The sequence below is a fragment of the Paramormyrops kingsleyae genome, chromosome 10 (assembly GCF_048594095.1).
Source record: "Paramormyrops kingsleyae isolate MSU_618 chromosome 10, PKINGS_0.4, whole genome shotgun sequence".
In the NCBI taxonomy this organism is placed as follows: domain Eukaryota; kingdom Metazoa; phylum Chordata; class Actinopteri; order Osteoglossiformes; family Mormyridae; genus Paramormyrops; species Paramormyrops kingsleyae.
This window is the reverse complement of record NC_132806.1, coordinates 200,894-272,982: the sequence shown is the minus strand read 5'-3', so window position 1 is coordinate 272,982 and position 72,089 is coordinate 200,894. Positions and strand designations below refer to the sequence as shown.

General features: G+C 42.7%; 1 protein-coding gene and 3 long non-coding RNA genes across 4 annotated transcripts; 3 read left to right on the top strand and 1 right to left on the bottom strand.

The window, feature by feature from the left end:
* Window positions 1-33,997: 33,997 nt before the first annotated feature.
* Window positions 33,998-37,927, bottom strand: LOC140593208 (uncharacterized). Its single transcript, XR_011993454.1, has 2 exons — window positions 37,251-37,927; window positions 33,998-35,101 (listed from the first exon to the last, which is right to left on the bottom strand). It is a non-coding gene; the product is annotated as an uncharacterized lncRNA (long non-coding RNA).
* Window positions 37,928-38,261: 334 nt separating this feature from the next.
* Window positions 38,262-40,633, top strand: LOC111834496 (uncharacterized). The gene is made up of 3 exons (XR_002836024.2): window positions 38,262-40,078; window positions 40,256-40,458; window positions 40,537-40,633. It is a non-coding gene; the product is annotated as an uncharacterized lncRNA (long non-coding RNA).
* A 679-nt stretch (window positions 40,634-41,312) lies between these two features.
* LOC140593130 (uncharacterized) lies at window positions 41,313-44,945 on the top strand. The gene is made up of 6 exons (XR_011993396.1): window positions 41,313-41,578; window positions 42,051-42,130; window positions 42,222-42,400; window positions 42,922-42,986; window positions 44,465-44,562; window positions 44,686-44,945. It is a non-coding gene; the product is annotated as an uncharacterized lncRNA (long non-coding RNA).
* Window positions 44,946-53,971: 9,026 nt separating this feature from the next.
* LOC111834481 (protein canopy homolog 3-like) lies at window positions 53,972-64,715 on the top strand. Its single transcript, XM_072717118.1, has 6 exons — window positions 53,972-54,221; window positions 54,540-54,666; window positions 56,586-56,682; window positions 56,939-57,061; window positions 60,082-60,199; window positions 61,864-64,715. The coding sequence occupies exons 1-6, from the start codon at window positions 54,107-54,109 to the stop codon at window positions 62,106-62,108; spliced, it is 825 nt and encodes a 274-aa protein (XP_072573219.1). The 5' UTR covers window positions 53,972-54,106; the 3' UTR covers window positions 62,109-64,715.
* The last annotated feature ends 7,374 nt before the right edge of the window (window positions 64,716-72,089 follow it).

Below are 72,089 nucleotides of genomic sequence, written 5' to 3'. Positions count from 1 at the left end.
TTATTTCTTTTATACACGTTTTATGATAAACGCTATACATTAAAAATAACTTATTCTAATAATAGATATTCTCTGTTTTCTATGTACGAGAGAGACGGCGTGGACCGGTCAAGAGAAAATCTACGCAAGACCTGAATCAGCAGTTATGGGCGGAGCAACACCCCTTCCTATACCCGAAGCGTTATTAAATGAAACAGACAACAACAAAAACACTAATAATGAAAATGATGCGGTTTACTTTGCTCAACATGACTCGCCACCTGCGGCGTCTGGTGATGCGACGGCCCAAGAGCCCTGTTTGCTACCATCCTTAGAGACATTATTAATAACCTTCCTGTGCTGTTAGGGTCGGCACCGACCCATTTTTAAGTTTAACATGCATAAAAGCACCACATACTGTATATTTGTGCATACTCTTAAAACAAAAGGCTCCATATTGAACCTTTTAGCTTGGTACATATATGACACTCCTTGGACATTCTCAATTAAAAGAAATGGCACCTTTTTGAAGGCAATGGTTATATTTCCTCTGGTTAGAACCCCTATAGTTCTATATAGCACACCCAAGAACCTTTTTTTCGAAATATATACTGCATCAAAGCTTTTTGACTTTGTCAGGAATCTCTATTTAAACTAAATAAATTAAAACAAAATCAAGGTAAGGCATCCCCACACAGATAAGACCAGTTCATTTTATTTATATAATTCTCTAGAGGTTTATTTTATCATTATTTTTTATTGAAAACGAGAGGAATGCTGTCAAAATAAAGGTCCACAAAGCCACACCAAAAATATTAAAACCAATCTTTTCATGGATAAGGAAGCCTAACAAGGTAACCAAGAAGTAAGAAACAAATTGGATGATAAATAATTGTTTTGAGGGTATCTTATGGCTGATGTAAGACACGTGCTGCTTGACACCGACCCGTCTAACATAAGAGACAGGAACAGAAAGCTAACATAGGCCGAAGGTTAAGCGTGTTAAATGAAAGGCAGCGGGATAATTCCCCATAATGCCGCACTATAACAAAATCAAACGCGACGTGAAAACGTTTAATAGACCTCAATAAAAATGTCAGGGACCTCTACGACAAACGCAGATTGTTGACTAGTGGGGAAACTGCCTTTTGGATACCGAAATGTAAAACTAGCAGCATCGCAAAAGGGTGTTGTAAGTCTTTAAAAATATTTCATCGAATGAATTTGTTAATGTAACATGAAAGTTTTTTCAAAGTAAGATGTACAGATGTTTTAAAATGTAACATATGAAAGTTTTTTCAAAGTAAGATGTACAGATATTTTAAAATGTAATATGAAAGCTTTTCAAAGTAAGATGTACAGATGCTTTAAAATGTTCGGGTGTTTTATTTTCTAGACGCGTTGTACAAAAACGTTTTGTTACGTGTATGCAGCGCAAGCGTGTTTGTACAAAGTTATATGCATTCATTTTGCGAATCGGTTTTGAAATCTAATATGAACGTGGCTTTTATTTTACAAAAACAAAGTTGCAAAAAATTTGTAGGCTCTTTATCAAAGCAGATTTTGTTAATATAACATGAAGTTTTTTTTATTTTCAAAGTTGCACAATGGTTTTAAAATGTAACATGTATACGTGTGTTTTATTTTTCAAACTTGTACAAAAATGTTTGTGTACATTTATCAAATGAGTTTTAAAATGTAACATGTACAGGTGTTTTATTATTCAAAATAAAAGTTGTACATACATTTTGTTATATGTATGCAGCACGGTCATGTTTTTAAAATGTACTAATATTTGCGGGATGGTGGGAATAAAGCGTATTTAAAGGGGTACCACTCGTGGAATCTACCAATCTTTAGCAGCTTTTGAACCCTGAGCCACACGGGGACTGGGGTTTTTAACCGTGAGACTCGACACCTAGCTACGCATTAGATCCTTACTTCAGCAATGGTCTCCATGTACCCAGTGTAGGGTCAGGTCCAGCGCAAGAGAATGTCTCCGCCGTGAAAGAACGATCCACCGCAGAACGTTTTGCGCTGTTTTGCACTATTTGTTTATTGTTTGTTGTGTGTTCTACATGCATGTTTGCACTGGAGGATCTGCTTTTCATTCTCATTGTACATGTGTATAGTGACAATAAAAAGGCATTTCATTCATTCATAATATGTCGGACACAATGGCTCTGAGCACGAGGGAGTCCGCGGTGAGGCGCACGAGCTGCTAACTGATGTAATGCTGCGAACGGTCGGGGCTCTGACATTCTTAAGGTGCGGCTATCTATCCCCGAGACACTTTAGCCAGGATCGTGTATATTTGCGCTTATTAATGCTGCAATGTCAGGGTTTTGCTGACTCTTATAGGAAGCTGGCTAGCAATAACATTTTTTAGCTGGTCTTTTTCATTTAGTACATACACGGTTTAGAAGAAAACCTAATCACCATTAAAAAAAATAAATAAATAAACGTACAAAACTATTGAAATCCCCCAGAAGCAGTTGTCCTGCCCCCTTTTACTCATTTTGGATGCTTAAATGACTAAATTGTGATTTTAATGCTAATCTGTATAATTCTATGGTCTGAGTGAGTCTCCAGTACTACATGAATGGTAAACTTAAAAACTCTACTTCTCTTAGCTTAATGATATTTTCTTTTACTGTGTACGATTGGTAGAAATGAAAATCGTGATTTGCCTCTCAGTTTGTGTGTGTGTGTGTGCGTGCGGTGTGTCAACAATGGCAATTAATCACTAAATTCTACAACAACAACAACAACAACAACATTACATTGTCCCAAAGCGCTTTACAGCATCCCCACCCAAAGCCCCCAGTGAGTAAGCCATAGGCGACAGTGGCAAGGAAAAACTCCCTAGAAGGAAGAAACCTTGGGAGGGACCAGACTCAAAGGGGGAGCCCATCCTCCAGGGGCCGGCAGGGAGAGTCAAATACAGTTTAGTCTGAAACACAAACGGAGAGCAGGGGGGAGATGACAAGCCGGTGCCAACACTTCCTCCAATCGCCAGGCAGCCAGAAGGCAGGGAGCGGGTCATACAAGGAAGATGACACTGGCAGAACGGCGAGCTGGATGCACGGTCGTCATTGGCAGTGGCGACGTCACATGTTGCAGGGTGTGCTGGACATCTTGATAGATTGAAGGCTCCAGGTAGCACCACCCAGGAGAAGGTGGTGGAAATAAATGCAATTAGTCAAAGTAAGGGAGACTATAGGCAGTGCTAAAAGTTAGATGAGTGCAATATGAATTCTAAACAAAGGTATTTACCTATTTCATTAATTTAATATGGGAGTGTGTGGTGTGTGTTCCCTCTCGGGGGAGGGGGTCAGCAGGCGGGTGTTACAGCCCCCGCCCGCCACCACCTCGCAGCTTCCCGGGGCCGAGGGAGATGACCTGTCACCGTGCCTTCCCTCCGCCCTCTCCGGGTTCCCCCTGACGGGGTGCGCCCGGCTGCTGGGCGAGGGACGGGGCCGTAATGTCCCCAGTGCGGCCCGACCGTGTTGCGCCGGCACGCGCAGATCACGGCCCACGAATGGCACCAGAGGTCCGCAGCGATGCCGGCTACCCACCCGACCCGGGCGCACCCCGTTCTACATGCATGTAGAACACACAACAAACAATAAACAAATAGTGCAAAAAAGTGCAAAACGTTCTGCGGTGGATCGTTCTTTCACGGCGGAGACATTCTCTTGCGCTGGACCTGACCCTACACTGGGTACATGGAGACCATTGCTGAAGTAAGGATCTAATGCGTAGCTAGGTGTCGAGTCTCACGGTTAAAAACCCCAGTCCCCGTGTGGCTCAGGGTACAAAAGCTGCTAAAGATTGGTAGATTCCACGAGTGGTACCCCTTTAAATACGCTTTATTCCCACCATCCCGCAAATATTAGTACATTTCAAAAACATGACCGTGCTGCATACATATAACAAAATGTATGTACAACTTTTATTTTGAATAATAAAACACCTGTACATGTTACATTTTAAAACTCATTTGATAAATGTACACAAACATTTTTGTACAAGTTTGAAAAATAAATCACACGTATACATGTTACATTTTAAAACCATTGTGCAACTTTGAAAATAAAAAAAACTTCATGTTATATTAACAAAATCTGCTTTGATAAAGAGCCTACAAATTTTTTGCAACTTTGTTTTTGTAAAATAAAAGCCACGTTAATATTAGATTTCAAAACCGATTCGCAAAATGAATGCATATAACTTTGTACAAACACGCTTGCGCTGCATACACGTAACAAAACGTTTTTGTACAACGCGTCTAGAAAATAAAACACCCGAACATTTTAAAACATCTGTACATCTTACTTTGAAAAGCTTTCATATTACATTTTAAAATATCTGTACATCTTACTTTGAAAAAACTTTCATATGTTACATTTTAAAACATCTGTACATCTTACTTTGAAAAAACTTTCATGTTACATTAACAAATTCATTCGATGAAATATTTTTAAAGACTTACAACACCCTTTTGCGATGCTGCTAGTTTTACATTTCGGTATCCAAAAGGCAGTTTCCCCACTAGTCAACAATCTGCGTTTGTCGTAGACGTCCCTGACATTTTTATTGAGGTCTATTAAACGTTTTCACGTCGCGTTTGATTTTGTTATAGTGCGGCATTATGGGGAATTATCCCGCTGCCTTTCATTTAACACGCTTAACCTTCGGCCTATGTTAGCTTTCTGTTCCTGTCTCTTATGTTAGACGGGTCGGTGTCAAGCAGCACGTGTCTTACATCAGCCATAAGATACCCTCAAAACAATTATTTATCATCCAATTTGTTTCTTACTTCTTGGTTACCTTGTTAGGCTTCCTTATCCATGAAAAGATTGGTTTTAATATTTTTGGTGTGGCTTTGTGGACCTTTATTTTGACAGCATTCCTCTCGTTTTCAATAAAAAATAATGATAAAATAAACCTCTAGAGAATTATATAAATAAAATGAACTGGTCTTATCTGTGTGGGGATGCCTTACCTTGATTTTGTTTTAATTTATTTAGTTTAAATAGAGATTCCTGACAAAGTCAAAAAGCTTTGATGCAGTATATATTTCGAAAAAAAGGTTCTTGGGTGTGCTATATAGAACTATAGGGGTTCTAACCAGAGGAAATATAACCATTGCCTTCAAAAAGGTGCCATTTCTTTTAATTGAGAATGTCCAAGGAGTGTCATATATGTACCAAGCTAAAAGGTTCAATATGGAGCCTTTTGTTTTAAGAGTATGCACAAATATACAGTATGTGGTGCTTTTATGCATGTTAAACTTAAAAATGGGTCGGTGCCGACCCTAACAGCACAGGAAGGTTATTAATAATGTCTCTAAGGATGGTAGCAAACAGGGCTCTTGGGCCGTCGCATCACCAGACGCCGCAGGTGGCGAGTCGTGTTGAGCAAAGTAAACCGCATCATTTTCATTATTAGCGTTTTTGTTGTTGTCTGTTTCATTTAATAACGCTTCGGGTATAGGAAGGGGTGTTGCTCCGCCCATAACTGCTGATTCAGGTCTTGCGTAGATTTTCTCTTGACCGGTCCACGCCGTCTCTCTCGTACATAGAAAACAGAGAATATCTATTATTAGAATAAGTTATTTTTAATGTATAGCGTTTATCATAAAACGTGTATAAAAGAAATAATATACTCACTCTATGCATGTCCCGTGTAGTTTTCTCTTTCCAGTGGGGTTCTTGTATCTCTTTACCAAAGGAGGGAAACCCTGCTCGGCATACTAAAAATATCTGCGGTTGGTTACTTCTTAGGATTCTTTAAGGAGAAATATACGGCCTGTCAAGTTTTATCTGATTTTCTTAAGTCTATTTCGATGTACGTTTTTTCTTTTAACTGCACAGACGATGTACATAACGGGCGAGTCGGGGAAAAAACAAAACTTCAAACAAAATTTACTGTAAGACAAAATGTCCAATTTGATGTGTGGCCCAAATTACAGTTTGACCGGGATTTGACCTACGCTGATGTAATACAACGGCTGCATGACGAAAAACACAAACTTGAAAACCGCTACCACACAAGGCCAAGCTGTTGCTGCTGCTGCACGGGGTGTCAACACACACACCCCCAAACTGCCGCTAAGCGTTCATTGGAAGAGGATAGCGTCAGACCCAGACCCTCCTCCTCCTCTCATTCTCACAGGGTTTCTTTCAGTCTCGTGCAGCACAACTCTCAGTTCCTCTCTTTCTCCATTTATAGACAGTTTGTCTTACCATGGACTGATGAACATCAAAGCTTTTGGAGATACTTTTATAGCCCTTTCCAGCTTTGTGCAAGTCAACAATTCTTAATCGTAGGTCTTCTGAGAGCTCTTTTGTGCGAGGCATCGTTCACATCAGGCAATGCCTCTTGAGAAAAGCAAACTCAAAGACTGGTGTGTGTCTTTCATAGGGCAGTGCAGCTTTAACCAACACCTCCAATCTCATCTCATTGATTGGACTCCAGGTTGGCTGACTCTTGACTCCAATTAGCTCTTGGAGATGTCATTAGCCTAGGGGTTCACATACTTTTTCCACCTGCACTGTTAATGTTTACATGGTGTGTTCAATAAAAACATGAAAACATATAATTATTTGCGTGGTATTAGTTTAAGCAGATTGTGTTTATCTATTGTTGTGACTTAGAGGAAGATCAGATGACATTTTATGACCAATTTGTGCAGAAATCCATATAATTCCAAAGGGTTCACATACTTTTTCTTGCAATGTACATGGTTAACCTCCTCCTTGGATTGCCACCTTATCGTGGTGGAGGGGTTTGCGTGCCTCCGTGAACCTGGGGGCTAGGTTGTCGGGGGCAATAGCCCCTGGTAGGGTCTCCCAAGGCAAAAAGGTCCCAGGGGAGGGGCCAGACAAAGAGCAATCCAAAAGAACCCTATGAAAAAGTACAATATCAAAGTCCCGTTTCCCTCGCCCGGACTAGGGTCACCGGGGCCCCACCCTGGAGCCAGGCCTGGGGGAGGGGCCCGTTGGCGAGCGCCTGGTGGCCGGGCCTTGGCCCGTGGGGCCCGGCCGGGCACAGCCCGAAAGAGGCACGCGGGACTGTCCCCAGGTGGGCCCACCACCCGCAAGGGGAATGTCAGGGGTTCGGTGCATTGTGGATTGGGTGGCGGCCAAGGGAGGCCCTGGCGGTCCAATCCCCGGCTGACAAAACTGGCTTTCGGGACATGGAATGTCACCTCTCTGGTGGGGAAGGAGCCTGAGCTTGTGCGTGAGGTTGAGAGGTATCGACTAGATATAGTCGGGCTCACCTCAACACATAGCTTGGGTTCTGGAACCAATCTCCTGGAGAGGGGCTGGACGCTCTTTTACTCTGGAGTTGCGGCGGGTGAGCGACGCCGGGCTGGGGTAGGGCTATTGGTGGCCCCACAGCTCGGTGCATTAACATCGGAGTTTACCCCGGTGAACGAGAGGGCTGTTTCCCTGCGCCTTCGGGTCGGGGATAGGTCTCTGACTGTAATCTGCGCTTATGCGCCGAATGTCAGTTCGGAGTACCCGGCCTTCTTGAATTCCCTTAGCGGTATGCTATTTGGTGTGCCGCGGGGGGATTCCATCGTTTTGCTGGGGGACTTCAACGCTCACGTGGGCAATGACAGTGTGACCTGGAAGGGGGTGATTGGGAGGAACGGCCTCCCTGATCTGAATCCGAGTGGTGTTCAATTATTGGACTTCTGTGCAATGCATGGTTTGTCCATAACGAACACCATGTTCGAGCATAAGGGTGTCCATAAGTGGACATGGTACGAACATGCCCGGGGCTACAGGTCGATGATCAATTTTATAATCGTATCAACTGATCTGCGGCCCTCTGTCTTGGACACTCGGGTAAAGAGAGGAGCAGAGCTGTCAACTGATCACCACCTGGTGATGAGTTGGCTCAGGTGGCGGGGGAGGAAGCCGGTCAGACCTGGTAGGCCCAAGCGTATAGTGAGGGTCTGCTGGGAACGTCTGGCAGAGGCTCCTGTTCGCTGGAGCTTTAACTCGTGCCTCCGGCAGAATTCCAACTGCATGCCGGGGGAGGTAGGGGACATTGAGTCCGAATGGACACTGTTCCGGACCTCCATTGTGGAAGCGGCCGTACGGAGCTGTGGCTGCAGGGTGGTCGGTGCCTGTCGTGGCGGTAACCCCCGTACCCGATGGTGGACACCAGAGGTGAGGGGGGCCGTGAAGCTGAAGAAGGAGGCTTACCGGGAATTATTAGCCCGGGGGTCTCTGGAGGCAGCTGACGGGTACCGGCGGGCCAGGCGGAACGCGGCTCGGGTGGTCACAGAAGCAAAAACCCGGGCGTGGGAGGAGTTCGGTGAGGCCATGGAAAGTGACTTTCGGTCGGCCTCAAAAAGGTTCTGGCAAACCATCCGGAGTATCAGGAGGGGGAAGCAGCTCCTGGTTCCTACTATTTATAGTGGGGGGGGGGGGCTGTTGACCTCATCTGGGGACATCATCCGGAGGTGGAAGGAATACTTTGAGGACCTCCTCAACCCTGCCTCCGATACATCTACGCATACTGCCTTTGAGACATCTGAGGGCGTAGAGCCCGAGGGTGCTGGGGGGGGCTTGCCCATCACTGAGGCTGAGGTGGCCGCGGCGGTTAAACAACTCCGTGGTGGCCGGGCCCCGGGGGTGGACGAGATCCGCCCGGAGTACCTGAAGGCTCTAGATGTTGTGGGGCTGTCGTGGCTGACACGCCTTCTCAACAGGGCGTGGAGGTCAGGGACAGTGCCGCTGGATTGGCAGACCGGGGTGGTGGTCCCCTTATTTAAGAAAGGGGACCGGAGGGTGTGTTCCAACTATAGGGGGATCACACTTCTCAGCCTTCCTGGGAAGGTCTATTCCAGGGTACTGGAGAGGAGGGTGAGATCGATAGTCGAATCTCGGATTCAGGAGGAACAATGCGGTTTTCGTCCTGGTCGTGGAACACTGGACCAGCTTTATACCCTTGCAGGGGTACTGGAGGGGGCCTGGGAGTTTGCCTATCCAGTCTACATGTGTTTTGTGGATTTGGAAAAGGCTTACGACCGGGTTCCCCGAGGTGCTCTGTGGGGGGTGCTTCGTGAGTATGGGGTCCGGGGTCCACTGTTGTGGGCGATCCGGTCCCTGTACGAACGGAGCAGAAGCTTGGTCCGCATTGCCGGCAATAAGTCGGACGTGTTCCAGGTGCGTGTTGGGCTCCGCCAGGGCTGCTCTTTGTCATCGGTCCTGTTTATCATATTTATGGACAGGATTTCTAGGCGCAGCCAAGGCGTTGAGGGTGTCCAGTTTGGTGACCTCAGGATTGCCTCGCTGCTTTTTGCAGACGATGTCGTCCTGTTGGCTTCATCTGCTGGGGATCTCCAGCAGGCACTGGGGCGGTTCGCAGCCGAGTGCGAAGCGGCAGGGATGAGGATTAGCACCTCCAAGTCCGAGACCATGGTTCTCAGCCGGAAACGGGTGGTTTGCCCTCTTCGGGTTGGGGAAGACGTACTGCCTCAAGTGGAGGAGTTTAAGTATCTCGGGGTCTTGTTCACGAGTGAGGGTAGGCGGGATCGGGAGTTGGATAGACGGATCGGAGCGGCGTCTGCAGTTCTGCAGGCGCTTAACCGGTCCGTCGTGGCTAAGAAAGAACTGAGCCAAAAAGCCAAACTCTCGATCTATTGGTCCATCTTTGTCCCTACCCTCACCTATGGTCATGAGCTATGGGTAATGACCGAAAGAACGAGATCGCGAATACAAGCGGCCGAAATGAGGTTTCTCCGCAGGGTGTCTGGGCTCTCCCTTAGGGATAGGGTGAGAAGTTCGGATATCCGGGAGGGCCTCGGAGTAGAACCGCTGCTTCTTCACGTCGAAAGGAGCCAGTTGAGGTGGTTTGGACATCTGGTGCGGATGCCTCCTGGGCGGCTACCCGGAGAGGTTTTCCGTGCCTGTCCTACAGGGAGGAGGCCCCGAGGCAGGCCCAGGACTCGCTGGAGGGATTATATCTCTCGGCTGGCCTGGGAACGCCTCGGTGTCCCCCCCGAGGAGCTGGTGGGGTTAGCTGGGGAGAGGGAGGCCTGGGTGCCTCTACTGAAGCTGCTACCCCCGCGACCCGAACCCCGGACAAGCGGAAGATGATGGATGGATGGATGGATGGTACATGGTTAGCATATGATTAGTATGATTAACACAAGTATGATTAACATGATGCAATCAATTGCGTAACATATTATATTGACTACTACAACTACTTTAATAAGCTATAACTCTTTGTGCACCAGTTGGGGTGGCTTCGAGTCTCTTCCTGCAAGTGGTTTCTCCCCCCCTTTGCTCCACTGTCTGCCTCTCCAAGGTCCGAGCTTCTGCGGAGCCAACTGCAGGCAGCTATCACAAAGCGAGGTCACATAGTATTCAAAACAATCTCTTCTGGCCTAAGGCCTAAGACATAACAGACCCAATATGCCTCTCCTCCCGGGCCTACTAATGTCCAATTTTACTTCCACACATGAAAATGAAATTACAGTACAGATTACAGTGATCCGTGTGTTTGTTTGTAGGTCTCTTAGGCACAGTTGGATTACAGTCGACCACTTTGGGTCATAGTTTCCATCTGGATATATGTGCTGTTCCGTGCCTGCTTGTCCGTGTGAGTTTGTTTTGTGGGGATATGTCTCAGTCTAAGGGGCACTGTAAGGAAGAGGACTCCCTTACTAGTTATATTGTAATCTGCATAGCACGTTAGTAGTATACTTCTCACTTTATTAAAGGCACTGTATATGCACTTTATTTGGCATCGCACTTTCACGGCGGCTCCTCATCAAGGAATGTGGTGGTGCCTGTGAAATAGAAAAGGAATGGTGATTGAGAGAGAATAAGGTTTACTAGTAAGGAGAATTAAGGCAGATGTGTGGGTGGAAAATCTAGAATTAAAGGGGATGCAAAGAAGTGATTGTAAGATGTGCTGACTCACCTTTCTTTCCTGTGTTCTCTCCAGGGTGTTTGGGCAAATGTTTCCCCAGGGGTCCAGACACCAGTTAAAGGTTCCGGGAGAGACCACGGGTTAAGGGAGTGTGGGGAATCTTTTGTGTTTGGGTTTTTTTGGGGTTTATAATATGGGGTTTGATGTAAGATTAAAGTGGAAAATATTTATTAATATGAAAATGTGAAATGTATTCAGGTTAATGTGTTGTGTATTATGGTGGAAGGTTGGGATTTAAGAAAATACCTGTGAGTGGAATGATGGTTTAACCTGTGACAGCTGAAAGTATTTAAGGCTGCCAGTTGTCATTAGACGAGAGTTATTGTTGTGCTGTGAAGAAGCTCGACGGGTGAATTGTTGTAAGAAGAGCCGCATGACAATAAATATGCGTTGTTCCACTGCATTTGTTTAGTCTTCCTCACTGTCAAATCCAGCCGCTAAGGGCCGCCTCGTTACAGGCACTTCCAATCAGGGCCAATAAGGACCACTCAGTGTTTTAAATATTTTAAGTTTAGCCCCAAGTCATGGTGCCAATCTTCCTTCAAAAAAGAAAAAGGTCAAGCCCGAAGTAAACTTGACTTAGCCCCTGAAATTTTCAATAGCTAGAAACACCCCTGGTCTGGAGTAAAGATAATTGTATGAAACATGTTAAATATAAGCAAAGGCTAGGCTACTCTGCCCATATTAAAAATTGGCTTTCTTTCATATTATTCATATTAATTTGGATATCAAAACAAGTGTATTTGATGTTGGCTTGTAATGGTGTGTTAATATCAAGAATTTCTCTTTCATTTTTTATCTTTATTTATGGTTACAAATAACCTTGAATTATGTGCATCATACTCATAATATTTTACTGCTCTGTTATGCTCTTATGATATACATATGATATACAGTGAGAGAAATAATTATTTGACCCCCTGTCGAATTCCTAAGTTCACCCATTTATAAAGAAATGAGAAGTCTATCATTTTAATGGTAGGTTTATTTTAACATAAGAAGGTAGATTTTCAACATTATACCAGGTGACGCCTTATCCCTCTGCTTTGTCACTGAATTACAGCGCTCACAGAAAGTCTTAGGATGCTTGCTTAATTCTGTAAAAATGTAGCAAATTTTCATAACTATGGTCTATTGGCAAGCAATGTTTAACATATCTACATATATCTTCCACACACACATTTTCTTTTTAAGTGTCATATTTTTTTGTTCTGTTCTTGCCATTTTGCTATTAATTGCAATTGTAGTCCTAGCTCCCAAACAGATACTAAACACAAACATAGAAAAAGACTTTCTGTGAGCAATATGTATTTCAAACACTAAAGCCTGCTTATGTGATTGTTTTTCATTTTAATTTGACCTGTGTTATGATCAATATACTGTATCTTCAATAATAATAAACAATATGTTAATAAAAGCAAGACTTCCATAAATCTTTTAATAAAAGTAATTGAAAAAGTACAGCAGCATGTGGAAGCAGGAAAAATGAGCAAGTGTTAGGACCTGAGTAACTTTGATAAGGGCAAAAATTGTGATGGGTAGATGACTGGGTCGGAGCATCACCAAAATGGCAGGTCTTGTGGGGTGTTCTCAGTATGCACTGTTCATTACCTACGAAAAATGGTCCAACGAACGCCAACCAGTGAACCAGCAATGGGGTCACAAGCGCCCAAAGCACAGTGATACACATGGGGAATGAAGGGTAGCCCTTTTTGTCCAATCCCACAGGAGAGCCAATGTAGCACAAATTGCTGAAAAGGTGAATGCTTGGTGCGTGAGTGTCTTTTACACTAAGGACAGAAGGCAAGCCAGTGTAGGCAGTGTAATGCTCTTGGCCAATGTTCTGCTGAGAAAGCTTGCCTGGCAGTCATGTGAATGTTACTTTGACATATACAGTGCATCCGGAAAGTATTCACAGCGCATCACTTTTTCCACATTTTCTTATGTTACAGCTTTATTCCAAAATGGATTAAATTCGTTTTTCTCCTCAAAATTCTACACACAACACTGCATAATGACAATGTGAAAAAAATTTTTTTTGAGATTTTTGCAAATTTATTAAAAATAAAAATTTCAAGTGAAACAATACTTTCATACAAGCAAGTAGAAGGTATTCTTCGATAAGATTTGTTGATAATCAGCTGCTAAATGCAGTAATAAGTAAGGATAATGCACTCCCTGCTGGATATGTATTAAAACTGAGATGCCATCCAATCTGGACTCTACTAATAATAAAGTCTGCCATATTTTACTTTTTCAGTCTTACTAACAGCAGTCATCCCACCCTCCCAGAACTTCTAGGAGTCACCCGCAAATTGACAGTAGCTTCCTGACACCAACGAATGATTCACAATATCCCAGAAAGCTATTAAGCGGCGACGAAACTAGCCTGCAAGAATAAGTTTTAACACTGCGACCCACTGGGTCCATAAATTTTACTGTCACTTACTATTATTACCCTCAGTACTCTGCAGTCAACAGACCCACGGTATCACCGCAATACTGTAAAATCCTAGCCAGCACCCCCTTGTCACGCCCAGCTCCGTCCGATCCTAATGTGTGCCACGCCCACCTCGTTACCTCCTGTTCCTGCCTGATTGTTCTCACCTGTTGCTCGTTATCCTAAGCTTGCCTCCTAAACTTGGCGTACCGCCACGCACATTCTCACAGCAACCCCAGACAAGGCGTACGCAAGTTTCTGCTCGATTTGGCAAAATGGAGGCACCTACTGGCAAAAGAGTGCTACTGCAGTTTCACTGTGTCAGACTCGCATTCATGACACGGTCTGCATGAAATACACTGAAATTAATTGGCCATCGGTCACCTGATCGTAATCAATCTGTGACAATAAAACGGTGCAGGGAAAGACAAAAAATATTCCAACCATGGCTGCTCTTGCATTGTTAGAGGACATTGCAAATGGAAGAGTCAGAAGAGAGCGCGTATTCAGGGATCACAGTGATTTCTTGGCTCATGATGATGACTGGCTACTAAGTCGATTCAGATTTCAAAGAGCTATCCTCTTGGAGCTGTGTGCTGAACTGGAGCCAGCTTTACGGAGGAAGACTGCAAGAAATTGCGCCTAACAGGTGTTATGCCGAAAAAGGCATCCCTGCAGTATAATGCATGCCTGTCTCTAAATGACCGATTGGTCGCTGATCTGAAACGAGTTGAGCTACTTTGTCGAGTTAGGCTACCGTAGTGCTAATCAATAGCCCCCAAAAACCCGTAAAACTCTAACCCTAACCCCCAAAACCCCCCTAAAACCCTAACCCCCAAAACACCCCTAAAACCCTAACCCATAAAAAACCCCTGACCCCCAAAAAACCCTTAAAAGCTCGTCGGAACACCGGCATGCATTCTAAGGCAGGGATGCGTTTTTCGGCATAACACCTGTACCTGTACAAGTTCTCTCCACCCTCGGATTTTTAGCCACAGGTGCTTTTCAGCGTGAACTTGCGGACCGATCAGGCATTTCTCAGTCATCACTGAGTCGTGCCATGCCAGCTGTATGGGATGGCATAATCCGCTTGTCATCGAGATATATAAATTTTCCCTACACTGTGGGTGAACAGGCAAACATTAAAGCGCAATTCGCAGCGATGTCCGGTTTTCCAAATGTAGTCGAATTATCGACTGCGCGCACATTGCTATAAAATCACCTTCAGAGAACGAATTTGCTTTTGCTTATGTAAATAGAAAGCACTTTCACTTTATTAATGTACTCTATTAATGCACTGGGGGCACCTCTTGTACTAATTGTCTGTAAGAATAAACAAACAGAATAAACTAAAGTAACACCGCATCTGCAATTATTAATGCAATTATCTAATCAACCAATCACATGGCAGTTGCTTCAATGCATTTAGGGGTGTGGTCCTGGTCAAGACAATCTCCTGCACTCCAAACTGAATGTCAGAATGGGAAAGAAAGGTGATTTAAGCAATTTTGAACGTGGCATGGTTGTTGGTGCCAGACGGGCCGGTCTGACTATTTCACAATCTGCTCAGTTACTGGGATTTTCACGCATAACCATTTCTAGGGTTTACAAAGAATGGTGTGCAAAGGGAAAAACATCCAGTATGCGGCAGTCCTGTGGGCGAAAATGCCTTGTTGATGCTAGAGGTCAGAGGAGAATGGGCCGACTGATTCAAGCTGATAGAAGAGCAACTTTGACTGAAATAACCACTCGTTACAACCGAGGTATGCAGCAAAGCATTTGTGAAGCCACAACATGCACAACCTTGAGGCCGATGGGCTACAACAGCAGAAGACCCCACCGGGTACCACTCATCTCCACTACAAATAGGAAAAAGAGGCTAAAATTTGCACAAGCTCACCAAAATTGGACAGTTGAAGACTGGAAAAATGTTGCCTGGTCTGATGAGTCTCGATTTCTGTTGAGACATTCAAATGGTAGAGTCAGAATTTGGCGTAAACAGAATGAGAACATGGATCCATCATGCCTTGTTACCACTGTGCAGGCTGGTGGTGGTGGTGTAATGGTGTGGGGGATGTTTTCTTGGCACACTTTAGGCCCCTTAGTGCCAATTGGGCATCGTTTAAATGCAACGGCCTACCTGAGCATTGTTTCTGACCATGTCCATCCCTTTATGACCACCATGTACCCATCCTCTGATGGCTACTTCCAGCAGGATAATGCACCATGTCACAAAGCTCGAATCATTTCAAATTGGTTTCTTGAACATGACAATGAGTTCACTGTACTACAATGGCCCCCACAGTCACCGGATCTCAACCCAATAGAGCATCTTTGGGATGTGGTGGAACGGGAGCTTCGTGCCCTGGATGTGCATCCCACAAATCTCCATCAACTGCAAGATGCTATCCTATCAATATGGGCCAACATTTCTAAAGAATGCTTTCAGCACCTTGTTGAATCAATGCCACGTAGAATTAAGGCAGTTCTGAAGGCGAAAGGGGGTCAAACACCGTATTAGTATGGTGTTCCTAATAATCCTTTAGGTGAGTGTACATTGCTTGAATAACAATTAAAAGAACAACAAGTTTCTTTTTAAAAGGCATTATCATATTATGTTAGTTAATATATATATATATATATATATATAAATAACTACAAATAACTAATGTTAGGGAAATCTGTTAATGTTTTGTTGCGCGTTTCTGAAATTTAAAAATATATATATATATATACAGTACAGGCCAAAAGTTAGTCACCAAGAGGTAGTCACCTGAAATGGTTTTCACTTCACAGGTGTGCCTTATCAGGGTTAATTAGTGGAATTTCTTGCTTTATCAATGGGGTTTGCGTTTAGTTGGACGATCATTTATTTTTCAACAGGACAATGACCCCAAACACACCTCCAGGCTGTGTAAGGGCTATTTGATCAAGAAGGAGAGTGATGGAGTGCTGCGGCAGATGACCTGGCCTCCACAGTCACCGGACCTGAACCCAATCGAGATGGTTTGGGGTGAGCTGGACCGCAGAGTGAAGGCAAAGGGGCCAACAAGTGCTAAACACCTCTGGGAACTCCTTCAAGACTGTTGGAAAACCATTTCAGGTGACTACCTCTTGAAGCTCATCGAGAGAATGCCAAGAGTGTGCAAAGCAGTAATCAGAGCAAAGGGTGGCTATTTTGAAGAAACTAGAATATAAAACATGTTTTCAGTTATTTCACCTTTTTTAAGTACATAACTCCACATGTGTTCATTCATAGTTTTGATGCCTTCAGTGAGAATCTACCAATCAAATGGTCATGAAAATAAAGAAAACACATTGAATGAGAAGGTGTGTCCAAAATTTTGGCCTGTACTGTATGTGTGTGTATATATATATCGGAATATCGGATTTTAAAACCAACAAATATTTCTATCGGTATCGGCCTTCAAAATCCTTTATCGGTCGGGCTCTAGCGTGGACCGCCAAAGTGAAATCCGTGCTCCTCATCGAGCTCACAATACCAGCAGAGGAGGGGATCGAGGCTGCCTACGAGCGAAAAAAGGCCAAGTAATCAGAGCTGGCTGCTGAGTGCCGGATGGTTGGCTGGAAGACTACCATCTATCCAGTGGAAGTTGGATGCCAAGGCTATGTAGGGCTCGCCTTCTGAGGGACGCAGGAGTGACCGGCGGGAACCTAAAGAAGGCAATCAAAGAGCTGGCAGAGGAGGCTGAGAAACGGAGTTTTTGGCTTTGGCTGAGGAGGAAGGACAAGTGCTGGGGAAACAACTAACCCCAATAACAGCCGCAGGGGAAACATCCATCAGCTGCAGGGGTGACAGGGAGACGTCCCTGTCACTGCTCCGTCACCAGGAAACGTTCCAGGATTAAAGGAGCGAAATGTTGTTGATCGGTCATTCCTGGCTGACGACCCTGCAGCTGACCCGTGGGCACCGGAGGAGATGCGACCAGCAGCAACGCCTAGCAGGCAATTCCATCTTCCTGTATATACTACTGATCATATTCCCCCTTAGTCTCATTTACTCAAGGCTGAACAGATTCAGCTAACCACTCCTCATAAGACATTTCTCTAAGACCAGGAATCATTCTTGCAGCCCTATGTTGAACACTTTCTAAGGTAGCAATGTCCTTTTTAAGGTAAGGTGACCAAACCTGCACACAATATTCTAGATGGGGTCTTACCAAGGAATTATATAATTGTATCATCACCTCCCTTGACTTAAACTCCACACACCTAGAGATGTAACCCAACATCCTATTGGCCTTTTTAATTGCTTCCCCACACTGGCAAGAGTGGGACATGGAAACATCAACATACACACAGGTCTTTCTCATAATCAACTACCTTTATTTCAGTGGAACTCATAAAATATCTGTACTTTATATTTCTGCTCCCTGCATGGATTACCTTACATTTATCTATGTTAAATTTCATCTGCCAGGTATCAGCCCAGTCGCTAATTAAATCAAGATCCAGTTGTAGCCTCTGTGCTGTTAGTTTAGTATCTGCTACACCACCCACCTTGGTGTCGTCTGCAAAGTGAAACAGTTTACTGTATATATTGGTGTCAATATTGTTCATGTAAATTAGGAACATCAGTGGTCCTAAAATTGAACCCTGTGGTACTCCACTATGAACACAGGCCCACTGTTACATTGAGCCTCTAATAACTACCTGCTACTTCCTGTCTTTTAACCAGTCTTCAATCCAAGCTGCTACAGTTCCCAAAATCCCTGCTGCTTTGACCTTAAACAGGAGCTGATGACAACATCAAAGACCTTCTGGAAATCTAAGTAGATCACATCATAGGCTTTTTTTGTGATCAATTTCACTTGTAACTTCCTCAAAGAAATCAAGTAGATTAGTTAAACAGGATCTACAGTACCTCTCCTAAATCCATGTTGGCTATCCCTCAGAATGTTATTTGAATCCAGGTAATCTACCATTTTTGCTTGGCTTATAGCTTCCATTACTTTCCCAGTTATGCAAGTTAAATTGGCCTATAGTTTGATGGATTACTTCTGTCCTCTTTTTTTGAATATGGGAGTTATATTAGCATTCTACCAATCAGAAGGTACCACACCAGCAAATAAGGATTTCTGAAATAGTAAAGTTAAAGGTTGGCAAATAATATCCCTCATCTCTTTCAAAACTTTAGGTAAGATCCCATCAGGACCCTGCGATTTATTTTGACCTTAGCTAGGCTTTGTAGAACTAGTGATCACACTGCACAAAAATTCTGCTCTAAGGAAAGCAACGCATTACCAAAATTAATTCTCTACTTGTCCCAATGACGGACACCCATCACAGGGATCTGGTTGGGAATCATTAAAGTGAACCATGTCCAATAGGATTTTGTTATGGGTCAGTTAGAGTGATGTTATCGGCAATCAGTTAGTTTTGCTTTGACTGCGCACGACCCGCGAGTAGGGCTCAGCCCTGCGCGCCCGCGCCCCTGTTGTCCATTACATGGTTGAAGCTGATACTCGTGTCTGTCATCATTCATGTGTCGTCACACACAAACAGATTCTTTATTTGGCCATTAATTTTCTATATTCTTAAAAAATTGGTGTGTATGCGGCCTGTGAATTGGTATATTCAGATATTCTTAAAAAGAAATCTAAAAAAAGTCAAACGTCGTTCACCAGATGGCGCTTGTTGAGTATATAATAACATAATAATGCAAACAGTGAAAATCAATTTGAAAGGGTATCATAATAATAAGGCATTAATTAGTACTGTATTAACATTTAAAAAGCACTAGCATTAGTTATACATCAGAATATAACTATGACCAAAACAACACCAACTATGTGCGATGTGCATGTAACAGTCATTTGGCTTAGTTGTCTTTACACCACTACGAAACGCAATGTACTTAAAATGTGCTTAACTCTACCTTAATTTACCCCTGAAAACACACCAAACCCATCCATCCATCCCATCCATTTACTTCCGCTTATCCGAGGTCGGGTCGCGGGGGCAGCAGTCTCAGCAGGGAAACCCAGACTTCCCTCTCCCCGGCCACTTCCTCCAGCTCCTCTGGGGGGATCCCGAGGCCAGCCGAGAGACATACTCCTTCCAGCGTGCCCTGGGTCTTCCCCGGTGCCTCCTCCCAGTGGGACATACCCGGAACACCTCACCAGGGAGGCATCCAGGAGGCATCCTAATCAGATGCCTGAGCCACCTCATCTGGCTCCTCTCGATGCGGAGGAGCAGTGGCTCTACTCTGAGTCCCTCCCGAATGACCGAGCTCCTCACCCTATCTCTAAGGGAGAGACCAGTAACCCTGCGGAGGAAACTCATTTCGGCCGCTTGCACTCGCGATCTCGTCCTTTCGGTCACTACCCACAGGTCGTGACCATAGGTGAGGGTAGGAACGTAGATCGACTGGTAAATCGAGAGCTTTGCCTTTTGGCTCAGCTCCTTCACCATGACAGACCGATGCAGCGCCCGCATCACTGCGGACGCCACACCGATCCGCCTGTCGATCTCCCGCTCCATCCTTCCCTCACTCTTGAACAAGACCCCGAGATACTTAAACTCCTCCACTTGGGGAAGGACCTCCTCCCCGACCTGGAGAGAGCACTCCACCCTTTTCCGGCTGATGACCATAGTCTTGGATTTGGAGGTGCTGATTTTCATTCCAGCCGCTTCACACTCGGCTGCGAACTGTTCCAGTGAGAGCCGAAGGTCACGGTCTGATGAGGCCAACAGAACCACATCATCTGCAAAAAGCAGAGACCTAATCCTGAGGTCACCAAACCAGACACCGTCAATGCCCTGGCTGTGCCTAGAAATTCTGTCCATAAAGGTTATGAACAGAATCGGTGATAAAGGGCAGCCCTGGCGCAGTCCAACCCTCACCAGGAACGAGTCCGACTTACTGCCGGCAATGCAGACCAAGCTCTGACACCGGTCGTACAGGGACTGAACAGTCCTTATAAGGCAGTCCGGCACCCCGTACTCCCGGAGCACTCCCCACAGGACTCCCCGAGGGACGCGGTCGAATGCCTTCTCCAAGTTCACAAAGCACATGTACACTGGTTGGGCAAACTCCCACGCACCCTCCAGGACCCTGCCAAGAGTATAGAGCTGGTCCACTGTTCCACGGCCAGGACGAAAACCACGCTGCTCCTCCTGAATCCGAGGTTCGACTATCCGACGAACCTTCCTCTCCAGCACCCACGAATAGACCTTACCAGGAAGGCTGAGGAGTGTGATCCCCCTATAGTTGGAACACACCCTCCGGTCTCCCTTCTTAAAGATGGGGACCACCACCCCGGTCTGCCAATCCAGAGGCACCGCCCCCGATGTCCACGCAATGCCGCAGATGCGTGTCAACCAAGACAGCCCCGCAACATCCAGAGCCTTGAGGAACTCCGGGCGGATCTCATCCACCCCCGGGGCCCGGCCACCAAGGAGCTTTTTAACCACCTCAGCAACCTCTGGTAGATAGGTAAGTCTACCCCCAAGTCCCCATTGGAAGGCGTGTCGGTGGGATTGAGGAGGTCTTCGAAGTATTCCTTCCACCGACCCACAACGTCACGAGCTGAGGTCAGCAGCGCACCATCCCCACCATAAACAGTGTTGATGCTGCACTGCTTTCCCGCCCAGACGCCGGATGGTGGACTAGAATCTCCTCAAAGCCGTCCGGAAGTCATTCTCCATGGCCTCGCCAAACTCCTCCTATACCCGAGTTTTTGCCTCAGCGACCGCTGAAGCCGCTTTCCGCTTAGCCTGCTGGTACTCATCAGCTGCTTCCGGAGTCCCACAGGCCAAAAAGGCCCGATAGGACTCCTTCATCAGCTTGACGGCATCCCTCACCACCGGTGTCCACTAGCGGGTTCGGGGATTGCCGCCGCGACAAGCACCGACCACCTTACGGCCACAGCTCCGGTCAGCCGCCTCCACAATGGAGGCGCGGAACATGGCCCATTCGGACTCTATGTCTCCCGCCTCCCCCGGAACATGGGAGAAGTTCTGCCAGAGGTAGGAGTTGAAACTCCCTCTGACAGGGGATTCCGCCAGATGTTCCCAACAGACCCTCACTATACGCTTGGGCCTGCCAGGCCTGGCCAGCTTCCTCCCCCACCAGCGGAGCCAACCCACCACCAGGTAGTGATCAGTTGACAGCTCCGCCCCTCTCTTCACCCCAGCGTCCAAGACATGCGGCCGCAAGTCCGAAGACACGACTACAAAGTCGATCATCGAACTGCGGCCTAGGGTGTCCTGGTGCCAAGTGCACATGTGAACACCCTTATGCCTGAACATGGTGTTCATTATGGACAATCCGTGACGAGCACAGAAGTCCAACAACAGAACACCACTCGGGTTCAAATCAGGGGGGCCGTTCCTCCCAATCACGCCACTCCAGGTCTCACTGTCATTGCCCACGTGGGCATTGATGTCCCCCAGCAGAACAAGAGAGTCCCCGGGGGGAGCGCTCTCCAACACCCCTTCCAAGGACTCCAAAAAGGGTGGGTATTCTGAACTGCCGTTTGGCGCATAAGCGCAAACAACAGTCAGGACCCGTCCCCCCACTCGAAGGCGAAGGGAGGCTACCCTCTCGTCTACTGCGGTAAACCCCAATGTACAGGCGCCCAGCCAGGGAGCAGTAAGTATGCCCACCCCAGCTCGGCGCCTCTCCCCGTGAGCAACTCCAGAGTGGAAGAGGGTCCAACCCCCTTCGAGGAGACTGGTTCCAGAGCCCAAGCCGTGCGTCGAGGTGAGCCCAACTATATCTAGTCGGAACCTCGCAGCCTCGCGCACCAGCTCAGGCTCCTTCCCCACCAGAGAGGTGACATTCCATGTCCCTAGAGCTAGCTTCTGCAGCCGAGGATCGGACCGCCAAGGTCCCCGCCTTTGGCCACTGCCCAGCTCACAATGCACCCGACCCCTATGGCCCCTCCTACAGGTGGTGAGCCCATTGGAGGGGGGACCCACGTGCCTTGTTCAGGCTGTGCCCGACCAGGCCCCATGGGTGTAGGCCTGGCCACCAGGCGCTCGCCATCGAGCCTCACCCCCAGGCCTGGCTCCAGGAGGGGGCCCCGGTAACCCGCGTCCGGGCAAGGGAAATCGTGAATCCATGTTTGTATTCATCATAAGGGTCTGACGAGCCGCACTTTGTCTGGTTCCTCACCCAGGACCTGTTTGCCTTGGGTGACCCTACCAGGGGCATAAAGCCCCGGGCAACTTAGCTCCTGGGATCATTGGAACACGCAAACCCCTCCACCACGATAAGGTGTCGGCTCCCGGAGAGGCACACCAAACCCCTTAATTTGAATTAAGTGGGCGTTAATTTGTGAAACAGACCACTTAATTTTACCTTAAAATTAGATTTAAGACATGACTGTGAAATTCAGGGGGTTGTATTACTAAGGGGTAATTAAGGACACTATTAAGTAGAGTTCATTCTTAAAGTGTGAAACTATGCTTGTAAAGATTCAGGTGTAATACTCCAAGTTTCATATTTCATATTTTTGTGCTGACATTAAGTGCCATAATAAAAGTTATTTATATGGTTTATAATCTAAACTGATATGCATAATTATGAATGTCACGCCCCGCTCCGTCCGCTCCTAGTGTGTGCCACGCCCCCTCATTATCCACGTGTGCTTCCCCGATTGTGCCCAGCTGTTTCCTGTTTCTTTTGCCTTGTTCTGTGTATATGAGTCCGCGTCTCCCCATGTATGCCAGATCCGTCATTGTAGTGTCCGTCGATGTCCGTACCTGTCAGTCCGTTCGTGACAAATAAACCCGTTTACCTGACTTCCTGGCTGCTCTCGCCTGCTTCCCTGCTCGCCGCCAAGCCGAACGTGACAATGAACTTTGATCCAGTGCCAAATGGAGATTATTGTAAAATTACTGAAATATTGTATTAGAGTTATTTCTTTAAAAAAAATGTCTTACTGTCTTACTAGTCACTGGGTATAAAAGTTAGTAAATTTGGTAGGTTATATTTACACTACTTCACTTAGAAACCATTTTTAGTGCCATTTTTCCATCTACCAAGTGCTCCGCATATGTACAACTTTTGCAGCATTCTGTGTGTAAATAAATAGAAAGTAAATATTGAAGTATTATAAATACATCTGACACAAAATTGTCAAAATGCAATGAATAGTTGATTGCATGATCCAGTCTATGTTTTATTTTCATTTTCATTCTGCAATGAAACTATAATTTTCATTTTTAAAATAATTGTCTGATTTTTCATGTAAATTTTATGTGTGTCATGAGTGTCCTTTGAAGGTCATCACCATTTTCTTAGATTTTTTCAGAAATTTTTACTGCACATTTGATTTTGCAAAATAACACTGACTTCCAGCTTTAGACAGATGACAAATTGATTAAATGGTTACGAACAGATGCTTTTTGACTACAACCAATCATAATTAGGTGCTGATAACTGTAATTTTCCATCAACAATTGTTAAGTATACAGTGTACTATGAACAATGTAATTGTCAGGTCCGGTGCACGAACGGGTAGCGGGGAAGGAGATTCGGGAGACGTGAATCCAAAAACGAGGTTTTATTTATAGAACGTGGAGCAGCACAAGACAAACGTCAATCACAGACCTGGGGAAACAGACTTGAACGCGGACTGAAATACACAAGACAAGCCGAAATAACAGGAAACAGGTGATCACAATCGGGGCAGTACAAGTGGTTAATGAGGGGGCGTGGCACACACGAGGATCGTACGAGCAGGTCATGACAGTAATATACACTCACCTAAAGGATTATTAGGAACACCATACTAATACGGTGTTTGACCCCCTTTCGCCTTCAGAACTGCCTTAATTCTACGTGGCATTGATTCAACAAGGTGCTGAAAGCATTCTTTTAGATATGTTGGCCCATATTGATAGGATAGCATCTTGCAGTTGATGGAGATTTGTGGGATGCACATCCAGGGCACGAAGCTCCCGTTCCACCACATCCCAAAGATGCTCTATTGGGTTGAGATCTGGTGACGTGGGGGCCATTTTAGTACAGTGAACTCATTGTCATGTTCAAGAAACCAATTTGAAATGATTCGAGCTTTGTGACATGGTGCATTATCCTGCTGGAAGTATCCATCAGAGTATGGGTACATGATGGTCATAAAGGGATGGACATGGTCCGAAACAATTCTCAGGTAGGCCGTGGCATTTAAACGATGCCCAGTTGGCACTAAGGGGCCCAAAGTGTGCCAAGAAACCATCCCCCACACCATTACACACCACCACCAGCCTGCACAGTGATAACAAGGCATGATGGATCCATGTTCTCATTCTGTTTACGCCAAATTCTGACTCCACCATTTGAATGTCTCCACCAACTGAAGCTCAACAGAAGATGGGTGATGCAACAGGACAACGACCCAAAGCATAGAAGTAAATCAACAACAGAATTGCTTCAACAGAAGAAAATACGCCTTCGGGAGTGTGCCAGTCAGAGTCCTGACCTCAACCCAATTGAGATGTTGTGGCATGACCTCAAGAAAGCGATTCACGCTAGACATCCCAAGAATATTGCTGAACCTAAACAGTTCTGTAAAGATGAATGGTCAAGAATTACTCCTGACCGTTGTGCAGGTCTGATCTGCAACTACAGGAAACGTTTGGTTGAGGTTATTGCTGCCAAAGGAGGGTCAACCAGTTATTAACTTCAAGGGTTCACATACTTTTTCCACCTGCACTGTTAATGTTTACATGGTGTGTTCAATAAAAACATGAAAACATATAATTATTTGCGTGGTATTAGTTTAAGCAGATTGTGTTTGTCTATTGTTGTGACTTAGAGGAAGATCAGATGACATTTTATGACCAATTTGTGCAGAAATCCAAATAATTCCAAAGGCTTCACATACTTTTTCTTGCAACTGTACATGTGTACTTCTTCATCAATTTCTGGAGTTGGGAAAATGTCTACCACAGCAAATGTGTTATTTGTGTGTTCTACAAAATACTGAATTTCACCAAATGTTGCCTCCGAAACCTGCACATAGCAAGATTTCTTATTATATTTGACCCTGTGCCGTGCTGCAGAGAACAGTAGAGGCTGATTGCGGCCGTTCTTCTGCACTCGGAAGGTCTTGTGGCAAACCATGATTTCCATCTTCTCATTGCTGTCTGGCAGAAATTTGGTCAAGAGCATTAACTGATTTGGACTTGGATGTTGTTTTGTCCAGGTCTGGGTATTCAGGGATAGTCCATGATGATCCTCATTATGGACTGTTTCTGAACTGTAGGCAAACAATGTAAAGTCCAGGACCTAAAAATGAAGATAGATTTTTCCTACGTTTGTGCATATTCACATTTTTCCCAGTTACACCAAGCTACAATTTCATGGCTTATAAAGTTGTACAGTGATTCGTCTGGTACACTATGGTGCTGAAAAAACACTAAGAGGGTTTACTACTAAGGCAACACTCACTATTATGAGTATATCTGTACTTTAAATCAATTAGGAATAAAATTGTTTCTGCTAAATGAGCAAATGCATGAATAAAGCATGTTTTTCATATACTGGAATTATAACCTTAACCTTACATATGACCTTCTTGCAAATACGAATACATATAATTTACCTGGTAAGTCCGCATTATTGTACTCGCCATGTCACACTTATTGAGTGCACACCTCACAATCCAGCTGTTTGCTCTCTCAAATGGAAACATCCATGTAGACACAAGAGGTCCATTCTCTCTTACTGATTGGGGCAGGTGTAGTAGGAGGTGGGTCGTGATGTTCTATTGTTAAAACACAAAAGACACAAAACACAAAAGACACAAAACACAAAAATTAAATGGCAAAATAGAGTAATATGACAATGACAAATAGGACCTTAGTACAACTAACAATATTAATATTATATCATATTGTTCAAAGCATTGTATTCACCTGAAATGAAAGAGGCCAATCCCTCTCCATGAGGGCACAAGCAAAAGGCACAATTTCATCAAGATTCTCGAGGTCCACTTCAGTAAATGATTCAGCATAGCAACACTGAATCGCTTTCAGCCACATGAAAAGGCTACGCCGCTGTTGTTGCTCAAGCATTCCTTTCATGCACCATTGGAAAACCCCAGAAATCTGAAACTGAAGAGCAAGAAAAAAAAATCACTACATAAAATGTTGCTACAATTTACAACATGTTTTTGCCTTGGCAGCATCAGTATTCTACATACAGTAGTTTTAAATTCAGTGTTGACAGAGACATATAAAACCGCAAGAAACTGAAAAAAGGAGGTTATAAAATGTAAGAATTATGTTGAGTAAGTTACATACTTCATGGATAGCCGATGTGTTGGGCAGATTCTGGGAGAAGAGCATATCATAGCGAAAGCGGTCGCAATGTTTCACCCTCACCCCCCACCTGTCAACGTCCAAGGTGCAGTCGAGGCAGTAATTTCTGAACTTAAAACCGGAATTAACGTACGGGAAAAATTACGTGAGCTGAAACGTGATGTTGAAGGGAAAGATTATGAGTGTGCTGTAGATGGGACAATTAGTGATTTCTGGGATATGCACAAGTTCGAGCAGACTCTGGCTGGGGTGTAAACGTCTGTTAAACGTCTGTCAAAATGTGATTGGATGGATGGCAATTTTTACATGCTTTTCTAAATAAAATGAGTTGAGTCATGAAAACATTGTGTCATTATTGCTAGAGGTTCACGATGGATAACAAGCACTTGAAACGTGTCTATTATACGCCATCAAACCCTGGTTCATTTGGTGGTGTCGATAGATTATACAGGGCACAGACAAATGACCAAAGTGGACATACTGTGGATAAGAAGCAAGTTGCGACATGGCTGTCTGGTGAAGATGCATATACATTACATAAACCGATCAGATTTAACTTCAAAAGGAATAGAGTCTTTGTGACTAACATCGATTCTCAATGGCAAGCTGACTTGGTGGATATGTCGGCTTACGCGGACCAGAATGATGATTTTAAATACATGTTGACGTGCATAGATATTCTATCAAAATACGCATGGGTGCGCTGCCTTAACCCCCTGGGGCCTGAGGCCTTTTTTCCACTTTCGAGGTAGTCTGACATGCCTTGACATTTTAAAATATTTCACCTATCTAAAAAACACTTATCCCAAAGTGATACATTTGCTTTTATTCAGCACAAACTCAGCACCAATAATCTGAGACCTCTTAGAATGTTATTATTTTATTTTTTGTTAAAATCAACTTTAAACATATACTTTTCAAAAACCTATTTTCAGACATGCTGAGAAATTGTAAAAAATCACATTATAGACATTTCTAGGTAAGACTTTTGAGCTCTGAAGCTTATAGACACAGACAAAGTGACATTCAGAAATTTTATATGGTTTGATTACTAAAGTGTTAGAACTTTGGAGTGACACTCTTTTTCTCAAAGTCAGTGGTCTTCACAATGAATATTGATGAGATAGGTATCCTCACACCTGTAGTAGTTTGCATACTGTCAATGGCCCATCAGTCTGGAATGTCACTGCACCCCACACCCATCACTTTGGAAAGGCAGTTTGAAATGCAAGAAAAGTAGCAACAATAAAATCCCTTTCACAGTTTATTGATAGATGTAATGAAAAATGAAAAACTGTGACTATATAAATATAGTAAGCGATAAATATGATGCAGTGACTATTATTGACGCTCTGGGGACGAGGGCATCATCGACCGCGTATCTTTCTCGTGTATTTCAGTTTATATCTCGCTGAAATCATTATGTAGAATCATGAAAAAAACACTGACTAAATCCGTTATCTGTCTTCTTTTCAAAACTTCCATTGTCAGAAGTATTAAAGTTTTTAAAATTAGGTTAAATAGGCAAAAAAGCAAATCGTGTCACCTTTCTTTGTTTTACTTGCGTCGGGAGCGTGTAGGACCGCTCTCAGCGGAAGATCGCTATTCACGTTCTAAATACGCTGCGTTTGAATTGGCGACCACGTGATTGCAGGCACACAGGCTTAGCCCACTGAGCTATGAACACAGGTATGAGCTTCGCTGCTGAAAGTGGCAACACTGGTGCAAAGCTTCAACGGCAGAGACGTATCCGTGTGCTATATTGTAGCCGATCAGTGTAAACACTACCCAGACATGTGCTCTTGTTTATTTCGGTCACAATGGGCGTATTCACATATTTCTTCACCCAATACTAACTGTCGGATTATCATGTTAATATCATGCGAATAGTGCGATTTGCAAGTGGGTGGGTGATCAGAGCCGCTTCGAGACGCAGACGCTTAAGTCAGTCACTCTTGTTCTTTCTATTCGTATCACGAAGCTGTAAAAATATATTTAGTTTCTACCTATATATATTTGAAAAGTAGACCGTCCAAAGTTTCTGAGGGTATTTTTAAAATGTGTATATGACAAAAACTCGCGGAGTTATTTAAACGGTCTCGCGAGAATTCTGTCAGATCCCGCCGGCGGGATCGCCGACCCCAGGGGGTTAAAAGCAAGACAGGTGCAGAGGTAAAGAAAGTGTTTGAAAACATTCTCTCTGAAGGCCGGATACCCAAAAAGCTACAAACCGATCGAGGGACAGAGTTTTTTAACACATCGTTTCATAAGCTTACGGAGAAACACTGGATAATACATTTTGCAACCGGTAATGATGTTAAGGCATCCATAGTAGAAAGATTTAACTGCACTTTAAAGACACGAATGTGGCGCTATTTTATGGCTTATAATACAAGAAGGTATGTGGACATTGTACAAGATCTGGCGAGTGCTTACAATAACACCTGCCATAGCACCATTAAAATGAAGCCGGTTGAGGTGAATACGGAGAATGCCGGACAGGTTTTCAACAACATATATGGCTTGACACCTGGTGCAGCTGAAAAGCGTCGTTATAAGTTTAATATCGGTGATGTGTTCAGGGTATCGAAAGCACGGGGGAAATTTACCAAAGGATATGAGCAAACTTTTACGGACGAGTATTTCACAGTCACCGAACGTCTGCCTAGATCACCACCGGTGTACAGGATTAAAGATTATGATGGGGAGATCATAGACGGCACATTTTATGCAGAAGAGCTACAAAAGATCAGAATAGACAAAGACAAAAACTTCAAAGTTGAGAAAATCGTTGCGGAAAAAACGCAAAGGGGCAAAAAAATGTTTTTAGTGAAATGGCTGGGGTGGCCCGACAACTTAAACAGCTGGGTCCCCGCTAGCCAAGTAGTCAACATATAACTGGGATGGTACATGCCTCTGGCATGCATTCACATCAAAAGCAGCCATGGAGGAGGAAAGCGGTTTTTATGTTACGCTCCATAGCAACGCATCTATGGATGTTTTCCTGCACAATACCATATCAAGCTACATGACAAAACTAGCCAAGCCGATCGATCTGAATGGTAAATGGGAAGTAGGATTAGCGAAAATCCACTACCCGCAAACGTGGGATACGCTTGTGGAAGAAGACACATTTTTTTACGTGGTCAGAGAGGTGTCAATACCGCCAATCCTGCAATACAAGCTAAAAGCGGGGCATTACAGAGATACTGAAAACCTAATCAGTGAAATTAACGATGCTCTAGGAATGTCAAAACTAAAACTTGACTATGGAGCAATAAAAAACAAAGTGTATATGGTTGGACCACCACACATGGCTTTTAAAACGAAAGGTAACCTTGCAAGGATGCTGGGTTTTGTCCCTGATGTATTTCAAAAGATTGGTGATAGACCATCGGCTCCGAATCCCGCAGATATATGCACCAGATTTGACACAATTTACGTGTATTCAGACATTGTCGAACACCAAAGAGTGGGTGACAGTTTCGTGCCTCTTTTACGGGGGGTACATATTACGGGGACTCACAACTCGATGGTCACAATATCGTAGGACAGGATCCATTACGTGTCGCTCTGCAAGAATCACATTGATAATATAGTCATCGAGTTAAAGTCTGACCAGAACAAGGCGATACCCTTCCGGTACGGAAAAACAATCGTGAAGCTGCATTTCAGGCCGGCTAAGCATTACCCCCAATAATAATAATAATGTACAGCGCTGGCGATTTTTCAGATCCACATAGATATGTGGAATACTACAGAAACCAAGCTGGTAACGGACTCCCCGGATACAACGGAGCACCCGTCATGTACGGAGGGGGTCTGGGGGACCTTTTTTGAGGCCTCCTCAGAATGGCAGTGCCATTTCTGAAAAGGACTTTCAGTATGGCGAAGCCGCATCTAAAATCGGCAGCGCAAAATATTGCAAAGGATGTAATTTCCGGAGCGATTACGGGGCAATTAACAACACGGCCGCAAGAGGGCTCTGGGATCATGGTGTTGGTGCATGGTAAGCGTCAAAGGCCCCCCGGGGCTCGAATTACCGCTGCTAAAAAACGCAAGGTTTCCACCAAGAGAAGCTCAGTACTCAAAAAGAAGCGAGAGAAGAAGAAGGACCCAAAAAAAGTACAGAAAAGAAGATACATTTTCTAAAACTATGGCCCTCATACACAATCTGTCATAGGAGTGCATGAAAACAGAATTGGATATTTTTGCAGTGCCATACACACAAGCAAGCATCGATAAAAATATATACATGGAAGTGCCGCCACTCTCAGCTTTAACAGATAATGGCCCCCTGGAGTTTTTCATCGTCGGTAATGGGGAAGATTACCTAGACCTCAACAACATGCTACTGCACCTACGGTGTCGAATCACAAAAGCTAATGGGACAAACATTGACCCTGCCGCGAAGGTGGGGGTCATAAATTACCCTATCGCCTCAATTTTCTCACAGGTGGACGTATCCTTGGGTGACAGGCTAGTAAGCCAGTCTAGCAATACGTACCCTTACAGAGCCATGATAGAGTGCCTGCTTAATTACAGCGCCGGAACGCTATCCAGGCAGTTTACCTGCGGGCTGTTTTATAAAGACAGTTTTGGCGCTATGGATGATACAGACCCTGATGGCGATAACAAGGGCTTAGAGAAAAGAGCAGCATTTTCAGCAAGAAGCGGTGTTTTCGATTTGATTGGCCCCATACACTCTGACATATTTTTTCAAGAGAGGTTAATGCTAAATGGGGTCGACGCCAAAATTAAAATGGTTCGAAACAAAGATGAGTTTTGCCTCATGAGCGGAGATGCTGAACAGTACTCGCTCAAAATCATATCGGCTTCCCTCTTTGTTAAAAAAGTTTCTGTGTCGACGGCTGTCAAAATGGGGCACGCCAGCGCCTTGCTGACAGCCAATGCGAAATAACCGATCGAGAGAGTCTGCATGAAAACATTCAGCGTTGCTGCAGGCAGCCGGGTCTGCGCGCAAGAAAATCTGTTTCTAGGCCAGTTGCCTAAAACCGTTGTCATCGGCCTTGTAGATAACATGGGATTTATGGGAGCGTACGATCGAAACCCTTTCAATTTTCAACATTACGATGCTGAATTTGTAGCGCTTTATGTCGACGGTCAGCAATTCACTGCAAAACCGTTTCAGCCTGATTTTAACAGGGGAAATGTTGCCCGTGAGTATTATAGCTTGGTTCTGGCCACGGGGAGACATTTGAAAAACGATCCTGTAGCTGTTGACAGAAACGAGTACGTAAGCGGCTACACTTTGTACGCCTTTAACTTGTCCCCGGACGAAGGATGCAATCAGCATCTCTCTATGGTTAAAAGCGGAAACATGCACCTGGAGATGAGATTCCGTCAGCCTCTGACCATGACTGTCACACTGATAGTTTACGCGACCTTCGACAATATAATCGAGATTAACCAAAGGAGAAACATTTTGTACGATTACTACTAGTCATGAATACCCTGGAGCTATCGAATATCCTTAGTAGAAACCGATGGACCGCGAGACATTTTTATGGGGTTTTAGCTTGTGATGAGCTGGAGGAAGTAAAGCTTGATAAATTACCTGCAATCTTCATCGTCAATACACATCCTAGTTCTGCCCCCGGAGAACACTGGCTGGCACTTTTTATCAACCATGACAGCTCTGCAGAGTTTTTCGACTCGTAAGGGAATCTACCTGATCACTCCAACTTTCCGAGAATCATAAAGACATTCATGACGAGGAACTGTGACCGGCTTGTTTACAACGCAAAGCAGGTTCAAGACGATCTCAGCGTGATGTGCGGCCAACATTGCCTTTTTTATTTAATTAACCGCTGTAGAGGCTTTTCTTTTTCTAAAATTCTATCGTTTTATAGCAATGATTTTAAAAAGAACGATGCCATGGTTTCTCATTTTGTTTCTAAATTTAAATATATCAATCGTGTGAAAAATGTGTTTAAGAGAATGCAAACGGTGAGATGTTGTAAGGCTTTGAAAAAGACTATGTTAAATAAGAACCACAAAGACAAAATATCACGTTTCAGTGTTTTATTAAGTAAGCACAAAAAACATTTTTAAAACATAAGCCAGTCTGGTTTTAAGAATTTCCGCGGGGTGCTACGGGTCCGTGGAGACCGACAAAAACTTTTCGGTGTAGTGTCACGCGACACATCGGTGGGATTCTTGATCGCTTATATGAGACGGCAGACATCTTGGTTAGGTATGAGGGAGCAAGGCATGTTGAGCCTTGCCATTCCTTGTAGAAACTCGCCCCATCCCACAGGTCTTCTCGCATCGCCCACATTACGAGGGTTGGTAATGTTTTTAAGCAAATCGAGCATGTGCGACCCCGCGATAGTCTTTCCATTAAAAACGAACTCCCCGCGCGGGTTCCACGCGGTGACGCCAGAGTTTTCAAGCATTTTACCCATCATATATTCAACCTTTTTCTTGTTACGCAGTGCTGCATTTTTTATAACATCATCCATGATGGTGTCCCCAGCATCAACAGTAGCATCAGCAACAGTGGCGCATGCCGTCTCTTCAGTGGGAAGTGTCATTATCACCTTGCCTGGCCAGATTCAAATATCTCTGTAACACCTCTGTGTACAAGCGGACCTTTTCGTGATCAGCAACATCCGTTCTTGGTAAAATGTTGCGTATTGCAATGTCCAGCTCGCTTTCGGCAGTCTGCCTTATCGTATCTTTAGGAGCTGTGGCATCATGCAGTTTTTCAAGTTGTAACTTCGGGACCAGATACATTTTCCTAGCATAATCCATTTTTCTTAGCCCAGATGAAAAAGACTGGTGGTTTTAACGTACGCAAACTGCATCCCTGAAAGTAGTCTTTCGCGCTGGTTTCTCCTGTCTGCTGTTACCTCCTGAGCGATTATCAGGTTTTCCCATGTGAGTAATTCAGATTTTAGTAATTTTCAAGACTGTTTTTTATTGAATTTTCTAATTTTAAATTTCAGCTAAAATCACTTATAAAAGTGACTAGCGCATAATATTAAATTTTTCAGACCAATTTAAATTAAAATTTCGCAGTGTAATTAAAGATGGATTACAATAAGACTTGGAAGCGCCGTCGTGCAGAAGTGCAGGCATTAGCAGAAAGTTCAGAAAGTGATAGACCCCTTCTGGGGTGTGCTCCCTGGAGCACAATGTCATTGAACAATTTATGCCTCTGTTGCCTGCAAGACAACTACCTCCACCTCCGGCAACTACCCTCCAACCTGCCTGCCCTTGCCTCAACACGATGCCTCGCCATCTGTTGGAAACTTTTTCCTTTGTCGAAGCAGAGACCAGGAGACGTTGGGATATCTTTCCGGCCGAAGTTCCTCTTTATTGAGAACTCGCCATGCGTCGCTGTAGTCATCCAAGTCTGACTAAAACTCAGCTCGGCAGAGTTTATACGTTTCAAGGGGGGAGGGATACACAGAGGTGGAGACCAACTAAACAAAGCATAGTAACTTCCAGGAATCAGCCTGGAAGTTTCCCAGCCCTGATTTCATCAGCATAACAGTGCCTTTCAAATGCCTCTCCAGGTGCTAATCTAATTAGCCTGATAGTATCACTCAGACCTTCACATTATCATAGCGACAAAGGCACAGCCTGGCCTTGAGATTAGCATTCACCTTTACTTTGGGCCCCTACCCAGTGATCAGGAAGTTCATAAAGATTAAATGTTAATGTCTCAGACACCTGGACCCCCAGACTTGATCTTATTAGAATGTCCCCCATCCTTACCTCCAACTGCAAATCCAATGTGCCTATCTCTTTCAGTTCATACACTGTTATGTTGGAAGCCAGACTGAACAATTTATAAATTTGTAATCCTACAATTCCCCCTTTGAGAGTTCTAATAACTCTCACAACATACAAATTTAGACACTTAATTCTTGTAACTTGTGACCGTTACAGGCACATAGCACTTGTTCTGTTGTTGATGGCAGTGATGAATGCCATAATGACATAAAGGAAAGAAAGAAAAAACATTTAGATAGAGTCTGTGAAGTTCTTATGGATAATAGTCTTTTCTGGTTGGAGCTGTCATTTCTTCTTGATGGGTGCGGGTTATTCGTTGAATGAAACACTTGATACTGTGGACACATCCAACAAGGCGTTTCTTGACATGCTCATCAATTCTAAGAAGATGTTGTTTCTGGAGTCTACAGCTTGTGCAATGTCCATGATGATTACTAGTACGGCAATCTTGATCATGTTGATAGATGACTGACGTTCTCGTATGTGATTCTCTGCGTTGTGTATTTCTAAAATATATTTTTTTTTATTTTATTATTTATTTTCTCTTCTGTGACAGTTGGCTCGGTAGTGGGTCTAGTAGTCGGTCAGAAGTTGTGGCTTCCTTTGCCGGTGAGGAGGTCAGTGTGTATGGGTCCCGGGACAGCCATCAAGTGGTATCTGCACAGAGTAAGAAAGAAAACAAAAGACGACAGAGCAGTATCTGTTGTACAAAACTTGCCAACACTAAGGTTGTATCCTCTGTTCGATCTGTGTCTACTATCTTTCCTTCTTTTCCTATCTCTTAATTCCCGAGACACCTAAAGAGCAGTGAGGTCAGGATGGCCTAGTAGATGGGGAAGGCCTATGTGGGAGTCTTCACCGCAGGGTTTGGCCCCCGATGCCTGTTGCAGTCGGTTCTTCCCTGGGCTCCTCACTGGTCCGTGTGTCCTATCCTATCCCTGCCGGTGGGGGAACAACTTTACAGTGTGACACATGAGTCCAGGTTTTCCTTCCCTGACACAACACTGCAGCTGCTGTAATCAACATCACTTGATGTGGTCCGTGCCACTTAGGCTCTAATGGCTTGTTTCTAAATGATATTATCATGACCCACTGACCTGGGATGATTGTGTGTCCACCTTCTGGTGGAGTCTGCCAACACGATTCAACTCTCTCTCTGGCACTGGTGCTAAACGTAGCTGCTGCTACTCTCACCTTTGCCTTAACATCAGCATCCCTTTCCCATGCCGCTAACCTGTCGAGGTTAGCTCTGAGAGTCATGCTAGACCAGGTTAGATCTAGGAATGGCAATGCTTTTCTGTTCTCGGCTATAAGGCCATCTGACCAGATGCGGACTAGGGGTCCCTTATCATCAAGCACACTTTCAGAATCCTCAATTATTCCACTGTAAGTTACAGCTGACTGACAAACCTTTCAGTATATTCATTTACAGATTCTTCTCTCTTTTGCACACAGTTAATAATTCTGGACCAGTCTACCTTGGGTCCCATGATGTCCTTTAGAATTTTCAAAACACCTTCTCTCAAATCACCTTTACTGGCATGTTGCAGTTCAGAAGTCACAGCAGACTCAAAACGGTTGAATTCAGATTCAGTTAGAATTTGTGACATCAGCTGTGTGACTTCTTCTAATGACATGTTGTAGAGACGCATTTTGCTGATCAAAGCTCTTCTAAATTCAGAAAAATTAGTGTGTGCTGAGGGTAAGCTCTGGGATAGTCTCTCTATATCCTTAGGTCCTAGTGATTTAGTAACAGTTTGTACTTGTACAACAGAAGCGTTGGGAGTAACGCTTTCAATTCTCTCAATCCCCTGAGATCTCCTTTTAGCACCACATACCTCCACTGAATTTACAGGCACATCAGTTACTGATTGGATGGCTACATTGGTTTCAAAGAAATCTTGTAGGTCAGGATAGTTGTTATCAGGCTGACTAACTTCCTCCACATCAGTTCTGACTGAAGCTTTGTTGCGGTTCAATTTTTTAGTCAAAAAGGATACTCCCGCACGGAGCTCCTGGATCTGTTCCTCTAGCTCTGAGATACGCTGGGACTGTTGTGTACCTAGTGCTAAACTAAATTCTCTATGGCAACAGATAATGCCTTTTATATTTTTCTTGCGAATACATGCTCCTAATACCTTTTTACACTCATCTACAGACCAAGTCTTGTCTGGATGGATCTCATACTTCTGAGTTAGTTCTTGTCTCACTTTCTCAGTAACTATTAGGTTCATTTGCACTCCTAACAGTGATTTGAATTCACTATCAGACCATGAAGGAGTCACAAGACCACCCTTTTTAGTGGTGGGGATCAGTGTAGCATTCTTCTTGAACATTTTGTGAATTTGTTCGCTACCACACCATCAAAACACTAAAACCTCTCTGATCAACAGAGGCCTGTTACGCTTGTTAACACAAATCAACTATTGTTAATCTTCCCTGGCAAAGCAGAGGATAACACACATATTAGCACATAATGCTACTCTTCCCTGCCTGAACAGAGGATACCACACAAATATTAGAACGTAATTCTAATCTTCCCTGCCTGAACAGAGGATAACACACAAATATTAGAACGTAATTCTAATCTTCCCTGCCTGAACAGAGGATAACACACAAATATTAGAACGTAATTCTAATCTTCCCTGCCTGAACAGAGGATAACCTTCATCTCTAAAAAGAAACTTTTTAGAGGATAACTTAGTTAACCAAACCCTACAGCAGCCTGTTAACTCTTCCCTGACAGCGCAGAGGATGACGAATTTGTACTGGTCTTAAAGGTTCTTTTGAGTAGAGTGGCACTCACCAATCCTTGGTTGTACAAAAAAAATTCTGTCTGGAATGAAGTCAGTTCTTGAAGCTTAAAGTTTCAATCTGGATTCAGGTGAGGAGCTCTATCCGGGTCACGGCACCAAAACTGTTGGAAACTTTTTCCTTTGTCGAAGCAGAGACCAGGAGACGTTGGGATATCTTTCCGGCCGAAGTTCCTCTTTATTGAGAACTCGCCATGCGTCGCTGTAGTCATCCAAGTCTGACTAAAACTCAGCTCGGCAGAGTTTATACGTTTCAAGGGGGGAGGGATACACAGAGGTGGAGACCAACTAAACAAAGCATAGTAACTTCCAGGAATCAGCCTGGAAGTTTCCCAGCCCTGATTTCATCAGCATAACAGTGCCTTTCAAATGCCTCTCCAGGTGCTAATCTAATTAGCCTGATAGTATCACTCAGACCTTCACATTATCATAGCGACAAAGGCACAGCCTGGCCTTGAGATTAGCATTCACCTTTACTTTGGGCCCCTACCCAGTGATCAGGAAGTTCATAAAGATTAAATGTTAATGTCTCAGACACCTGGGCCCCCAGACTTGATCTTATTAGAATGTCCCCCATCCTTACCTCCAACTGCAAATCCAATGTGCCTATCTCTTTCAGTTCATACACTGTTATGTTGGAAGCCAGACTGAACAATTTATAAATTTGTAATCCTACACATCCTTCCCTGCGGCTGTGCCTCTATTAATCCTGCCATCGTGCATCAAGCGCCCCGTGCCTGCACCGGTCGGCCGCTGCATTGAGACATATATTTCAACCGCTGTATTAGCTTAGTCATATCATCTTGTTTGTTTGACTCATCTGCCGGCCCCTGGAGGATGGGCTCCCCCTTTGGGTCTGGTTCCTCCCAAGGTTTCTTCCTCTTAGGGAGATTTCCTTGCCACCGTTGCCTTTGGCTTACTCAATGGGAGGTCCTTACGAGGCAGAAATGTAAAGCGCATTGAGACAATGTAATGTTGTAAATAAAATTGAATTGAATTGATTTCCAAACAGTACACAGAGAGCTCAGTGGACCACAGATGTATTCTGAGGGACCCTCTGAGTCTCTATCACACAGGGATTTTGAGGCAGAAAGTATGTATTTGTCATCAGAGGATTCTGAATTAGAAGAGAATAGACACAACAATCCACACGAAACATTTGACTTTAGTAAGGAGTTGAGAATATGGGCATGCAAACATAAGTTATCCAGATCTGCCATTGGTGACATGTTAACACTACTTCGAAGAGCAGGTCATCAACTTCCAAAGGACCCACGCACATTTCTGTCAACACCACGGACTGTTACTGTGCAGGAGAAATGTGGAGGATATTACTCCTATTTTGGCCTAGAGTTTTACATAGAGAAAATAATATCAAATAACCCTGCATACCTCCAAGACCATAATTCAATTGAGTTACATGTCAATATTGATGGTGTACCTCTCTTCAAGTCAACAAGTGATCAGTTTTGGCCAATACTGCTGACTTTCAGTACTTTTCGACCTTTTTTGGTAGCAGTTTTTTTAGGGGAATCAAAACCAAATGGTGTAGGTGATTTCCTTGAAGATTTTTTAGAAGAATACTCCAGATTAAAGGTGTCAGGAATTAGGGTGATGGACAAAGTGTTGACTGTGTCAGTCAAATGCTTTATTTGTGATACACCTGCAAGGTCATTTTTGAAGTGCATCAAAGGACATACAGGTTATCATTCGTGCGAAAGATGTGTGGTGAAAGGCTCTTGGAACAAAAGAATCATTTTGTACACCCCACAACCATTGCCAAAAAGAACTGATGAAGCTTTTAGCCAGGTTGCATATGGAGAAACACATCAGATTGCAAAATCACCACTGATTGATGCTGATATTCTTTGCATAAAAGGATTTCCTTTGGACTGCATGCACTTGGTCTGCCTTGGAGTGGTAAGAAGAATTCTGTTGTTTTGGAAAAATGGGCCTAGATCTTGTAAGTTGTCCAAACAGCTACTTGATGTTATATCTAAGAATTTGAAGGATTTATCACAAAAGTTGCCTTTTGAGTTTGCAAGGCAGCCACGATCATTGGACGAACTGGACAGATGGAAGGCCACTGAATTCCGGCAATTTCTCTTGTATACTGGTCCTGTTGTTCTGAGGAATGTACTTCCAAAAAACACCTACAAGCACTTCCTAACACTAACCGTGGCTATGTCAATCCTTTTGGACGAAGACAGTACAAAGCGTAATTATTTTTTGAGGTATGCAGATGAACTTCTAAATTACTTTGTGAACAGTAGCAGAGAAATTTATGGAGAAAGCTTCATTGTCTACAATGTACATCCATTAATCCATTTAGCAGATGATGTAGAAAATCACAGCCGCTCATTGAATGATATATGCGGGTTTCCATTCGAAAACCATTTGCAGAGTATTAAGAAATTGGTGAAGAATTCCCAAAACCCAATAGCACAGGTGGCAAAAAGGCTAGCTGAGGCTGATGAAGTAGGTGCCTCTTGTCATCATCAAAATACACACTTCAGGTTCATCTCAACAAGGAAAAGAGACAACTGTTTCTTACTTGAAAGTGGTGACTTTGCTTTCATTCAAGAAAAAAGAGATAATGGATGCTATGTTTGTGACATAGTAAGACAAGAAGACACTGAGGATTTTTTCAGCCATCCTTGCAGATCGAGTATGTTCAACATTGTTTACTTAAATGAAAACACAATAAGAAAAAGAAAATATTTTCGCATAGCGCAGTTGATGCGAAAGGTGGTCTGTCTTCCATATCGGAATGGACATGTGTTGCTGCCGCTGTTACATGGTGATGAACACTATTGAAACGGTAAGTGCTGATGTTCCTTTTTGTCCAGATTTTCACTAGGCAAGAATTTAGAAGTAGAAAATGTCTTAATGTTTTCTAACCAATTTATGTCAGCAAGAGAGCTTTATGTTTGTTTGAACCATCACCAATAAGAAACTGTTATTAAAATTTTACTGTAAATTTATTTTCTGTCCATAGCATGGAGAGAATGAAATGGGCACGGGCTGTCTGGATAGAGAATTCCCGCGAAGAAGAGGGTGTTGTTCCACTAAACTGGATCAAAGACAAAAATGTGTTTTGGCCAGCGGTCACCAATGCTAGTGTTTTACACAAGAGGTGCGCTGAGCCCGATGTAGAAAAATTGAGAAAATTTAAGCTTATAAAGATAAAACATTCATCTGGTAAGTGAATTTTATGTACATTGATTTAAGTAAAAGCAATGAAGAAAACATTGAAAGTGTTTCTTTCTTACTTTTCAGTCAATATGGAAGAGTGTGAAGAGTATAATATAACCACGGCTGTTGATAATACTGACAAAGAAATTCCTAAGAAGCGCCAGGCTAAGCGAAAACACACAAATGACAGCGACCTCATAAGTAATGGTATATCAGAACATCATTAGAAAATTTCAGATATAATATTTTTCTGTAATCAAATGCTTCATAATAAAATGTGTAATTGTGGATGTGTCCAAAGGTTTGACTTTTTGATATATGCTCAGTATGTTTTTTAACTTTGCTATGTTTTATTTAAACATGGAGTAATTGTACACTGTATGTACAATATTACAGAGTCTTGGAAATCAAACTCCAGAAAGGAGTAGCAGTACTCCTTTGCCAGAAGTCCCAGACGTACCAAAACCTCCACCTGGTAAGTCCAGAGCAAAGCCCATCCTTTCTTCAAGCTCTGAGGACTCCGAATCGGACAAGGAAACACAAACAATTATAAGGTATGAAATCTGTATTTTGTGGATGGTTCTAATGAAAAGTGTGAGGAAATTGTAAGGTTTAGATTGAAAGGAGCACATTTTCCATTTAGTCAAATTGTGTATATTGTGACGAACAATCACCGGGCATCCCATTCACCATCGCATAGAGGTCACCAGACATCCTGTTCACCATTGCATGGAGGTCATCGGACATCCCGTTCACCGTCGCATGGGGGTCACCAGACATCCCGTTCCCCATTGCGTGGAGGTCACCGGACATCCCGTTCCCCATTGCGTGGAGGTCACTGGACATCCCGTCCACCGTCGCGTGGAGGTCACCGGACATCCCATCCACCGTCGCGTGGAGGTCACCGGACATCCCGTCCACCGTGGCATGGAGGTCACCGGACATCCCGTTCACCACCACATAGAGGTCACTGGACATCCCGTTCACCTTCAGTTAGATGTCACCAGGAATTGCGATCATCTTTACAAAGAGATTACCAGTCATCACGGTCATCCTCAAGAACAGGTCACAAGAGACGTCAGTCTTCTCCATGCTCTGTGTCTGACTTAAGCAGGGAAAGTAACAGGTAAATACTTGTGATTAGAGAAAGACAGACTTTGTGGAGATTGAACTGCTGTGTGTTAAGTTTTCACAGTATATGTTTTTATTTCGTTCGTGATGGGGCAGTTGGTGGCCTAATGGTAGAGTGTTTGCCCCGTGATCAGAAGGTCGCTGGTTTGAATGCCAGACCGGTAAAATTACCACTCTGGTACTCATGAGCACAGTACTGTCCTCAAGCACTACTTGGGGCAGTTATTGGTGTAACAGTAGGATGTTTGCCCTGCAAACAGAATGTCACAGGTTCAAATCCAGGATTGGTAAAGTTACCACTGAGGTACTCCTGAGCAAGGTATCATCCTCAACCTCCTCTTGTTAGCTCCCCACTGCTCCTTCATGGATGGGTAATTTTACAGAGGTCACATTTCACATTTCGTGTACTATGTGTGGTGTGTTCACAATGATAAATAATCACTCACTTTCACTTATTTTTGTTCTAGTGGCAAGTTCAGAGAATGTCCTTCACAGATGCTTAGTGCAACTAAATCTCACCATGACAAATTTCCAATGACAGAAGAAAGTAAGTAAAAAGACCAAGTTTAGATAGTGGATAATCGAAACACAAATGTAATGTCCTGCCCCCCTTGCTTTTGTATCGCCTGTAACATCAGGGTTTCAAAAAAGGTGCCTTCATCTTCTATTGGAAATAAAAGATCTGCTGGCACACCAAAATAGGAAACTTCAAGTGGAGGAGAGAGGACATGTACCAGAAATTGTCCAGATGGGCAGCCTTGATGCCTTGTACAACTTTGAAAATGAGTTGCGAGATGAAAAAAAGAGAGAGAGATGGGTAAGAAAAAAATCTCATTTTTACTCTATGAAGAACAGCAAATGTTGAAAATAGGTACCTGGTGGAATGTGGATTAACAGTGGATTAATTCTGTCGCTATAGTATAGATGAATTATTGAAGAATATTTATTCACCATTATGTAATGCATTAAATTGATGCAAGATTACTAGTTCAGTTCATTATTTACTTGACAAATTACATTGCCATGGTGCATGTTTAGGCATATCTATTCACATGATTGCTGTTATAGTCACAGCTGCAAAGCTTTTCTTGTGACTAAATTTGTTGGAAACAGACATCAGCAAATAATAATGTTGAGATCTTCATTACCTAGTTAACCACTGTGCTGGTAATAGAAAAGTACTTTATTAGTAATTATTTAGTCACTTTATTTGTGTTTATTTTAAGTGCAAATGTATTCGTTTTTAAATAGTATTTTTTAATCATTTTTGAAGGAACCCCAGAACATTCAGTAACAAAACATGTATCAATAAATGCTCTATGTTATATGTGATTTCAGTTTAACAAGTGCATGACAATTGGTGGGGCTACTCCGAAGGACATGGTGAAAAATTTGACCAGCAGGTATGTTTCAACATCACTATGTATTTTTATCATGTTTCCCAAATACCTGTCTAGTACATGCACCATTTGACCAATTAAAGCCATTATCAATTACTATTAATATTTTAAAATAAAAGCCATGTAAGTTTAAGCTAAAAATCACAGCAGACTGCCTATTCAACCTGCCTATTCATTGTCATATACATTTTTTCAGAAGTTATGTAACAATAAGGTATAGTAGAGGTTGACTGACATGGGATTTTATATAGCCGATGCAACAATATTTTGAAGTCAGGGTCAGCCAATGGCCGATATGCTGGCAATTTCTTTTTCTCATGAGGTTTTCTGAATCGTGCATCCCTAACAACCAGCATTCTACTCACAATACAGCCATTTATTGAGAGTTTCCCATAGAGTTTCCATAGTTTTTTTTCTGTAACACGCGCTAAACGCTATATTGTGACGCGACGCAGAGGGGGAGGTGATTGTGGAAAATGTAGTTCTCTTCCAGGAAGGCCAAAAGCAGCACATTTTTATAGGCCAAATTGGTTCAAAATGACGAAAAACTTCAGTATTTCTTCAATTACATTTTTTTTACTTCAATTTTGTTATAGTGTAATCAATAGGAAAATGTTATTCTATATTATTCTATATTCTGATTGATAGATAGTGTCACAGGTTAGAATGTTACACCACAGATAATAGACGATAGATAAAAACTCTGCAACTCAGCAATAAAATAATGTTCTTTTATTGTTCTTTCAGTACTTTTATTTGACCTAAACCTAGAAAGAGTCATTTTTCATCAGAAATGTGCTGATTTCATAACTCAACATTTACACATCCAACTATGACAAATCCGAGTAGTGCAGGGCATCTGAAATACAAGAACATAAAGCATTTATTGCTAACTTCTACTCACACGCTAAAAACAAGCCTAAATAAGCCTAAAAACAAATGTATTGTCTTTTTTTTATTATCCGGTTACTCGATTAATCGATAAGAAAATCGATAGAATACTCGATTACAAAAAGAATCGATTGTTGCATCATTAATAAGCGTCTGTGCCAAACTCAAGCCGCACATGTTCTAGTGAGTGAAATAAATTACACAAAGCTTCGATTCTAGAGAAATTGCTTAGGCCATTTTTAGTAATCAAATTATTCGAGTTATTTGAATAATCATTTCAGCCCTACAGCAGATATCAGCTTGAAATATAGTGCAAATCTAAGTATCGGTCCAATGCTGATGACATTAAAAAATAAGCAATTTCGGTCGATTCTGATGTGATTTTGATGTTATTTTGTATCCCTCACTAAAATGTCTGCTTATAATATGAAATCACACTCGTATTGTATCTACAACAATTGTGTCAGACATTAATTGATACAATAATTTCCTTAGATCATAGTTTGAATACCAGGTAGATCTTATTTTCCTTTTGTTAATCATGTGAAATAGTTCTTTGAAGATAAATAGATAAGTTTGTTCTCTTCTAGATTCTTTACCAATTCACTTATGTGTCAACTAAACATGAAGGGATCACGAGGGGATAAAATATCATTTGAGAAGACAGCGCTGTGCAAATTAATAACTGGTAAGTAATTGAACAGTGCCTTATGTGGTCATGTCTTTTTTTATATCAACATAATGATTGTATTGATACATTGAAGTCCATGCATCTGAATTATACTAAACATTTTTGTCCTTTGATTGACAGACAGTGTAGTAAAGGCCCATGATGTTACAGAAGCCTTTGCCCTCAGCATCATTGCCAACCGGTTGAGAAATGCACCTAAGAGGAAAGAAAGACTGGACACAGTGTAAATGTTATTGTATTTTTGTTTATTTTGGTGTTTTAGACAGTTGTCTATCTTGTCTTAGCTGTTCTGTTTGTTTCATTAGTCTTAATTAGTATTGGCATTTTTATAAGTTATGTCAGTATTATGCACTACACCCAGTTTTTATGTGCATTTTGTATTGTTTAGAACATAAGAAATTTACAAACGAGAGGAGGCCATTCGGCCCATCAAGCTCGTTTGGGGAGAACTTAGCTAATAGCTCAGAGTTGTTAAAATCTTATCCAGCTCTGATTTAAAGGAACCCATGGTTTTAGCTTCCACTACAATAGCAGGAAGACTATTCCATACTCTGACTACACGCTGTGTAAAGAAGTGCTTCCTCAAATTTGTTTTAAAATGTTCTCCCGCTAATTTCCACTTATGGCCACGAGTTCTAGTATTTAGACTAATATTGAAATAGTCATTTGGCTGAACAGCATCCAGACCCGTTAGAATCTTATAGACCTGAATCATATCCCCCTTAGTCTCCTTTGCTCAAGGCTGAACAGATTCAGTTCCGCTAACCTCTCCTCGTAAGACATTCCTCTAAGACCAGGAATCATTCTCGTAGCTCTTCGTTGCACCTTTTCTAAGGCAGCAATGTCCTTCTTGAGGTATGGTGACCAAACCTGCACACAGTATTCTAGGTGGGGTCTTACCAAGGAATTATATAAGTGTAACATCACCTCCCTTGACTTAAACTCCACACATTTAGAGATATAACCCAACATTCTGTTCGCCTTTTTTATTGCTTCCCCACATTGGCGAGAGTGGGACATGGAAGCATCAACATACATACCGAGATCTTTCTCGTAATCAGCTACCTTTATTTCAGTGGAACCCATAAAATATCTGTACTGTATATTTCTGCTCCCTGCATGGATTACCTTACATTTATCTGTGTTAAATTTCATCTGCCAAGTATCAGCCCATTCGCTAATTAAATCCAGATCCCGTTGAAGCCTCTCTGCTGCTAGATTAGTATCTGCTACCCCGCCCACCTTAGTGTCGTCTGCAAATTTAACCAGTTTACTGTATGTATTCGTGTCAATATCATTAATGTAAATTAGGAACAATAGTGGTCCTAAAATTGAACCCTGCGGTACCCCACTATAAAAAAAGTTTGTTTTGAAATATGACTAAATTATTGATAAAAATATGACAAAACTTTTATGTGATTTGTGTCTGCTTTGTAGACATTTTGAAATTTGTGGAATTTACATTTAACACAACATGTATTTTCCACGGGCCAACATCCACATGAATTCAACTTGCCTTTACACCTAAATTCCACGTCTTTTCCACGTGGTGAAAACACGTGGATTCCATATGTCAACATCCACGTGGAATTCAACTTGCCTTTTACTCCTAAATTACCCATCTTTTCCACGTGGTGAAAACACATCTTTTCCACATGGATTCCATGAGTGTGTGCCCACTGGGTATGTTCACTCATTTCCACGGTCCACTAAAAATTACAGAAAAACAAAACCAAGAATTTGAATTGTCTATACTGTAACTATCAATATATGGCCATAGTTTATGAATTAAGATATGAAGTTTACTTAGTAGAGCTACCAATTAGCAAGACGAAGCTAAAAGCTTGCTAAAGTTAATTAGCAACCCTGACTTACTTGAATTAGTAAATCTCTGGTAATTTTCCTTCCAAGACCTTTTTATTAACCCCAAACATGACTTAAACCCTTTCAATATCCTTCATTTTGTTTTTAAGTAAGTAAGGTCTAATAATTTTTAAATAAAATATCTAAATATTAAAATTATTTTTGAACATTTGCCTGAAGTGCCGATTTTGCCCGCCCATTTCCATAACTTTCACTGGTGTCGTGCGGCTGTAGGATCGCCTCGCAAATGTGTATGTGGAGCCGTGCATTTACCTTAGGTCAGGGGTCGGCAACCTTTTTAAAGCAAAGAGCCATTTTTTCCTAAATATCTGAACCAATATTTACAATGAGCTGCAATTTTTAGAGAAGGGGGTTTGAGATACGATTTTTTTTTATGTGATAGGGGCACATATGCATTTAACACAAAAACACAAGTTCAAGTTCAAGTACTTACAAAAAATAAAGAAAACCAGTTTCGGGGGGCATCTCAGTTTTAAATCACTCGGACGTGTAACAGCGCAAAAGTGACTAATATTACAACATTGTTCAGTTCTGTAGCGATAGTCTTCACCCTCATCCCTTCTTTCGTTCGGCTCTGCAGTAGTCTGCCCTTCACTCTCTTTCACTACTGCTGTGCTGACGAGCAGTGCAAATGTAGTCACAACTCAGCTGGCTATTATATATAAATCAGAGAAAATATAACGAAGATCTGGGAAGGCGTGGTGACGATTTACTACAAAAAAGTATATGTAAGAATTAGGAATCCCAATACATGTTGAAGCATACATCCAATCTCCAGGTGCTTAAGAAAACTCCAGAAAGCATGCTATTTAACCAGAGAAGTAATCTTGTTTTGGTGAATGACTTTGAGGAAGATGTAAATTATGCAGTTAAGAAGCGGACTGCCTCATTCACATATAGCTAAAGAAATATCTAAATGAAAAATAATATTAACCCATATATAATACTGTCGTAAAGAAATTATTTATCATAATTATGTTAAGACATAAAAATGCGAATGCTGCTATCATTCTGAGAAGAGCCACAGTGACGTGGTCAAAGAGCCGTATGTGACTCGCGAGCCGCAGGTTGCCGACTCCTGCCCTAGGTTGTCCGACGTTGGATTTTCGGCGCACAAAGTGGGCATGTCGGAATGTATGCAAACGCACAGCGTTGCACATTTTTAATGTAGCGTCGTGCTCCCTGACCATCGCGTGAATCAACCCAGGGCGTGAATTACAGAGTGGCTGACAGGGGAGACCTTTTATTTCAGGGACCTTACTGGAAATAAGATGTAAGCTACAACAAATGTGAACAAATTTCAAGAGAGCTCCCCTGTAATTCAAGCCATGGCCTTCAAACTACGGTACTTGATAAAATATTGTTAGCACTAGTATTCTTTTTAAAAAATGGTTTGTGTGTTATGCAAGAATGTCAGCGGAGGAACTCTGCCAAAACTTTGCAGGAATGAACCAAGAGCTGGCTCATGAACTGTATGGTAATGTTAAATTGATAGCTCCTATCAGTTTTGTGTTTATGGTAAATATGCTAAATTTGGTGATGCAGTCTTCTCAGTTGCCCCTTTGTCCGCCTTACTTACTGTTGCTTTGCCTGCTATATGCTCACTCTGCGTGCCTTAATTATATTATGGTGTTTTATTATTAATTTATTCATGATCATTGTTATTTTTTCAATCTCTGTGTGGCCATGTTTTGGGTCTTATAGTTACAATCATGTGGATTAATCTATTTTCTCTGTGTTTTACCATGAAGAACAAGGCGTGACAGGGGATGATTTTGTGGACATTGGGGAGCAAGATGTTTACATTTTGTTCCCCAAAAACTTCAGGCTGCGGAAATCTCTAATTTCCATTTTAAAAATGGTTTCACAGACTTACTGCTGTCAAGTCATGGTTACAGAATATATCATATTTAGTTTCATGATCTTTCCCTCAAGCAATCTGGAGTGGAAGCAGAAGACTAAGAAGGGGAAATAAGAAATAAGAAGGGGAAATCAGCGGCAACAACCGAACAAAAGAGATTCAGTGTAAATATTACACAGTCCTGGAAATAGAAAATAAAGTGGACAGAGTTGTTAGAATACAGACAGTGCAGGTAGAAATAGAATCAGTAGAATAAGTGGTTATCACATCAGAAATACTGTACTACTACCATTTATTCCGCTGATTCTATTTCTACCTGTACTCCTCTGTATTCTAACATTTTTGGTGCAAAACTGATATCTTTCTTTTTTCTACACATCTCCACCAGGCTGTTATAAGGTCATCCCTGGGTGCATCGAAAATGTGGACCACTGCCTGCAAGGGAGCTGAAATTGATTGGGACCCTGTCATAAGCAAAGTTTGTACCTCATAAATTTGTTTAAAATCAATGTGTCTAATCAAATAGTTTCATTTATGTATCTTACTTATATACCACATAAAGCACAATGAGTGCTTAAAATTTCAATTCAGTGATTTGATAAAACATCAAATAAAGTGTTTTAACAGAATATTTCATGTAATTTCAAGGTCACAGCAGAGTTGCCCTGCCTCATCGGCAAAGAGCAAGAAATTCGTAAAAAAGCATTAAAAATGCTCCAAAACAGGAGGGAGTACCTCCGAAGGTCAGGAAAGGTAATACATACTGTACATGGGTAACTTGCAAGCAAGTTAAAATTATTCAAGCCTCTTACAATCAGATTAAATCATCAATGGAATGTCCAGCATACAGACCTAGTCAGCCAAGGCTGAATAATTTTCCTGTTCATGTTCTGCTTCACTTTTCTGGTTTCTCATGTCATGGTATGACTTCATTTCTATTGATTGCATTGTCTAGAAGACAGGGAGGACTTCAACTTCACTTGAACAGTATGTAGCTTTTTCTGTATTTGTATCTTATGATTGTGTAAGATAGTAATACATTTCATAATTTAGCTTCTTAAATATTGTGCAGTCGCCAGCCCAACTGATATTTTTGCAATATTAAAACTATCAGGATCAATACAGTATATATGCATACATATTTTATGTGTTTACAGACATGTAAGACTGCTGAAAAAAGATGGGAGAACAGTGGCCCTTGGCAAAGTTGTTGGAGGTAAAATATGTTTTTACATTTTCTCAATCCTGTTGCATGATTCACTGTACTGCACAGCTTCAGGTTTTGAACTTAATTTTGAATAATGTTTCAAACTGCTACATACCTGAAATGTTTGTGGTTTCTTGTAGAAATAACATAAGCACTTGAGGTATGCCTCCAGGACATCACACCTCCATTTAAGCACCTTTACAAAGTAAGTAATTTCCTTGAAATATCATCAAAATATTTTTTTTTCTGGACAGCTCTTAGACTGGGTTTCCATGGGACATTATAAGAATTAGAAGTAATTAAACCAATTTGGTGAAAATTATGGTCTTACATAGCATTAAAAATAGTTTAATTGACAAAAAAGAGTCCTCACACCTGGGTTTGAACAGCTGACCTACAGGTTATCCCAAAAATCTGCATACACACCGGCCCTTTGCGGGTAAGATTGGCTACCTCTGCTCTATACCATTGTGAGTCCAAATCACAAGTACTCACCCAGCATTTATTGACACAAGTTAATGTAAATGTAACGAGTTGGGACTTTAGGACCCAGGAGTGAGTGAGGAGAGTGTATATATGACGGTAATTCCGTTCGGTCAAAGGCGTTTCGATTCAGCTGTAGGCAGGGGCAGTTGGAGGGAGTGAAGCCGCGGCAGGTCTGTGTGGATCCAGGGTTAGTGTTTGGCTGGTGTGTGTGATTGACGCGGAGTTAATCCTGGTGTCGTTGCTGTACGTACGGCGAAGGCCAAAGTGGGCATTACGTGCCTGGGTGGATCTCCAGTAGAGTGGGGGACTACATTGGGCTTGGCTTCTGCTACAGAGCTATTTCCAGCAGGGGCAATTTTAGCACCCCCAAAATGAATAAAAGCACCCCCAAAGATTTCTAAAGATTTCTAACTTTTTTTTGACAGTTCATGCTGTTTATGTGAGACAGTATTAAAATATGAAAAATCATTCAGATGTAATATTTTAATAACTAGTATAGATACCCCCCCCCCAGCCCCGAAAAATGGTTCGTTCCAGCTTCACTCTCCGCTACTCTGACTGGCTCCAGAAATGGTGGCTGAGACGCATTGGAGCGGTGGTGTGAGTACTTGGCTTAAAACAGGACATGTTAGCTGCATTTAACCTTCAGTAACTCTTTCTTTATATAGTTAGGTAGTAGGAGTCAGACCATGTCTCTTATTAGCTGAAAAACATTACCCTCACAGGTAAACTGCAGTGTTGAAAACACGTTTTCTGACGATGTTTGCTACCCTACAATCCGCCCTACTCTGTAGGAAAATCAGCAACATTTTGACCGTCCTGTTGGTCCCATTGAAATTTATATAGCCTAAATCTAAAAACTTAAATTGCCAACCGTTTTACCAGTCATCTTTGAAATGGATCGAGAGAAGCTGGTTATTTTTTCATGTTCCGAATATTAAACCTAAGGTAGCTAACTGACTGGATGCCCATTAACTTTATAACTTCTGGTGTGTGTGTGTGTGTGTGTGTGTGTGTGTGTGTGTTTTGCACAGAAAGACAGCCAGGTTCATAATGGATATAAGGAAGTTTTTTCAAAAAAAGGACGGGCATTCAGGTAAAAGTAGAAGATCATGATCTGTCAATCAAGAATAATGTTGGATCAGTGTTTAAATAGTCATATATTTTATTAAATGTACACGTGGTTTGGTTATTTGCCTTTTGATTGAAAGTACACTGAGAGAAGAGTTTTTTTTTATTAGTGATGTTAATAGTATTTTTTTTATATTAATTAGTGGTGGGCATAGATTAATTTTTTAATCTAGATTAATCTCACTGTAACCTGGCTGTGATGTCAGTTGAGAAAGAGATGCTTGAGAGAGTTGACCACCAAAAAGTGATAGACAGATTTGCCAGCCACAAGGTGAGGCGACATAGGTTAAAATAAAAAAACAAATCTGCAGAGTCATAGTAGTATCTGCAGTAAAGATCTTTTCATACATTGCATACATTGTACCATAGGCACAGTTGCCGCCATCTTTATAATTTTTTTTATTAATATTTTGTACATTTGTGTATTTCACAGACTGTTCTATTTTTTTAGGGTATTTTTTATGTATCTGTATTATATTATACATACACATTAAAAGTGAATCCCTGTCCAAAAAATGCACTCCGTTTACTTTTTACTCACTATTAGAATCATTCATTACTCTCCTCCAGTAATTAAGATTAGGATATGTATTTTTTTTATTCCAATCCATTCTTCTTTTGCAGTAGTGGTCTTTTGCAGCATTTTAAAAAAACCTTTATCAAATTTGATTCCAAAAAGTGTTTTGCTTTTCTTACACAAATGTTGGAATTAAAATGTTAAAATGTACAAAACAGTCATGTCATGTTTTTTGACAAGGACCCAGGCACAGAGAAACTCTTAGGATTTAATAAAGAAATTTGCAGACTTGCACAGAGTTGGTAAAATGATGACTGATGACGGAGACGAAGACAACAGACGAAAAGGACAGGGAGGAACAGGGGTTTAAATGCACAAAGGAGACAGTCAGATAGAACTCGGGACAACTGGAGACATTTAAGGATGCGGGGACTGAAAGAGGCAGGGAAAAAGTCTCATTGTGACGAGTAAAGTGTATCTTGCCTTGCTGGGCAGCTCTCTGGGTGCTCAGCACCCCCAAAGCTCTGAACCTAGAATCGCCCCTGATTTCCAGCAAGGCCTGCTTCGGATGCATCTCACAAACTTTTGGTTTATTTCCTTCAAGTACACCCACTGTTTTTCCTAGGTTTATGATAAGGCTATGTGTTGCATTGTTTGCTCTTCCGTACCTGTGAAACATTGTTTTGCTGAAAGGTTTTGATAGCGGGTGTACAGTAATATCTGCCCGTTGCGGCTGTTGGGGGGAGGGGTGATCTTATCCTCAGTTTGCATGGTGGCCACCGGTATTTTGCATGTCGAGCTAATTGCGTTACGGTAATATTTTAGGATCATGAGTGTGTCTCCGTGTGATATTGCATGCGTGTGGTTTTTGTGTTGATAATGGGGGGTTTGGGGCTGGATTAACCCAGGTTTGAAGTTGGAGTGGAGTACGTGGCAACGCCGAGGATTGGGTTACCACTCTGGACATTGTAAGCTGGATCTCCCTGCCGCTAAGTTTTAATTTTTGGAACGGAGAGTTTTGTAATGTGACAATCTGTGTATCTGAGGGTATGCATCCAGTTTTAATGGTTTTTGGGATAATCCTGTAAATAAAAGATTGTGTCCATTGCTTTTGTACCTCAGCCTCCAGCAGTTCATTTATTTCGAACATCTCCAGTGCAGGGTGACCCCTTATGGTGGGGGTTAGTTAAGGGGCAGTAATTTCCTGCTCAATTAGGAGTAGGTGGCGTAGTTGGAAGTGATGGGGGGGGGGAGAAACATCAACTGGTTTCAGGGAGCACATTTTAACATGGCCGCTATTCCATTTTTAGTAAATACCTTATGTATAGAACATTATGGATTTGCTGACACCTACAAAAACCCTGTAAGAACAAGCATAAGGCTATATAAACTTTTTGACTAGCTGTTTCATTTAAAGGAGGAAGAGGCTATGAATACGTTACTTATAGCCCACCAAAGGCTTTTCAACCCCAAGGAGGCAAGCGGCCTGTAAAAAAAAAAAGTTTTTTTCGTTGTAATTCATTTATTCATAATAAACAATATTTTATCATATTAGTTTGTGATTTATTATGCTTTATTTTTTACCTAAACATTTCAGCACACAATTAAAATTAAGTGGTGATATGAGGATATTTTAAGTGCTTAAGAACTTAAAACAGTCTTAAATAACCCCTTAATTCATGAAAATTAATGGGCAAAATAAAGAATTTTAAGGGTTTATGGACCCTTATAATACTATTAAACTATCCCTTAATTTATTAGAATTAAGGGGAGATGTAAGTAATTTTAAGTAGTAAATGAACCTTACAGTACTCTTAAACTGCCCCTTAATCAGAATTAAAGGGCAATGTTATGTTGAAACAATTTTAAATTGCCCCTTAATTCATAAAAAATTAAGGGGTGAAATAAGGATTTTTTAAATGTAAATTTAAGGGGCAAATTTGAAAAAGGGGGAAATTGGCCTTAATCTGTGCACTTTTTCCTTTAATTTCTCTTAATTTCACATATAGCAGTAATTAAGGTAATTTTAAGGGGTAAAAATTAAGGGGTTTGACTTCGTAGTGCATGTTCTGAAGAGAACAGAATCCTTCAGATTATCCAAATCTCATTTATAAGTAAACAGTGTATGAGCAACTAACATCCCTCACTTTGTGTTAATATCGGCGTTACTATATCTCAGGCTTGGGAAAAGCGGTCTCCACCCCTCCCGTTATCAGAATCTTTATTCGCCGGAAAGAGCATATGCAACACTTCCCGTTTTCACAGTCTACCAATCACGCATGTTTCCGGTCGCTTTTACGATTGGCCAAATAGTGACACTACTACGCCTTTTATTGGTCGGCTGCGTGACAGTGCCGTTTCTACTATTTCGGTACTGCAGATGTGTTTAATATACTCTACGCGGGGACTCAAATTCAGGAGTTTCAGTTGCATATGCTTTAGATGAAAAGGAATTATGATCAAGAGGAAGCCATTGCTTGTTGTCGGTGTGTTTTTACTGACTGCAGTCGCGGAAATGATGAAGAAGGGCGACGACTCCGAATGGGTACATTTACCTGACAAATGTGAAGGTATAAATCATTTTCGATATTGAGAATACGCAGGTTGATTTTAGTTATAATAAAACGATTGGCTTAATAAATTAATTTGGGATGTTTAAAATATTTATTATCAGTTGCATGGCCATTTCATTGATGCTGTTTAAAGTTTTTGTATTTTACTGATTAAGGGTATTGCTAGAGGCATAAAACATTTTAAAAGTCAGATGTGGGCACACTTTAACCGTTTAAGTGAATTTAATAGTTAAGTTTAACTGCCGATTTACATATCAATTTCTGCATATTAAATTGGGAATTAATGTCTGCCAACGCTGTTTTTGTTTTTATCAGTGTGCAAGTTTCTGAGTATCGAAATGAAATCTGCATTTGAAGAGACTGGAAAAACCAAGCAAGTCATAGAGACGAATTATCGCTTTCTGGACTCGAAGGGTGCACCGCCAATAAAATACGTCAAATCGTATGTCTATATATTATAAACACAAACGTGTTTTACTTTTTGCTGGTGGGCGATGTCTCGGCCCGCCATATATGCGACATTTTAGGTAGGATATTCGACGGATATTCAGATCCACACTCTCTAGACTTAGCGGCGGCGTTTCACTTACGCTAGGTGGCATAAGGCGGTCGAAAGACGGCCAGATCAATTCCACAGCCTTGGAGACCCTCGCGCACCGCTGATTTAGGGACCGTCAACGAATTATTGTCAGAATAATGAAATACTGACAGGACACAGTGAAATGTACTCATTTTTAACACTTTATTGTATTTTAAATGATCATTTTAAAAGGAAAAAGTGGGTAAATATATTTCTTTAAATAGCTTCTAGGTAATGGGAGCTTATGACGCCCAAATGGGTGCAAGTTTTGCTACTACATGAGCACTATAGGACACAGCAACTTTCATTCGATTTTTACCCTCTGTTTAATTGATATGATTTTTTTTCTCTAATATTGGGCCTTTTTTAAATATATATAGTTCCTAGGCCATAGGGGCCTGCGTCCCAAAACCTAGTACCAATTGTAGTGCAGTGCAATGCAATGTTTGAATTTTTTGCTCACAACTAGTCCTGGGACAAAAAATTGAAATCAGGACCGTAGCGCCCACAAATTGCCTACTTCAGACCCAGGTACTGTAAGCTGTTGGAGACGCTCCTTATTATTCTGATGTGTATTGGCACCAGGTTTTGGGTTGCAGGCTCCTACATCCTAGAAGCAATTGGGGGAAAAAAAGGCCTAATTTTAGAGAAAAATAATATCAAGTAAACAAAGGGTTAAAATTGAAAGTTGCTGTGTCCTATAGGCCTCGTAGTACTACAATCGGTACTAGGTTTTGGGTCGCAGGCTCTCACGGCCTAGGAACTACTGGGGGAAAAAAGGCCTAATTTTAGAGAAAAAAATCATATCAATTAAACAAAGGGTTAAAATCGAATGAAAGTTGCTGTGTCCTATAGTGCTCATGTAGTAGCATAACTTGCACCCATTTGGGCGTCATAAGCTCCCATTACCTAGAAGATATTGAAAGAAATATATTTACCCACTTTTTCCTTTTAAAATGATCATTTAAAATACAATAAAGTGTTAAAAATGAGTACAATTCACTGTGTCCTGTGTATGTCAGGTAGTTGCAAAATATGCACCCATTTTGGAGTTACTGGATCCCATTGCATTGAAGTTGCTGCAAGCAATCAGTATTTTATTATTTTGACAGTAATTCGTTGACGGTCCCTAAATCAGCGGTGCGCGATTGTCTCTGATGCTGTGGAATTGATCTGGACTTCATATACCAGCTAGCGTGAGTGAAACACCGCCGCTAAGTCTAGAGAGTGTGGATCTGAATAACCGTCGAATATCCAACCTAAAACTGATTACACCTTGGTTGCGAGATTAGAGCGCCATTTGATTGGGGAGCGCAAAGAGCAAGCACCCAGAGCCGGCGCTGCTATGTACTAATATTCTCGATGTGACTATAAAAAAGACACATCTTCACCTGTTTTGGGGCACAAATTACAAAAAAACATTACAGGCATTATCTTATTGACCCTAGTCAGCTTCCGTCTTATAGGAAGAGGGGGAAATGAGAAGCAGAAGTTTTAGTTGAACATTATAGGGTGTAAGAAACTTCAGGTTCTAGTCTCATATAGGCTATTTGTTCAACGTATTTTCCCTGATTAGCATAAAGAAACTTGACAATCTAGCAAAGCAGTAGAGCGCTGCAGGAGTATCTATTTTAATTAGTACCCAGTTGTTGATTGAGGATTTTGATGTGTTGCCCATTTTATGTACTTGCCAAATTTGTTTCTGACCATGTGGCATCTCTACAAAAGGCTGCTGATGTTATTGTAATGTTTAAGCAGCCTTGCTCACTTCATATACACAGGGACATCCGGTTCATAGAGGTGATGGAGACTGTCTGTCAAAGACTCATGGAGTACAATCTGCACAAGGAGAGGGAAGGCAGCAACCGCTTTGCCAAGGTGAGGGTGCTGAAAACACCTGGTCCACAAGCTCAGAAGAGTAAAATATTGGAGTCACTCTTGTTTCTGAGCCTCAGCATACCCTGTAAAATCAACTCAACCTTATTTCTGCCACAAGGGAACTTTGAGTTTTTTTGAGCTTTATGCTGAATTGTTTTTTCCCCAGGAAGAATTTTGGTTTTTGTAATATTTCAGGACCACTTATCCATTTTATTTGCATTTTTCACCCTGTTGATCTTTTCCCCTTCCCCCTTAGGGCATGTCTGAGACCTTCTCCACACTGCATAACTTGGTCCACAAGGGCGTGAAAGTAGTGATGGATATCCCGTATGAGTTGTGGAACGAGACATCTGCAGAGGTGGCAGATCTGAAGAAGCAGGTGACCTTATAGGGACTTATGGGATTTTCATCAGCAATTTAGATATATGCAGTATCTTGTAATGGGGGTGGGGCTCAATGGCAAGCGCCTGGTGGCCAGGCCTATACCCATGGGGCCTGGTCAGGCACAGCCCGAACAAGGCATGTGGGTCCCCCCTCCAATGGGCTTACCACCTATAGCAGGGGCCATAGGGGTCGGGTGCGAAGTGAGCTGGGCAGTGGTCGAAGGTGGGGACCTTTGTGGTCCAATCCTCGGCTGCAGAAGCTAGCTCTTGGGACATGGAATGTCACCTCTTTGATGGGGAAGGAGCCTGAGCTGGTGTGCGAGGTTGTGAAGTTCCGGCTAGACATAGTCGGGCTCACCTTGACGCATGGCCTGGGCTCTGGAACCAGTCTCCTTGAAGGTGGTTGGACCCTATTCCACTCTGGAATTGCTCACGGGGAGAGGCGCCAAGCAGGGGTGGGCATACTTATTGCCCCCTGGCTGGGCGCCTGTACATTGGGGTTTACCGCAGTGGACGAGAGGGTAGCCTCCCTTCGCCTTCGGGTGGGGGGACGGGTCCTGACTGTTGTTTGCGCTTATGCGGCAGTTCAGGATTCCCACCCTTTTTAGAGTCCCTGGAGGGGGTGTTGGAGTACTCCTCCTGGGAACTCTCTTGTTCTACTGGGGGACTTCAATGCTCACGTGGGCAATGACAGTGAGACCTGGAGTGGTGTGATTAGAAGGAATGGCCCCCCCAATCTGAACCCCAGTGGTGTTTTGTTGTTGGACTTCTGTGCTCGTCACAGATTCTCCATAATGAGCACCATGTACCTGGCACCAGGACACCTTAGACCGCAGTTCGATGATCAACTTTGTAGTTGTGTCATCGGACTTGCGGCCGCATGTCTTGGACACTCGGATGAAGAGAGGGGCGGAGCTGTCAACTGATCACTGCCTGGTGGTGGGTTGGCTCTGCTGGTGGGGGAGGAAGCCGGCCAGGCCTGGCAGGCCCAAGTGTATAGTGAGGGTCTGCTGGGAACGTCTGGTGGAATCCCCTGTCAGGGGGAGTTTCAACTCCTACCTCCAGGAGAACTTCTCCCATGTCCCGGGGGAGGCGGGGGACATTGAGTCCGAATAGGCCATGTTCCACGCCTCCATTGTGGAGACAGCTGACCAGAGCTGTGGTCGGTGCCTGTTGCAGCAGCAATCCCCGAACCCGCTGGTGGACACCAGTGGTGGGGGATGCCGTCAAGCTGAAGAAGGAGTCCTATCAGGTTTTTTTAGCCTGTGGGACTCTAGAGGCAGCCGACAGGTACCGGCAGGCCAAGCGGGGTGCGGCTTTGGCGGTCGCTGAGGAAAAAACTCGGGTATGCGAGGAGTTTGGCGAGGCCATGGAAAACGACTTCTGGACGGCTTCGAATCGATTCTGGTCCACCATCCGGCAGCTCCGGGCAGGAAAGCAGTTGCACATCAACACTGTTTATGGTGGGGATGGGGTGCTGCTGACCTCAACTCGGGACATTTTGGGTCAGTGGAGGGAGTGCTTCGAAGACCTCCTCAATCCCACCGACACGCCTTCCGATATGGAAGCAGAATATGGGAACTTGGATGTGGACGCCCCTATCTTTGGAGCGGAGGTCGCTGCGGTGGTTAAAAAGCTCCTCAGTGGCCGAGCTCCGGGGGTGGATGAGATCCGTAGAATGCTCTCTCCGGGTCTGGGATGGGGTCCTCCCCCAAGTGGAGGAGTTTAAGTATCTCGGGGTCTTGTTCACGAGTGGGGGGACGATGGAACTGGAGATCGACAGGCGGATCGGTGCGGTGTCCGCAGTGATGCGGGCACTGCATCGGTCTGTCATGGTAAAGAAGGAGCTGAGCCAAAAGGCAAAGCTCTTGATTTACCAGTCGATCTACGTTCCTACCCTCACCTATGGTCACGAGCTGTGGGTAGTGACCGAAAGAACGAGATCGCGAGTGCAAGTGGCCAAAATGAGTTTCCTCCGCAGGGTGGCTGGGCTCTCGCTTAGAGATAGGGTGAGGAGCTCGGTCATTCGGGAGGGACTCAGAGTAGAGCCGCTGCTCTTCCGCATTGAGAGGAGCCAGATGAGGTGGCTCAGGCGTCTGGTCAGGATGCCTCCTGGACGCCTCCCTGGTGAGGAGTTCCAGGCATGTCCCACTGGGAGGAGGCCCCGGGGAAGACCCAGGACATGCTGGAGGGACTATGTCTCTCAGCTGGCCTGGGATCGCCTCAGGATTCCCCCATAGGAGCTGGATGAAGTGGCTGGGGAGAGGGAAGTTTGGGGTTCCCTGCTGAAACTGCTGCTCCCGCGACCCAACCTCGGATAAGCGGGAGATAATTGATGGATGGATGTTTCTGGATACAGTGGTGCCTGCAGTTCACAAACACAATCCGTTCCAGGAAAATGGTCGGGAACCAATTTATACGCAAACCAAGGCAATTTTTTCCCATAAGAAAGCATTAAAATTCGATGAATTCGTTCACAAGCCTACCAAATAATTTTTGTTAATTACTTTTCTGTTTTTTATAGTAAAAACTTTAAAGAAAAACATGATATAGGGTGGCGTAGTGCAGAACAAGGCATTGCGGGAGCAGAGACATGGAGACTTGCTTGCCGGGGAAATCACACTTTATGTGTGCATCTTGCGGTTCAGCGTCTGACCACCTTGTGTTTCCCGTCTGTGTATTTGGGTTCAGTGCTCGTTGGTTGCCTGTTGTGATCCTTCTATTTACAATTGCACACGGGACATGCTGGGATATGCACACCTGTGCTAGACTAGTATTAAAAAAAGGAATCTGGTCGAGGAATCCGTTTGTCGACCAAATTTTGTACACAATGCATTTTTTTTCCACAAAATTTTTCATCACTAAGCAAATTGTTTGTAGATCACAGCGTTTGTGAACCGCAGGCACTACTGTGTTTAAATATGTTGGTGAAGATCAGGTAGGTTAGGGTGGCAAGCAGACTTTATATTGTGCTGTTTTGGACTTTGTCTGGAACTCTCTTTTTTTTTTTCCCCAGTGTGATGTAATGTTGGAGCAGTATGAGGAAGTCATTGAAGACTGGTACAAGGGTGATCAACTAGAAGACCTCACCACTTACCTGTGTGAGAAGCATGTTCTTAAGGGGCAGGACACAGGTATTGATCCCTCTCAATTTTTATTCCTCTCTCCTGGATTCCTGAAGTACAACTAGCATGACTCTTGAGCAGCCTGATTTTTTATTTATTTATTTATTTATTTATATCCTTTATTTAACCAGGAGAAGCCCATTGAGATTAAAAATCTCTTTTGCAAGGGATACCTGGCCAAGATAGGCAGCTAAATTACATCACAACAGTATGCCAGTACATACATACAAAAACAAAATAAATACAAATAAATAAAGAAAAAAACAATTCGAGGACCAATTTTTACAATGAAATCTCAGTTAAAACATTGACATGTGAGGGAATCCAACTCAAAACATCTCATTTTTGACTTAAAAACACTCAAAGGAATCAATTTACTAAGTTTTAAGTTGTTCTGCAGCAAATTCCATGTAAAGGGTGCACAATAAACCAGGCCATTTTATCCAGCTCAGTTCTAACATGTGGGACAGAAAGCAAAACAACAGCCTGAGAACGGAGAGAATAATGACCAGTAGTTTTTTTCAAAAGAAGTGAACATAAATAGGATGGAAGCACACCAAGAATAGCCTTGTATATAAAGGTGTACCAATGACAGAGCCTCCGTGTGGCTAAAGCAGACCATCCTACACGAGTCATCGATCATATGAAGACATTGAGCAGATGAATGCATATATAAAATATCACCATAGTCCAGCACAGATAAAAAAGTGGATGCCACCAGCCAGTTGAGGTACAGTCCAGTTGCAGTCATTCCTCTAGTACACTGAATCATTAGCTTCTGGTAGAATGCCATTTGTGAGTATATTTTAGCCGTATGGTGCAGACACACCAATATATACAATAAACTAGTTAAATTTGCAGATGACACCAAGGTGGGTGGTGTAGCAGATACTGAACTAGCGGCGCAGAGGCTACAGTGGGTTTTTGATTTAAGTCAAGGGAGGTGATGCTAAGATTATACAATTCATTGGTAAGACCCCACCTAGAATATTGTGTCTAGGTTTAGTTACTTTACTTTAAAAAAGACATTGTTGCCTTAAAAATGATTCAGCGTAGGGCAACAAGAATGATTCCTGGTCTTAGAGGAGTGTCTTATGAGGAGAGGTTAGCTGAGCTGAATCTGTTAAGCCTCAAGCAAAGGAGACTAAGGGGGGACATGATCCAGGTATATAAGATTTTAACAGGTCTGGATGCTGTTCAACAAAATAGCTACTTCAATATCAGTTCAAAAAATAGGTGGAAATAAGCAGGAGAACACTGTAAACTGGATTTGATGAGATTTTAACAGCTATGTGCTATTAACTGAGTTAATAGCACATAGCTCCCCAAACAAGCTCTAAATGATCTTATGTTCTTTAAAGGGAGGGACTTTAGCTTGGGCAAAAGGAGCACGTGCTCAAGGACCCCCAAGCCCAGTCACGTCCTGCATTTTAGCTTGTTAGAAGCTGCCCATTGCTGTGTGTATGCTAAAAAGCATTATCAGGACTATAGCCGTATCTGTTTTGCATGCACAGGAAACAGTCATTGTTTCTATGAAAAGTGGAAAATATGTAAATGATTATGGATTTGTGAGACTTCACACTACAGGCTATGTAAATGCTTGGCAGTGGTTTTCCAGGTTAGATATAGCATGTCTGAGAGGTTTTAATATTCCATGGGCTGTTTTGTTTTAGCCTGCCTGAAGGAGAAATGGGCTGGGAGAAGGAGAGAGACAGCAGGCATTGCTGATGAGAAGAAGAAAAAGAGAGAGAGCAGTGGCCAGGAGGAGCTGATAAAGAAGAAGGGGGGGAAGAAAAAGAAGAACAGCAAGCTTTCAGAGCAGGAGATGGGAGGAGAGAGCAAGGACAATGTGGAAGTCACTCCAGAGGAGGGTCTCCAGGGCAATGCACCCCTGCATGGGGAGAAGACTGAGTTGTGAGTGGGCTGGGAGAAGACTGCATGGCCCATGGATTGATTCATAAGCTTCCTATTAGGCGTATTCTCATGCAGCAGGGACACCTAGCTTAAGCCTCTGCAAGCTGAAGTACTGTGGGTTTTAAAGGACATTTTAGCTTGCACCTGATTGGCACTTCAAATGCCAGTTGACAGCTTGGTATTTGGATTGTTGACTCAAAAAAAATGACTTGAACTGAGCTTGAGCCAAATATGAATATATATCTTCATAGCCTTGATGACCAGAACTGAACACCCTTAGTTCTCCCCAGTTTCTGTTTGTTCTCTTTGAACAGTGGCCACAGTTGCTGAATCATCCCATTGTTCTCTATTCATTGCTTTTGCACTGTCCAAGCTCCAGATATCCTGTGTTGCTGTGTCTGTTCCCCATGCACATAATTAAGTCGTGGTTTTGACCTCCAAGGGATATGAGAGATGTTTTCCTTTCTAATAAGGGACTGGGTGCTAGCCTGGTCTGGCTCTACCCTCACCAGAGACATCTCACTGTCACCTGGAATAGAATCACTGTTTTGGCCCAAAGCTGTAGCTCTGTAGTTCCCTGGTAGGGAATGTGGGTCATCCCAGATAACCACAGAGGAACAGGACAACAGATGGCTGCAGTGCATATACGTCACGCCTTGGATTAGAGACTGAATCCACGTTACTCCTGTAAGAGATAACCGGTGCTAATAGGTGTGGAACTTCGTACGTGTATAGTTGCACTGGCATTGCCATAACAACAGAATGCCCTGACTTAACCAGTGCAACCTAGTCCAAATACATGCACCAGAAGTCTGCTGACAGTCTCTGTCTTTCATTGATATTTGATTAAATTAAATTATACTCCGGCTATGCAGGCATTCTTATGCTTTTAAAGTGGACGTATTATAAGCTGAACACACTCCCTATCCTATAAAAGAGATCCTATAAAAATTGTATGTTTCAAGTGTTTTGTATTTTGTCAACCTCTGAGAGATCTGGCTGCCTACCTTTGCCCTTCTTCCCTTCAGATATTTCCCTGTAATTTACATACACACAGGCAAAAAGCCATAGGTCAGAGTAATGTAATGATGTCAGGATGGTGGAAGCAAAGGAACTTTCCATGGGCTCAGATGGTCTTTTCAGCCCAGTTTTCCCAGAATCCTTGGTGATACTTATTGCCAACTTGTCACATAACTCAGGGTACCTGCGGTCATGGAAAACCTGGATAAGTTTTGGAATTCTTGGATAGAGAGGAAAAGTTATGGAAAAGTTTTGGAAACTAGCCTTGTTCATTTGGAAGTCAATATAGTTGACTACCTTGGTAAACATCCGTTTCTGTGCCGATTTCGCGTATTTCAGATCGCTGCTTCTTTGCTTGTTATTCCAGTTTTTATGGTTTAATTTTTTTGCACGCATTTGAATTTTATTGATCAGTTTCCCGTTTTTGACTCCGTTTTCCTCTACCAATCATAAGGTACATATCATTTAAATATTGGGATTAATTTTCTTAATTGAACGCTATTTGCACATTGGTGAAAGTTGTCCACCGTCTGTGTTTATTTGGTAAGCATATTGGATATTATCGTACCGATAATTGTAGTATTACTGTTATGCCTTATGCAGCACACGGAGCGGAGACAGAGGAGCGGCAGTCAGGAAATCGGGAAACACGGGGTTTAATAAAAAAAAGTGTAGGCAAGAAAACACGCAGTGACATTACAATGACCGGACTGGGGAAACAAAGTGAAACGCGGACTAAATACAGAGGACTAATGACAACAACCAGAAACAGCTGATCACACTGGGATTCCACACGAGGTTAACGAGGGGGCGTGGCACACGGAAGGAGCGGACGATCGGGGCAGGACAATTACTATCTGAAACTGCATGATCATCAAATAAAAGCAAACTTGTGGGTTTTGGAAATTTTTCTTGTGGTACTGGAAAAGTCATGGAAATTTATTCTGCCAGAACTGGGGGAACCCTGATAACTATTTGTTGAAGTGTAATCCATAACCCAGTATCACAGCACTGTGCCACCATTACTAGTGTGGAACTGCCGCACGCATTCCGTCTTTGTGAACGTAACAGATCTGCAAATACAAAGTTTTGACCATTGTTGTGCTTGGTATATCCACAAAAGGGAATCCCTGTTCTATGTAACTGAGAAATCAACAAAAAAAGGACATTTTTTTCTCTTTTGCATTACAATGGATATGCTCATTTTAAATAAAATAGGCAGTTTAGCTTTCCATTTAATTTTTCTTACATATCAATGCCAAGGGAATGTAAAAATAAACATATTCAAATGTTGATTGGTTCTTTTGTCACAGTTTTGCTATCCAAACTACATAACTCAAGATGGCAGAGTGTGGAGGTGCGGACAGGATACCAGTGATGACATGAAATTTTATAACTGAATCAGCTTATTCAATAAATGGGATTGTGTTTTTGCAGTTTAATTTTTAACATGAGTGGGTGGCCGGAAATTTGTGTCAAAGCTTTCTAATTTGTATGTAAAATACTTGTTTTCCCTTTTCTTTGAAGCAATTATTCAGAAGTGGTCGGGTTTACAGGCATTTGGAATGTTTTAATAAAAAGTGACACAGGAGGTGTGGAATTATGTCCCTTCTGAAAAAACGGGAACATATTTGAAATATTTTCTTTAGTTTTTCTCCTGTCACAGGCAGCCTATATTATGATGAGACTTGTCCAGCTGCAGAATTCATGTGACTTACCAAAACATTAAGCTGTCCCTATTAATGAGATGGTTGTCTAGGAGGGAAGTTTTTAAACTCATACCTTGTGAGATATTAAATACCTGAACCCATTGAATAATGTTGAGTCACATTAAGTGAAATGTTCTGTTTAAACTAAAGAACTAACATAAAGTATGTAGTGTTTTTCTCTCCCTGTCTGTCTACTTTTCAAACCTGGAGCAGATTTCAAGTACACAGTATTCTGCTTAACAAATGCACCTTACTGTCACACCCAGCTCTGTACGATCCTCGTGTGTGCCACGCCCCCTCGGCTCGGTCTGCTGCAGGAAGTTGTGTACTGGCGATCCCAGCCCGAGGTCCAGGAGGACCCCGTGGCCCTGGAGCTTGCCAACCGGGGCATGGACCTCCTTGCAGAGGAGCGCCCACCCGGGCAGGAGTATCCCCTCCAGAAGGCACGGAAATGCCTCCGACGCCTAAGGGCAGAAATATACTTGCTGTGAGCTACGTATGTGTATCCGTACACAGTTGCGTTGTTAACGTTTGTGCTGATATACTTGCGTCTGTACTGTGCGTCGTAATCTGTAGTGTGTACTCCTTACCACCAGGGGTCAGTGTCGAGGCGGCAAACCTAATAAATGAATGAACATCTGTATCTTCTGTTATTATGAACAAACATGTCTTCACTCGAAGAAATATTAATCTTCATTAGACTGAGACGGCACCAGAGAAGAAAACAGAAATCACGGAGATTCGACCAATTAATAGATGTCGTCAGCAAAACGGGGAATTCTTTTCTCTGGTTTTGCCAATGAGAGACATTGACGAGGAAAAACACCGGGAATATTTCCGAATGTCTCCTAAAGTGTTTGACGAATTGCTCCGTCGAATTCGCCCTCATATTGAACACAATCAGACTCGCAGTGACCCAATAGGCAGCTCTCAGCGACTAGCTGTCACCCTTCGGTTTCTCGCAACTGGCATGAGCTATAGAGCCCTTGCGGCCAGTTACAAGCTTGGCTCAGCCACAGTTGGGCACATTGTCAGTGAAGTGTCCCAAGCAATATGGGTATCGTTAAAAAACGAGTTTGTTGCATACCCTGATCAAACGAAATGGCAAAGCATTAAGGGGGATTTTTTGTCTCTATGGAATTATCCCAATTGTTTAGGATCAATTGATGGGAAACCCGTCAGGGTACAAGCACCTCGAAACAGCGGCAGCCAGTTTCACAACTACAAGGGTTATTTTAGTTTTATTTTGATGGCAGTGTGTGACGCAAGGTACCGTTTCTCTGTTGTGGATATCGGAGCTTACGGCCGTGACAGTGACGCTGGGGTCTTTTCACGAAGTCAGTTTGGATCCAAGCTGATTCAGGGCAAGCTGCCACTGCTTCCACCATCAAAATTGCCAGGGAGTGAAGTGCTGTGCCCCCAGGTCTTTGTTGGCGATGAAGCTTTCCCACTGAAAGTGAACATTATGCGGCCTTATCCTGGTCAGTGTGCATCATTCTTTCACTATGCTATCAACATTTTATGTGATCTTATGTAATGTGACAATGAATGAATTATATTTGACAAATAAATAAAACATGAAAAACAAAAAGTTTTTAATGGACTGATTGAAAGTAGTTTTTTCAATAAATTAGTTTTGTCCACATTTTTTTCTTTGTTTTAGGGACTCTTACTCAGACCAGCAAGTGTACAATTATCGCCATTCAAGAACTAGGCATGTAGTTGAAAATGCCTTTGGCATTTTATCAGCAAAATGGAGGGTGTTTGGGAAGGCTATGGAGTGTTCCATTGACAGTGCTCAGGAGGTGGGCCCTTGGGCACTGAGGAGCCCCCTCCCCCCAGAAAGAGGGAGGTTGTGGTAGTGGGGGATTCAATTATTAGGGGAGTAGACAGTTATGTGTGCACGCGTGATAGAGGGTCCCGTACGGTGTCTTGCCTGCCTGGTGCCCAGGTAGGAGACCTTCCAGATCGTGTGGACAAGCTTTTGGCCCCAGCTGGGGTGGATCCAGTTGTCGTGGTGCATGTTGGCACCAACGACATAGGCAAGGGTAGAAGGGCTGTTCTGCAGGATAAATTTATAGAAGTCGCCAATAAGCTTAGAAGCAGAACGTCCATGGTGGTATTTTCTGAAATACTCCCCGTGCCACGCGCAAGTCAGGCTAAGTTAGCTGAGATAAGGAGATTAAATGTGTGGCTAAAAGGATGGTGTAGGAAAGAGGGGTTTAGGTTTATGGGGCACTGGAGGACCTTCTGGAACAGGTGGGACCTGTTCAAGCCGGATGGGTTGCATCTGAACCGGAGGGGAACCAGTGTACTGGGAAGGCGTATTTGTAGAGTAGTTGAGGAATGTTTAAACTAGGGACTGGGGGGGCAGGGAGGTTAGTTAAGTATGTAACTGGGGGGAAACGGAAAGCCCCAAAAAATCATATTATAAGTAGGCACTGTAATAGGCCTACCCTTTGTTGTCTGTATTTAAACGCCAGGAGTATTAGGAATAAAATTCATGATTTAGAGGCTCTTATCTCATCAGACTCTTATGATATTATAGCAATAACTGAAACGTGGTTGAGTGATAAGGATGAACAAGAATATAATATGGATGGTTACACATTGTTCCGTAAAGACCGTATAGGTAAGAAGGGAGGTGGTGTTGCAGTATATGTAAAGGAAAACTTGCAGGCAAGGGAGCTTACTGATATAAGTAAAAGTATGGAAGCTATATGGGTAAAATTAGATGCTACAAACTCAAATAGCCTAATTGTCAGTGTTTGTTACAGAGCACCCAATGTAGCTGCTGAGGAAAGCATATTGTTATACAGTGATATTAGGATTATGAGCAATAAAAATGATGTGGTAGTTATGGGTGATTTTAATCTACCGGGGATGCAGTGGGACATTGTTGCTGGCTCTTCTGAAAATGAACTTGAGATGGTGGAATTAGTACAGGATTGTTTTTTTACTCAGTTTGTTAACACCCCTACCAGGGGAGATGCCATTCTTGATCTTGTTTTGTCTAATAACCAGGACAGGATTGGTAAATTAGACGTTTTAGAACCACTTGACAGTAGCGATCATAACATGGTTAAATTTGAGGTTAAGTTTAGTGCCCAAAGAGCAAAGTCCAAATCAAAAATATATAATGTTAGGAAGGCTAACTTCAATTGTATGAGATTAAAACTAGAAACTGTGAACTGGATGGAGTTAAATAACAAAACTGTTGAAGAGGCATGGGAATTTTTTAAAAGCACATTATTGCAAGTGCAAGAGGACTTCATACCTGTTTCCAGCAAGAATAAATCTAGGAAATTGCAACCTAGGTGGTTTAATAGGGAAATAAAGTATAAAGTAAGTCTGTTCCAGAGATGGAAAATAGCTGATGATGACATAATAAAGAGTATCTAAATCTACAGGCTGAATTAAAAAATGACATTAGACGAGCTAAAAGGAATGTCGAAAGGAAGATCGCATTGGAGGCTAAGGATGACGTTAAAAGTTTCTTCCAGTATTTTAACTCTAAAAGAGCTCTAAAAGCTGAAATTAATAATCTGCAGGATAGTAAGGGTCTTATAATTGAAAACGACATTGACATAGTAAATGAGTTCAATGATAGTTTTGCACGGGTATTCACTGTTGAGGACACTAGTAACTTACCAGTTCTTATTACTAATCCAACATCGTCTATAACTAATATATATATAACTGAAGCTGATGTTTTGCAAAGCCTAGCTAAGCTCAAAATAAATAAATCACAGGGCCCTGATGGCATCTTACCTATAGTGTTAAAAGAGATGAGGGATATTATTTGCCGACCCTTAACATTACTGTTTCAAAAATCCTTATCTAAAGGTGTGGTACCTTCTGATTGGAAGCATGCCAACATAATGCCCATTTTCAAAAAAGGGGATAGAAGTAATTTGTCAAACTATAGGCCAATCAGTCTAACTTGTATAACTGGTAAAGTTATGGAGGCTATAATCAAAGAGAAAATGGTAGATTACCTGGACTCAAATAACATTTTGAGGGATAGCCAGCATGGATTTAGGAGAGGTAGATCCTGTTTAACAAATCTGTTGGAGTTTTTTGAGGAAGCTACTCAGGAAGTTGATGATAAGAAGGCCTATGATGTCATCTACTTAGATTTCCAAAAGGCTTTTGATGTTGTTCCCCACAAGAGGCTCTCACTTAAACTCAAAGCGACAGGTATTTTAGGAACTGTAGCGACCTGGATTGATAACTGGTTAATGGATAGGAAGCAACGAGTAGTTATAAGAGGCTCAATGTCACAGTGGGCCTGCGTTCATAGTGGGGTACCGCAGGGTTCAATTTTAGGACCACTTTTGTTCCTAATTTACATAAATGATATAGACACCAATATATACAGTAAACTGGTGAAATTTGCAGATGACACCAAGGTGGGTGGTGTAGCAGATACTGAACTAGCGGCTCAGCAGCTACAGCGGGATCTTAATTTAATTAGTGACTGGGCTGACACCTGGCAGATGAAATTTAACATAGACAAATGTAAGGTACTCCATGTAGGGAGCAGAAATATAAAGTACAGGTATTTTATGGGACCTACTGAAATAAAGGTAGCTGATTATGAGAAAGACCTTGGTGTGTATGTTGATGCTTCCATGTCTCATTCTCGCCAGTGCGGGGAAGCAATAAAAAAGGCCAGTAGGATGTTGGGGTATATCTCCAGGTGTGTGGAGTTTAAGTCAAGGGAGGTAATGCTAAGATTATACAATTCCTTGGTGAGACCTCACCTAGAATATTGTGTACAGGTTTGGTCACCATATCTTAAAAAGGACATAGCGGCCTTAGAAAAGGTGCAGCGTAGGGCCACAAGAATGATTCCTGGTCTTAGAGGAATGTCATACCAGGAAAGGTTATTTGAGCTAAATCTGTTCAGCCTCAAGCAAAGGAGACTGAGGGGGGACATGATCCAGGTCTATAAGATTCTAACAGGTTTGGATGCTGTTCAACCGAATAGTTACTTCAGCATTAGTTCACATACGAGAACTCGTGGCCATAGGTGGAAATTAGCGGGAGAACATTTCAAACTGGATTTAAGGAAGCACTTCTTTACACAGCGTGTAGTCAGAGTATGGAATAGTCTTCCTGATAACGTAGTGCAAGCTGAATCCTTGGGTTCCTTTAAATCAGAGCTAGATAAGATTTTAACAACTCTGAGCTATTAGTTAAGTTCTCCCCAAGCGAGATCGATGGGCCGAATGGCCTCCTCTCGTTTGTATAGTTCTTATGTTCTTATATCACCAAAGCCTGTGTTGCTCTTCAGAATTTTCTCTGTGTGAGTGACCAGTTTGAAGGGCCAGGGTACATATCATGCTCTTTGGTAGATGAGGGGGATGTCCCTGGGGAATGGAGACAGGTGGTCCTAGGAGACTCAAACCTTACTGACCCGGGGTGTCTCACTGCTGACCGAGCTACTAGAGTTGCTGCTGACATCCGAAACCGGTTCAAGGACTACTTTCTCACAGATTCAGGAAGTGTGCCCTTCCAAGATACTGTACTCCACCGTGGCAAGCTGCAGTAATTTGGTTTATGTTTGGGGAATTAGTTACATTATCCAAGGTAAAACATTTTTGCATGTTTAATGTAAGCATTATAGTGAGAAAGAGAATCTGAATTTAAAAAATTATGTTGCTAATAAAAAGCATTGATGGATAAAAAGCATTGATAGACATATACTTTTTTAAACATATACTTTTATTCAAATATCATTATATATAATAAAATATGCTTTCTAATCAATTAACTAACACAAACGTATGCTGGATAACACAGATGCAAAGTGTGTAGACTAGATAACAAAATGGTTAAACACCAGTGTGTTTCTATTCATAAGACTGCATTAGCTGTTTTATTTCTTTCATCAGTCTCTTAGCATCATGGTCTGGGAGCTGCTGAAGAAAAAATGCTAGGTAGTTGCCAAATGCAGTATATATGTTTTGTGCAGCCCGTGTTTCCTGTTGTATTTCTGACAACCTCTGAAGGAGAGCAGCATCAACAGCATCAAGCTCATGGGACCCCTTTTTCTTTTTGGCTTTTCTTGGAGGGTTAGGATCTGACAAGCTTGATGAAGAAGCAGAATCAGTTGGCAGTGGTGATGGTGAGATGCTGACTGAAGGAGTGTTCGGTCTTGTATGTTAATCAACATCTTCATCTGGTGTCTGGAAGCACAAATATAAAACAACTGATCTAGTTGAAAGTAGATCTGGATAGGGTTGTCAAAAAAATCAGATGCTAGGTAATTAATACTTGTTTATATCAGATTATATAAATTATAATCTGTACCATCAATACCGTACCACCGATGGCTTGCTCAGGGGCTTTTGGACGTTTACACACTACATTTTCTCAGAGGCTTAACATTGCATTACAACAAAATTAAACGTTATTCCGAACAATAAATAAAAAAACACCGTGTCAATTCCAGGGAAATTAGTTTCTGTAATTTTGTGATTGACGTAACACTTCATCCAGTCCAGACGGCGGATGATTGCTGGGCAAAACACCGGGTCAGCAGGATCACCGCTTCGTTTCGCGGCTAACTTTTTCCGCGCTCGAACATAACGGTCTCTCACTTGTCGCCACTTGTTTCTACAAATTTCCGAGTTAACGTTTAGGATGTTTGAAATTTCTTGCCAACTATTACTACGTGCTGTTTTGTCACTGTGAAGAGGTTCTGTCATGTCATATAAATGACGATAATTGAGGACTTGCTCAACCAACTGGTCCTCAAACGTGGACATCATGAGTGTTGAGCGCAGATCTCGCAACACTGCCCCCTATAAATTACGCAGGTATTGCATCTCCGTATACGTTCCGTTAATTTTTGCGTACGTGCACATAAGCCGACGCAAAGAATGCAGGATACGGACCGAGGCTGTACGTACGTACATACGTACGTAGTTAACAGCAAGTATATTTCTGCCCTAAGGCAACGCCTAACGTAGCGATGAGAGGAGCGCGTCGCCTGGAGCCTAGGCGATGTGTTCGCGGTGGCTCCGTCTTCCGTCGCAAGCGGCAGGAAGAAAAAGCAGAGGAAGAACAGAGGATAGCAGGACGAAGCCCTGACACTTTTTTTTTTAATTGCTGTAGCATTAAGAGTTCCTTTCACTGGAGCTAAGGGGCCAAGCCCAACCCCTGAAAAACAACCCCACACTATAATCCCCCCTCCATCAAACTTTGCACTTGGCAGAATGCAGTCAGGCAAGTCCCATTTTCCTGGC

Excerpts from the sequence above, each read along its gene's own strand:
- LOC111834481 (XM_072717118.1), top strand. The coding sequence starts at position 54,107 with ATGATCAAGAGGAAGCCATTGCTTGTTGTCGGTGTGTTTTTACTGACT. Across the intron at positions 54,667-56,585 it reads CCAATAAAATACGTCAAATC|GGACATCCGGTTCATAGAGG; the intron begins GTATGTCTATAT and ends TCATATACACAG. Across the intron at positions 57,062-60,081 it reads TGGCAGATCTGAAGAAGCAG|TGTGATGTAATGTTGGAGCA; the intron begins GTGACCTTATAG and ends TTTTTTCCCCAG.